This window comes from Gossypium hirsutum, chromosome D05 (genome assembly GCF_007990345.1).
Source record: "Gossypium hirsutum isolate 1008001.06 chromosome D05, Gossypium_hirsutum_v2.1, whole genome shotgun sequence".
NCBI classification, from domain to species: Eukaryota; Viridiplantae; Streptophyta; class Magnoliopsida; order Malvales; family Malvaceae; genus Gossypium; species Gossypium hirsutum.
In genome coordinates, this window is record NC_053441.1 from 56,477,552 (window position 1) to 56,549,640 (window position 72,089).

The following is a 72,089-nucleotide window of genomic DNA, read 5'->3' on the forward strand; positions in this document are numbered from 1 at the left end:
AAAAAAAAGAAAAGGAAAAAAATTAAAAAAATAATAATAATGGTAGTAGTGATAATGATAAACTAATATTAAAGTAATTATTTTAGTAGCAAAACTAACAAAACAAATTACTAATTTGGAATTAAAACAGAAATTTAGGGGTAAAACGTGCAATAAAATGAAATGAAAAGGACCGAACTGAAATTCATTTAAAATTAGAGTGACTATCAACGAAATTAAACACACAAGTCCCACGTGGCAATCTAGTCAGATCATTGGAAACGGCATCGTCTTGAACGTTTGTCCCCTCAACTGACAGAAGGACGAAATTGCAAGCAGGATGGAATTATGTGGCAAAAATTAAAAAAAAGGGTTAAACTGAAGTAAATCAAAAAGCAGAAGAACCAAACACGCAAATAAGCCATTGAAACAAAACACGCGGATCCTCCTCGGGTCAAATCGGATCATCGGGTCTGAGCTTCCAAACGGCGTCATTTTTAAGGCTACTGAAGCATGCTTAAAACGGTGTCATTTCTTTCACAATATATAAGCTAAACTAAAACCTAAACTAATAGCCTCCTATCATTTTTCTATAAAAAACTGAAGAACCCTAATAGTCCTCAGCGCCGCTCAACCAACCAACGTTTGGAGGCCCCGATTCCGTACCTGCCTCCTATTGCGACGGAGGGAGTAAAAGATCAACCACGAGGTACGCTCTTTGCTTTCTAATCTTCTATTATTGTATTGAATAAGGAACAAAAGAGCCAATAACAGAAAAGGAAGAAATGAAGAAAAAAAATCTTTTCACCTCTTAATTTTTCTGAATATTTAGTTTTTTTTTTGTATTCAATCTCTGTGAATCCGTGTGTAACCGATTACAAAAGTTTCGCCTTTTGTTTTATATGCCGAAAAAATGAAAAAAATCAAAAATGAAAATACAATTTTTTGTTTTCTACTGTGTTGTTTGCTCTGTTTATAGGTACGGCGTACAGAGGGTGGACGTGGCATGTACGGAGGAGCGCATGAGGCCGAGGGAAAGCCCTGGTGGCTACGGCGCTAGAGGCTTGCCATTGTCTCTAGGGTTTCTGGTTCCTTTTCTGTTTTGGGCTGTATGATAGTTGGCCTAGATGTAGTTGGGTTTAGGTTTGGGCTAGGGTAATAGGGTTTAGTTTACTGGGCTGTGCTGATTTTGGGTTTGTAAAAATTGGACATTGTTTATTGTTTTGGTTTTTATTTTTTGTTTATTTAATCTGCATGGGCCCGGGCTAAAATTGGGCCTTATAGCTGCCCATCTTTGCTTGTTGTCGTGTAACAAGAACGGAGCGAAGACTAAAAAAAGGTCAATTTTGCCTGGTCGTATTGGACCTCAGTGCTCTTCTTCTTCAAATAGCCTCATTCCATCCTACTGCATCTTCAGAGGTATAGGAATTGGTGCCTTGATCTACTCCACCGTAACGTTGGGGAGATAGGATTTGGAACTTGTAACTTTAATTTGCTTAACTGTGATGTCGGGGAAGCAAGATTCGCCATTGTAGCTTTAATCTGTTCCCCTACACTGTCAGGGAAGTAAGATTTGCTATTGTAGCTTCAATCTTTTAACTGTAATGCCGTGGAAGCAAGATTTGCCGTTGTGACTTCAATCTTTTCCACTGCATCGTCTAGGAAGTAAGATTCGCTGCTGTAGCTTCAATCTTTTGAACTGTAATGTCGGGGAAGCAAGATTCATCGTTGTGACTTCAATCTATTCCACTGCATCGTCTAGGAAGTAAGATTCGCTGTCTTCGATCTGTTCCACTACTGCTTAGGGAGATAAGATCTTTAATTTTCAACCTACTCCACTACTGTTTAAGGAGATAATGTCTACAATCTTCAACCTATTCCACTGTTGTCTAGAGAGATAGGGTTTGTGGCTTAAATCTACTTCCCTACTCCTGGGGAAGATAAGATTTGCTGTCTTCGATCTGCTCCACTACTGCTTAGGGAGATAAGATATGCAATTTTCAACCTACTCCACTGCTGCTCAGGGAGATAAGGTCTACAATCTTCAACCTATTCCATTGCTGTCCAGAGAGATAGGGTTTGTGGCTTAAATCTACTTCCCTACTCCTGGGGAAGATAAGATTCACCGTCTTCGATCTGCTCCACTACTGCTTAGGGAGATAAGATCTGCAATTTTTAACCTACTCCACTGCTGCTCAGGGAGATAAGGTCTACAATCTTCAACCTATTCCACTGCTGTCCAGAGAGATAGGATTTGTGGCTTAAATCTGCTTCCCTACTCCTGGGGAAGATAAGATTCGAACTCTTTGATTTGCTCCACTATTGCTTAGGGAGATAAGATCTGCAATTTTCAACCTACTCCACTGCTGCTCAGAGAGATAGAGTTTGTGGCTTAAATCTACTTCCCTACTCCTGGGGAAGATAAGATTCGCCGTCTTCGATCTGCTCCACTACTACTTAGGGAGATAAGATCTGTAATTTTCAACCTACTCCACTGCTGCTCAAGGAGATAAGACTAGTCTTTAACCTATTCCAATGCTGTCCAAGGAGATAGGATTTGTGGCTTAAATCTGCTTCCCTACTCTTGGGGAAGATAAGATTCGCCGTCTTCGATCTGCTCCACTACTACTTAGGGAGATAATATTTGCAATTTTCAACCTACTCCACTGATGCTCAAGGAGATAAGGTCTACAATCTTCAACCTACTCCAATGTTGTCCAGGAAGATAGGATTTGTGGCTTAAATTTGCTTCCCTACTCCTAGGGAAGATAAGATTCGCCGTCTTTGATCTGCTCCACTACTACTTAGGGAGATAAGATCTACAATTCCATTGATCTATTCTCCGAGGAACATGACTTGTTTAATGAATTTAATTATGCCTAAGATTAGGATGACATGATCAAAATACATCAGATGCTCCTAACTAGACATGTATGAATGATGTTTGTATGAATGTAAGATGCTACTTTTTTTAGAATGATCCCTTTTCATCACTTAAGTTATCACTGCTCGAAGTTTGTTAAGGTTTTATCACTGACGTACTATAACACCTTCTTATTTGGCTGGCTTTTCTAAAGAAAGACGTAGTCAGATTGCCCACACTGTGAACTTCAAAGTTTAATCCACTGGGGTACAAAATTCACACCATCTTTCTCTCGTTGTAAACTAAGGGTAGAGAAATCTGGCCTTTTCTCAATCCTCTAGTATCGCAATTTAAGGATACAAAACATGTAATTCTTTGGTTTTTATACCATTTTCAAAGTGCTACATCAAATGTTTATGCACGAAGAATTTTCCTCCAAAGAAATCTCTTCTTACTAACCCATGATTATCGCTGACATTTTGTTCAATCAATGTTTCTGTCAACAAAATCCAAAAGAATTGTCTTAATTCAGACTTTTCCTTATTAGATTTCTGACCTTTAAACTTGGTTCGTTCTAAACAATAGTCCTGTTTCAGGTTACTGTATTATCTAGAAACTTTTTTAGAGTAATATGCAAAACTTCCCTTGTGAAAGTTTTATCAGTCCATTAATCATTATTCCAATGCAACATGCTTGCAAAAAGGTAATAACAACGGATAAGAATAAAGTCAATTTTTTTTAGCATTACTCGAAATAAATAAAATATCGAAAATTGTAAAAAGAGAATAACAAAGAAGTTGATTGAGAATGTGTATCTTGAAAAAAAAGAAAAAAGGTATTTCAAGAATAACACATTCAATATAAATAATATAAGAACTAGGTGCCCCCAGTTATCACAGCTTGAATTTCTCTGTACAAACTTTCTGAAGACCATTCTGAGTTTGACATGTGTTTAAGAGATCTACAGTACTCTGTCGATGCTCCAAGATGTTGCATACCCTTTCCTGTTGATTCAGGTATAGCAAGATCATCATATGCTCCAATCTAATCAAAATTTGAACAGCTTAAATCACCTCATGCCCTATTCCGATCAATATCTGAGCTGCCCTTTTCGGGTTTTCGACTGAAATCCCCTTTGGCCTCAAGGCGCCCTTCGCGAGTTTTCACCTTGGCCTCTCCAATTTTTTATTTTTTAGGAATTAAGGCGCCCTTTGCGGGTTTTCACTTTGGTTCCCTTTTCTTTCAAGTAAAGTATTTCTTGACAGAGTCTGCGTTTACAGGATTTGGCAAAATTTTACCATCCATCTCACTTAGAATCAAAGCTCCACCAGAAAAGGCTTTCTTTACAACATAAGGACCCTCCCAATTTGGCATCCATTTTCCTCTAAAGTCTTTTTGTATAGGAAGAATTTTCTTCAACACCAAATCCCTTTTATGGAATTCTCTTGGACAAAATTTTTTGTTATAGGCTCGCATCATTCGTTTTTGGTACATATGACCATGCTGAATGGCTTTTAACGTTTTCCCCTCTATTAAGTTCAACTGGTCATATCGAGACTGAACCCATTTTGCTTCATCTAATTTTAACTTAGCCAATACCCTGAGGGAAGGAATTTCCACCTCAATGGGTAAAACGGCTTCCATCCCATAAACTAGAGAAAATGGTATTGCCCCAGTAGAGGTTCTAACAGATGTTCGGTAGGCTAGGAGAGCAAATGGTAACTTCTCATGTCAATCTTTGTAAGTTCCAGTCATTTTCCCCACAATTCTCTTAATATTTTTATTGGCCGCCTCTACTGCACCATTCATTTTTGGGCGATATGGCAACAAGTTATGATGTTTGATCTTAAATTGATCACAAACCTCCGTTATTGTATTATTATTCAAGTTCAATGCATTATCAGATATGATCCTTTCAGGAATTTCATACCGACAAATGATCTCTCTTTCCAAGAATTTACAAACGGCCGACTTCATGACATTTGCATATGAAGCAGCTTCCACCCATTTGGTAAAGTAATCAATGACTAGAAAGATAAAACGATACCCATTTGACACCTTCGGCGATATTGGCCCAATAACATCTATGCCCCACACGAAAAATGACCATGAAGCAGTCATAACATGTAGAGGTGAGGGAGGTACATGTATCTTGTCTCCATAAATTTGACATTTATGACACTTCTTGGCATAATTAATGCAATCTCCTTCCATGGCAGACTAATAGTACCCAAATCTCATGATCTGTCTGGCCATTGTGAAACCATTTGCATGAGTCCCACAAATGTCCTCATGGACCTCTTCCAGGATCTTTTTAGCGTCTACGGCATCCACACATCTTAACAGCACTTGATCCTTCCCTCTCTTGTACAGCAGTTCTCCATCTAAGACACATTCAATGGCTATTCTTCTCAGACTTCTCTTGTGATTCTCTGTTGCTTGATTAGTGTACTCCCGATTCTTCACATACCGTAGGATACTCTGATACCAAGGATGATCATCTTTCCCCTCCTCCTCAATACTGTAGCAATGAGCTGGGGCCTCATAGATACTCATCTGAATAAGCTTCGTTACCTCAAGCCTGTTTACCTGAATAATTAAAGCTAGAGTAGCTAATGCATTAGCCATTTGGTTTTCCTCTCCTGGGAGGTATTAGAAAGTGATGTCATCAAACTCATCAATTAATTCAAGAACCAGCTTTCTATAACTGAATAACTTAGGATCTCTAGTTTCCCATTCACCTTTGAGTTGATATTCACCAATGCGGAATCTCTATACACTTTTAGCACTTTGATTTTACGTTCAATAGCTGCCCGAATGCCCATACTACATCCTTCATATTCTGTCATATTGTTTGTGCAATCAAAGTCCAACTTGCTAGTGACTGGATAATGATCTCCCATTGGAGATACCAAGACCGCCCCAATTCCATTACCCATAGCATTTGAAGCTTCATCAAAATTTAACTTCCATACGTGATCCACTTGGGGATTTTCTTCAGTGTTTGCCACATACATTAAGTCTTCATTTGGAAAGTCGAAGTTCAAAGACTCATAGCCTTCCAAAACTCTGCTAACAAGGAAATTAGCTATCACGCTTCCTTTTATGACCTATTGACTTACATACACTATGTCAAATTCAGAGAGCAAAATCTGCCATCTAGCCATTCTCCCATTTAAAGCAGTTGATTCCATTATATACTTTAACGGATACGACTTTGAAATCAGCCAAGTCGTATGATACAACATGTACTGCCTTAGTCTTCGAGTTTCCCAGATTAAAGCTTAACACAACTTCTCTAAGGATGGGTACCTCATTTCACAATCAGTGAATTTCTTGCTGAGATAGTATATTGCCCTTTCGTTCTTTCCCGTCTCATCATGTTGGCCCAATACGCATCCCATGGAATTGTCAAACACCATTAGATACAGTACTAATGGCCTATCTAGACTAGACGGTGATAGTACTGGAGTGTTAGCCAGGTATTGCTTTATCTTGTCAAAAGCCCTCTGACATTCCTCATCCCACTCACCCAGATTATGTTTTTTCAGAAGACGGAATACTGGATCACATTTCTCAGTCAGTTGTGGAATGAACCGAGCAATGTAATTCAGTCTACCTAGGAAACCTCGGACTTCCTTTTGAGTTCGTGGAGGAGGCAGATCTCGTATTGCTTTAACTTTATCCGGGTCCACCTCAATCCTTTTCCTGCTGACTATGAAGCCTAACAACTTCCCTGATCTGGCTCCAAATGTGTATTTTGTTGGGTTGAGCTTGAGCTAAAATTTCCTCAATCTTAAGAATAATTTTCTCAAGACTCGAAGATGTTCTTCTTCCGTTCTAGATTTTGCAATCATATCATCAACATAGACCTCAATTTCTTTATGCATCATGTCATGAAGTAGAGTCACCATGGCCTTTTGATACGTTGCTCCTGCATTCTTCAACCCAAAGGGCATTACTTTGTAACAAAATGTCCCGAAAATGTAATGAATATGGTTTTCCCCATATCTTCGGGATGCATCTTTATTTGATTGTATCTGGAAAAGCCATCCATGAAAGAAAATAATGAATAGCCTGCCGTATTATCCACCAAAGTATCAATGTGAGGCAACGAAAAATTATCTTTTGAACTAGCCTTGTTCAAGTCCCTATAATCCACACACATTCATACATTTCCATCTTTTTTAAGAACAGAGACGATGTTCGCTACCCCATTCTGAATATTTGACCTCTTGTAAAAATCCAGCATCGAATTGCTTTTTGACTTCTTCTTTTATTTTTAATACAATATTGGGTCTCATTCTTCTGAGCTTCTGCTGAACCGATTTACAATCTTCTTTTATAGGCAAACGATGTACCGCAATACTAGTACTTAGCCCAGGCATATCCTGGTATGACCATGCGAAAACATCTTTGAACTCTCGGAGTAACTTAATGAGGTCTTGTTTTGTCTTCGCGGTGATATCAGTTCCAATTTTCACCTCTTTTCCTTCTTCTAGGCTCACGATTTCCAACGATTCCCCATGAGGTAAAATTTGTTTATCCTCTTGTTCCACCATTCTCAACAAGTCTGGAGATATACTACAGTCTACGTCATTTTCAAGGTCATGAGATCCCTCTAAACACATGTCTCACTCAAAAAGAAGCTCCCTGTTTGAAACAGCATCACTCATGTCATTGATATCTGAGGACCTATGGGGATACACCAAAGAATATACAAAGAATATATAAATTTATGAATGATTATTTGTACGATTAGATTATAAATGTAATGAAAGAATCCTTTGGAAGACAATCAATCAAATGGAAAATATTTACTTGCATGGAAAGAATAAAAGGATAATTGCTCAAAATGAATGCAAAGATGTATTTTATTAGAATAACGATGTTCAGACTTAAGCCTATTTCACAAAGGATTTCCTACCATTTTTAGGCTAAAAAAAACAAGAATGTTCTGAATATTACTCTAAATAAGCTCTAAAGACTACAGGTATTTCTTCTGCAGTCCAATTGTTTAGCTCACTCCCAGGTTCGTAAGGGCAGATCTCCAACAAGGTCCTTCTTTCAGTCGTTTCTATAGCATTGATATGAACATTTTCCGACATTTCTTCAATGCCTTCCTTTCTGGGCACCTCTTGCTCAGGGTAAATAAACCCCCCTGACACAAAAGATTTAGATATGTGGGGAAAGGTCAAAGGCTCCCACTGGGCTTCCTCTCCGCTCAAACGTGCCCTTCTTCTCTCCTGTCTTTTCTTCGCTTCTTTCCTCTTCTGCTTTATATTTGGTTTGTATCCTAAGCCAAAACTATCAAACTTTTCCCTCAGCATTGGTGCTTCAATCCTTCCTTAGAGATGCTTTCCCAATCCTTTCCCTGGCGAGGCTCCTCTTCCTACCATCAACTGTAGACCCATCTCGGTGGTCTTGGATATCTTTGGTATCGGAATTTTGTGCCCCTCAGTAATAAACATCGCGTTCACAAATTTTAAAGATCGGAAATAACATTCCACTGCTTCATCATTAGTCTCTACATAAGGCGCATTACCAGTTACCGTCGCAATGATTTCCTCCTCTACACTTATTGTTACCAATCGACCCTCTGATACTAACTTCACCTTCTGATGTAGCGATAAAGGTACTTCCCCTGTCGAGTGTATCCATGGTCTCCCCAATAAATAGTTGTAGAAGGGCTTAATATCCATTACCAGGAAGTCAACCTCATAAGTGGTTGGGCTGATCATCAATGGTATTTCAATTCTCCCCATAACCCTCCTTTCTGTTCCGTCAAATGCCCTTACTATGCTATGGCATGTTTTCATGTGTGAACTGTCCACCGGTAGTCGATTAAGAGTGGAGAAAGGCAACACATTCAGTGCAGATCCATTATCAATTAGTACCCCCAGCAATGTGTACCCTTTGCATCGGGTAGTAATGTGCAGAGCTTTAGTAGAACCCCTTCCTCCAGACGGTATTTCATCATCATTAAAGAAGATAAAATTGTAAGCACTTATATTGCTAACCAAATGATCCAGCTTATTGACTAAAATTGTGAGCTGGCTGTTTGTGCAGTTGCTCCACAACACTGTATTCACTGTATTTCAAAAATTTCAGGAACTCCTTTGCTTCTTTCTCTTTTATTGTCTCATTAACCAATAGTCCAGATTCGACTGCTTTCCCTTTCTTCTATTCTACCACCAAAGTCTTTTCTCTTGGCAATTCTGCTTGAGTATCATAACACTTCCCATTACGTGTGTAAGAACCTATCTCTTGATTGCCCTCAACTTCTTTTCCCGCGATTGTCACATTGCATATATAGTTCCAGAGGACCATTTTACTATCCTTATATGAGAAGTTTGATGGTTTCTAAATTACAATTTTTGGTGTTACCCAAACCTTAGCTTCATTATTCTTAGGGCACGAGATGATGACCACGGGATGATTTATTTTTGAAATCTCTGTCGTTGATTTCGACGCGCATATGCTTCTTTCTTCTTCTGTTTCCTCATAGAACTTCATCTCCTTGTTATCCATAATGCTTTGGACCAGAACATTAAATTCTTCACATCTTTGGATTTCGTGCCCTGTTTCATGATGGAATTCACAATAGTTTTCAGTCTCATTCCCTTCTTCAAAATCTGAAATAACTAACCCTCTTTTCCCATCTCTTTCCAAACCCGTTTCAATGGAGTTTTTACTTCAACAATGTCATTCTTGACTTTTTCTCCCATACTTCCACTCATCATATTCACCCCCTTATCAGTATGATTGGGTAGCGGGTTTTCTGCGTTGGGTGAGTCATCAACCTTGACAACACCCATGCTGATGAGTCTTTCAATTAGCTTCTTGAAGGCGGTGCAATTCTCTATTGAGTGCCCTAAAATTCCCGCATGATAGTCACATTCTGCATTTATACCGTACCATTTAGGATAAGGAGGTTGTAAAGGGGTCAAGTAATGAGGGGAAACAACATGTGCATTAAATAAATTCTGATACAGCTCCTTATATGACATTGGAATTGGCGTGAACTGAGGCTTTTCAGTATTTTGCCTCACTCCTGCTTCTTTTTTCGATGAGCCTTGTTGGTTAGCCACCACTTTTCTTGGCATTCACATTATTCACTTCATTTTGTTTTTTCTTTGAGGTTGATCTTCTATTATTCTTCCCTCCATCTATTCCTCCACTTTTAATAGCATGTTTAATCATTTCACCGTTCATGGTTATATCTGAGAAATTCTTTCAAGCGCTTCCCAACATGTGTGTAATGAACGGGGCCTTCAATCTATGGATAAAAAGTATCGTCATTTCCTTTTCCAAAAGTGGTGGCTGAACCTGAACTGCAATCTCTCTCTACCTCTGCACATACTGTCTGAAGCTTTCATTCGATTTCTTTTCCAAATTCTACAAAGTGATTCTGTCAGGCATTATTTCTGATACATGACTGTACTACCTCATAAAAGCCTGCGCCAAATCTCTTCAAGTACCAATTTTGGTTCGGCTTAACTGATTGTACCATTTCGACGCTGCTCCAATGAGGCTATCTTGAAAACAATGTATTAATAGCTGATCATTGTTAATATACCCAGTCATTCTCCTATAGAACATGGTGATATGAGCTTCAGGACAACTGGTCCCGCTATATTTCTCAAATTCGAGCATCTTGAACTTATAAGGAAGAACCAAATCCGGGACCAAGCTTAGATCTTTTGCATTTATTCCCTGATAGCTTTCAACGCTCTCCATTGCCCTAAATTTCTCTTCAATCCATTTCCATTTCTCCTCAAACTATTTTGGCAATTCTTCATTTACTTCGTCCTTCTCAGTTATTTTATCAAAATTAGGGACAGCAAGATTAATCGAATTATCATCGGGGTTAGAGCCTGATCCTGCCTGCAAGTTTATCGGCATTGAAACACTAGCTTGAAACTGCTGAGGCCTAATTGAAACAGAGGGTTTACACGGATGCACCTCGGTCTGAACTTGCGCATGCGGAGGTGTAAAGCCTAGAGGATATAGAGGTCCATCCTTGCCTTCTTATTCATCATTAACCATAGGACTTTTCCCCTTATTTACTCCATTAGTCAATAGTTGCGTCAGTTTGGTCATCATGTCATTTTGAGACGCCCGTATTTTTTCTGTCATGTCATGTTGAATTTTTTCCACCTGCTCCTTCATTTGCATCTGTAACTGATCTTGCATTTCCTTGTGAAGTCGCTCTAACTTTTCCAACCTTTGATCCATAATTTTTGACTTGGCACGGGTACCGTAACGGTGCTTGGTTGATGAGTTTTTGTTGGTTTTCAGATTAACTGAGGCATAATTTTAACCAATTAAAAACACTTTTTAATAATATTGAATGCATATGATATCATGTAATGCTAATGCATGAAATAAATGCAAAAAAAGCGTCGATTCTGATCCAATTTCTTTTAGAAAACTTTATTGATAAACAAAATTCTTTACAAAAGATGAATTAAAAATATGGTTTTGCCCTAATGCTCAGAGTTTTAACTCCCTTTAACAATGTAGCTAACTTCTGACCCCAATCTGATTCCAGCTCACACTGCACGCTTAACACGTCAGCCTAAATTGCCATTGTTTGCAAATGATCAGCTACCTCCCGAATCTGAGCCATAGCCCTGCCCATAATGTAATCTCTGTTCTGGATTTGACTCTGCGAGTGATAAAGTTGCTCTGTCCAATGCTCTTCACTTCCATCCAAGAATTTAATCATGTGCTCATAGCTTTGTAATGCATACTCTAATTCTTCTATCCTTTTTTTCATTTCTTCAACCTTGCACAGGCTTGCTTTTAATTCTACCACAGAATTACGACTTCTATACAGAGTAAGGAATCTCTCAAGCTTTGCTATTCTAGCTTTCAGTTTCTCTTGATGATTTTGAATTTCTAACATCTGTCGTTCTAGAGCCTCTTTTTGCACTTGAGTCTCCTGAGACTTTCTTTTCCATCAACTAGCTTTATTTCTTTCTTCCTGGATCTCCTGTCGCCATTGCTCTGAAGTCTTTCCCAGCCCAGTAGTTCTCATCGATAGCCGCAACTTCTTGTAATCTGTCTTTAGACTATCTAAGTCCTCTTCTACCTTATTCTTTCCTTTCCTTAGCTTTTCAGCCTTTAACTTTTGAACATCAGCATCTAACCTCAGATGCATCTTTTTTTCTTCCAACCGCTCTATTTTCTTTTCAAGCTCTAAATTTTTTCTTTTAAAATCTTGTTTTATAATCTTCAACTCTGATCGAATCACTTGCAAGTATTCTTCCATTGGTCGAGCACCTTCTGAATTTAACTCCGGAATATTATCATTAACTCTCTTGCTTCGCCACTCACCATACTCAGGAGTCGCCATTAAGCCCACAGATATCATTTTCATCCTACGAGCCTGATTCCAAGTTGAGAAATTTCTTTTACCTTCTTCTTGTAATTATCTCCTCGGTACGAGAACTCACATTGAGCTAAACCATGCGTTGCCGGCACAAACTGCCTTGAATCGTACTGTCTTAGTACAAGCACAGGTGCATACCCCATAGCTCCCCAAATTTCCAGCAACGGAACCCAATCAAAGCTTCCGCAACGGTAAAGAATTCTGTCAGGAATCAACCAATAAGCTCTCCATTCTACATCTTCCTCTTGAAGATTTTAGAGAATCGCTATCCAATTTTCTTCCGATATGTCGTCCCTTCTTGGCGTAGCCATTATATCTTTTAACGGGGAGTAATGTTCAGAGAAAACCTGATACGAAATCTTGTCGACCTTCCAAAAATGACTATGAAACCAAGCTAGTAACAACTGTGCACAACCTATAAATCTGCCCTCGCCAGCTGGCCTACATGCGTTCAAAGATCTAAACGTTTCAGCCAAAATCTCAGGAACAGGCATAACCCCTTTATCCAATCGGTCAAAAAGATTTGAAACCGCCTCATCAACATGCCCCAGTGCCATAAGGAAGATCAGCAACCCGTAGATACTCAAAGCAAACACATCAACATTCTTTTTCCCATCCGGATGCGCTAGAATCAAGTCTCGCAAATTCTTCCATGGAATACATTTACACTCACCCTTCTGCTTGATCCTAGCCGTGATCCACTGCTCACTCATTCCAGTAATGTTCATCAATTTCTTCCAAAACGCTGGGACATACGCGACTCTGGAATATGCTTTATCCACCTGAAGCCTTGGACAATGTAGTAAAGTTGTATATTCCTCCACTGTAGGCACAAAATCAACATTCCCAAAAGTAAAACAGCTATATGTAGGGTTCCAATATTGAGCAAGAGCCCGAAACAATTGCTCATCTACCTTGACGTCTAGCAAATATGGCAAGTCCCCATAATTAGAATAGAACAACTGCTTAGTCTCATCATTCCACCGATCCCATATCTCATTTAACTCCCGCAAGCTCTTTTGCGTCACACTAATGCGAGTGTAGTCCCATAGTTCTGACACATATCCCTTAGCTAGACTGTCTCACTTTTCCAATTGCACTTTCTCTGACCATATACGGACAATGGCATTATCCTCCACCTCATCAAGAAATTCGTTTGCCATGACAATTTTTTTCTAATTTAGTAACTGAACTTGAATCGGCACTCTTTGAAATATGCAGTGACATGCAAAAATATCAACAAAACACAAACAAGTCAGTACAACATAAAATAAAATTAAAAGCAAGTATAAGAAAACAAGCACCTATCTGGGCAAACACTAGAGGTTGGAAAGGTTCTAACTAGGTTAAGCTTCTAAGTCCACTACATGGGGTTTTGTTCTAAAGACAAGGTACCCGAACCAGCAGATTCCTCAATCTTCACCCATTATAGGCTCATGCAGACCGAGTTCGGTTCAGGGGAATACATTTCCTTATGGCTGCTGGAGATGAAAATCTCACGAAGACATAGGTACGGATGTATCCTGAAAGTGATCCACTATCCCGCACAGAGGTGAAAACCTCACGAAGGAGTAGCTTCTCACTCCCACTTAAAAAAGGTAAGACTAAATAGTCTTTATGCTATATAATGCCAAAGTATAAAAACACAATTTACAATAATCGTACAAACACATGCAAAGAGAGGATCATAATTTTTAAAATCAATCTTCAATTTTCAACAACAAGACAGAAAACAATCCATTTTACGGCTTGACTCTCTAAAGTCCCCAGTGGAGTCGCTAAGCTGTCGAAACCACTTTTTGAAAACAAAAAAGTTTAGTTGTCAGCTTAAAAACCGAAAATGGGAGTCGCCACCGACCTTTATTTGAGGTGTGATCGGCTCACCTTGAAAATGATTTTGGTCTGCGAAATTTGAGAAAATAGGTTCGGGAGTCGATTACGCGCGAGGAAGGGTCAGCACTCTTGTAACGCCCAAAATTGGTACCGAATTGATTGTTTAATGTCTTAGTATCGAAATTTTGAAAAGATTTTAAAATACGATCTTTTTAACTTGAATGAATTAAAATAATAAAACACTCTTATTTCAAAGAAATAAAATGTCACACCCAGTGAGTTAGGGCGCACCATTTCTAATCTTCAAAATTAAGTTGTCTTTGGATTTTTAAAAGTCAAGCATTAAAATTTGAAAAGGATATTCAGTTTTTTTTGGGTCAAATGAAAAATCAAAACCCAATAAGTTAGGGTTCAATTTCCCAAAAATCCTAAATATCGAATATTGCCTTTATTTTTTAAAAAATCCTTAATTTGAGATAGCAGAATGTCATATCCAGTGAGTTAGGATCCAACATCTTGAAATCCCAAAGAACTTTTATTTAAAATTGTATGGTTTTATTGAAAAAGAAATACTTAGCTATCTAAATTCGACGAAAAGAATCGAAGCCCAGTAAGTTAGGACATGACCTTCTCGAGAATCGTGAACACCAAGTATTTTGAAAATTTTCAGAATAAAATGATTTAAGTACTTAAATGGTATTAAGCGTAATCTTTTGCACGAATAAACAACGATTGAATAAAAATGTACAACACGAAATGATTGCTCGTAAGCTAAAACGTATACTAATGAATGTCAAACAATCAATAAATATATCTATAAAAGTTTTAAAATAAACAATATATATATAAATATTAAGAATATATTCTAAATAAAATCATAACAATGTGCACCAACTATGTTAGACTCATAAATATATATATAATAATACATTATGAAATTAAATAATGATATATGGGAAACTTAAAATAATATTACGTAGTAAAATAAAATAATGTATATAAAAACAGGTAGGTAAATTGAAAAAAAAAGAAAGGAAAAAAATTAAAAATAATAATAATAATGGTAGTAGTAATAATGATAAACTAATATTAAAGTACTTATTTTAGTAGCAAAAGTAACAAAACAAATTACTAATTTGGAATTAAAACAGAAATTTAGGGGTAAAACGTACAATAAAATGAAATGAAAAGGACCGAATTGAAATTCATTTAAAATCAGAGTGACTAGCACCGAAATTAAACACACAAGTCCCACATGGCAATCAAGTCAGATCATTGGAAACGGCGTCGTTTCAAACGTTTGTCCCCTCAACTTACAGAAGGACGAAATTGCAAGCAGGATCGAATTATGTGGCAAAAATTAAAAAAAAACAAAAGGGTTAAACTGAAGTAAATCAAAAAGCAGAAGAACCAAACACGCAAATAAGCCATTGAAACAAAACACGCGGATCCTCCCCGGGTCAAATCGGATCATCGGGTCTGAGCTTCCAAACGGCATCATTTTTAAGGCTACTGAAGCATGCTTAAAACGGTGTCATTTCTTTCGCAATATATAAGCTAAATTAAAACCTAAACTAACAGCCTCCTATCATTTTTCTATAAAAAAACTGAAGAACCCTAATGGTCCTCAGTGCCACTCAGCCAACCAACGTTTGGAGGCCCCGATTCCTTGCCCGCCTCCGATTGCGATGGAGGGAGCAAAAGATCGATCACCAGGTACGCTCTTTGCTTTCTAATCTTCTATTATTGTATTGAATAAGGAACAAAAGAGCCAATAACAGAAAAGGAAGAAAAGAAGAAAAAAAATCTACTCACTTTTCAATTTTTCTAAATATTTGGTTTTTTTTTTGTATTCAATCTCTGTGAATGCGTGTGTAACCGATTACAAAAGTTTCACCTTTTGTTTTTAGGCCGAAAAAATGAACAAAATAAAAAATGAAAATACAATTTTTTTGTTTTCTATTGCGTTGTTTGCTCTGTTTGCAGGTACGGCGTACAGAGGGTGGACGTGGCACGTACGGAGGCGCGCGTTAGGCCGAGGGAAAGCCCTGGTGGCTGCGACGCTAGAGGCTTGCCATTGCTGCTAAGGTTTCTGGTTCCTTTTATGTTTTGGGTTGTATGATAGTTGGGCTAGATGTAGTTGGGTTTAGGTTTGAGCTAGGTTAATAGGGTTTAGTTTACTGGGCTGTGCTGATTTTGGGTTTGTAAAAACTTGACATTGTTTATTGTTTTGGTTTTTATTTTTTTGTTTATTTAATCTGCATGGGCCTGGGCTAAAATTGTGCCTTACAGTCCCAACCAAGATTAAAAGTAAAAAATGTCTGAAAAGTCCATAAAAAGTTCGTATAACAAAAGAGAATCTAATTCATACTTAAACTGAAATACTAAAATCCGAGCTCCAAAGTCGTCGTCCAATCCTACGTCGGAGGATCACTTGAAACGAAGCAAACAAAGAGTGAGCTTTAAGCCCAGTGTGTGATTTGGCCCACAATTTTAGTACAAGTATATGTATACAACAGAATGTGTCATAGCATATCAAAATTTGAATCATATAATATATTTTAATATTTCATATCGCATCAGGTTTCATACTAGTCATATCTTATCATATCATAACGTATCATAACATATCATATCATATCATATCATACCAAATCATATCATATCATATTATATCATATCATTACATGTCCTACCCCCATTCGCTACACACCATCTCCGACTAGTCAATCACACCATATAGGACTACAGGAGTCCATTCATCCAATCACACTGATTTATGGCAGTGTGCCACTCATAAATATGCAGTTGAGCTGCAAGTCAAAAACTTGCGGTCTAGCTGCCATAATTGGCGTAAAAACTGCCATATAACACTTCCTCCATCATATCATATCCCACCCCAAAACACATGCATATCACAATCATACATCATACATACATATATCATAAATCGTATGGTATACATACACACATATTTTCATACAGATCACAACATGGCATATGATTTAACAGTAACATATCCTACTTAACATACTCTCTAAGCTTACCTATGAATTTTAACGTACTAAACTTACGCTTTTCCAAACCCATATGATGCCTACAGACCCAAGTTCTGAGTCCCTTAAACGACCCCTAATCGGGCCCAAAAATTGGCCATAAAGTCCCACACGACCCAAAAAGCTAGCGTGTTGTCCATATGGACTACCCATACGGTCTGTAAAGTTTCACACGGCCTTGTGCTCCACATGGCTAAGACACACAAGCTGTAAAAACACACACGGCTGTGTGCTCTACACGGCCTACCCACACTGTCTGCAAAGTTTTACACGGCCTTGTGCTCCACAAGGCCAAGACACACAGGTTGCAAAAAAACACATGACCGTGTGCTCCGCACGGCCTGACACACGGCCTACCACATAGCCATGTGGTGCTCACGGTCTGTCACATAGCCTACCACATGGTCGTGTGACATTGGGCAATTTCGAAAAACAACCTAGTTTTGTAATTTTTTTTTCTAAATTTCCGATGAGTTTTTTAGGTTAGATCACACACCTGAAAGTAATTCCAATTAACCTCACAATCGAGAACTCAAGAATCCTAGAATCATTCATTCAATCAAAATTTCCAATAACAAATAATAAAAAAACCACATTCTTTATAGCCAAATTTTAAATCCCTAAGGCAAAATTTGAGTACATACCACTAAAAACGACGTTCAACACGAAACTTACTCCGTTGGTGGGGCACGATTATCATTTCCTTCGCCTAACCACGAACCACGAAAATGTTTAATCACAACAAGAATCAAAATTACACCCAACCAACACATATCTTGGCCCAACAATGAAATTAATTTCAATAGCAACAAAAATAATAAACGACAACACTTATGCTTGATTGTATTTACAAAAACCACCGAAGATTTCAACGACACAACCCACAATCACTTAAAGGTAATAAATAGAATAGCGAAATAAATAAAGAAAAAGGACTCAAAGTAATCAAGAAGAGAAAAGAAGTAGAATGTGACAAGGGAAGGAGGAAACAAAATAAAATAAAAATTCAAAAAAAAAACCGTGCAAAAAGGGAAAATAGTTGAATGGTTGAAGTGGTGAGGAAAAATAGAGCAAAAACTATTTTCCAATAGCACACAATAAGATTTGAACACAAGAAAGAGTAACTCAAAAGCACCTTACCATTAAACCAGTAAACTCATTTTAACATAATTTGCCTTGAAATAAGATTTAATCCAACTAAACAAAGATAGGAATAGAACAAAAAATTAACAAAATTCTAAAGGAAAGACTCAAACACCAAATCTCACACGCATAATCACAACACCCAACCACTTTTATTTAACTTATATGACATAACATTTCATAATTAAGAAATTCGGGGTGTTACACAAATCTAGAAATATGACTTAGGGGGCAAACTTATATTAGCAATGTTGAGTACATATTTTTTTACTATTAATTTTCATGTATAATTATTCAATAATTAAAGTATACATACAAGGGCAAAACCAAATTTTTTTAGGGGGATGGAATTAAATTGTATAGTTTTACAATAGTAAAAATACAATTCACCATTTTAATAGTCTATATCTTTATAATTTTTAGAGTGTTAAATCAAATTCTTTTCATTTCTGGGAGGTTAAGTGCAATTTTATTATTACTAATTTAAAATTTTACAAATTATAAAGAACCTAAATGAATTTTTTTTTCATTTTAGGGGGTCCGGCCCTTACACATAAAAAATTTTGAAAAACATTTCGAGTTAAAAGTTTTTTTTTTGGAAGTAAGTTAAAACTATTTTTAAATTAAGTTAATTTTAGTTTGTCTGTCCCTACATAAAATTCATCTTATTAATTTCTTATTCTAAATAAAAAATGTGAGTTTTTTTCAAGTAAATTACAAAAATAATTATCTAATTATTAAATTATTTTTTATTTAACCATTTAATTTTTTGAAATTAAATATTTTAAAAATTCTCATCTTAATTATTAGATGAGTGATGAAAAACTAGCTTGAGATTTTTTTATTGGCCTAATAATTAATTTAGTACTATAAAATTTACACATTCTATTAATTTGATCTTATATATAAAAAAATCAACAATTTTTTTCAAGAAACAAGTAGAACCTCTCTCACTCTCGGCAATACACACTCCTTGACCCTTTCGTCAACCATCATTACATGACCAATCATCATTTGGATCTCATAGGTTTTTGTGAAATTATAGCTTGAGAGCTCATCTATTTTTTTATTGGGTAAACTTAAGTTTTTATTTTAGTAACTTAAATACGAAAAGTTACAATTTGATTACCCACGTTTTCGACATTAGATTTTTGGTCACTTATATGGAAGTTGATGTGACCTTCTTTTAATTAGCATAATAATAGTAGCCTTAACTTTTATATATTATGCCAATTTAGTCATAATTCTAAAAGATTTAGCCTTCGACATTTACAAGTTGTGTCAATCTGAAATTGATTCTAAAGAATCCAATATATATATAAATACATAAAAATTTCAAAAAATGTACAATTAATTCAAAAAGAGATCAATATCAATACTATACATGAGCTTTGGTCTAATGTGTAATGTTATACATGAACTTTGATTTTATGAGATTTTTTACATGAAAATTTGATTTGATTCAATTTTCACGATTCAATAACAATATTATCTAATTAGCACCAATTTACGTTGATATATTACATACAAAAAAATTATATTAATCCAATATAAAAATAAATGTATGTATTCATTTATTTAAATATGTATAAATGAATTAAAATCAAAGTTTCGTGTATACATATGAACCACAATTTAATTTTTATGTATATAATTGTACCAAATCAAAGTTTATGTGTCAAATTACACATTAGACCAAAATTCATGTATAAATTTTGTATTTATCCCATTCAATAATAAATAAAATATAAAAAAATTGATTATTTTGGTATGAATGATGTATAATTTTTATGTAATGGTTATTATTGATAGTGGTGAACCTAATTCATCCCTGTCGGTGCATCTGCTTCTATCAATTGTTTGTACAAACCTAGACATGATTCTGCAATTTGTTTTGGTTTTTGAATTGGTCCTTTGTAAGTTGTGTTTTTATTATTATGCAAATTTATTCCATTGGCATCCCGATTAGTGAAAATAGTGTTAATAAAATTAAATGTTTGTATGGTGAAAATGGTGTTAATAAAAATGTAGTGACTAAATCGAAAAAACAAAATTTATAAGAGGATGAAAGTTGTTGTTTGCCTTAAGTTTTTCTAAGTTGTACCCAAACAGAAAGGAAATTAAAAGGGAGCTCGATGTAGGGCCCTGTTTTATCCAGTGTTCCGACGTGGCAAGATCACAACCATCAACTTAACTTGCTATACCCAAGTCGAACCATCGATCTCTTTTCAGAGATAAGAAAACAGAGTCAACAAAAACAGAGAGCACTTCGCCTAAACTCGCAAAATCTGTCCCAAATTCTTCCCGGAAACAATAGTTAAAAAGAAAAATGAGCTTCTCTTCACTAACAAGGTCAAAATCCCTTTCAATACGGAAAAGAAATGGATTTCAACTGTTTAGGTTTTTTTTTCCTAATTCTTTTTTCTTCTTTACTCTTTGAAATGCAGTGCTTGCAGTTCCTTGGGTGTTAAATCATCAAGCTTGATAGTGCAGTTGGGTTTTCAGACTACTGAAAATAACAAGTTCCCTGGAGCTTTTGTTTCATCCCCCAAAAGAACAAAAATTAAGAAGTTTTCTATAGCTTGCTCTTCTACTGGTATAGTTCATTGTTCCATCTCTTTGTTTTTCTTTTCCCCCTTTTAGTTTGGTTGTCTGGGTTTCTTATGTTTGGGGACTGATTTAAAATGGGTTGTCATCTGTTTATTCATTGCATTGGTTTTATTAGAATATTTTGGGTGTTTAGTGAATATTATAAAGGTAGTAATAAGGAGAATTTTGATTTAGACTTGAATGCATTCTGTGAGAAGCTAGAATTGGCACCTTATGGTGGAAATGTGGTCAAGGTTCTATTTGGATAATGAAGACTGTTTGTTCTGAATATGCCAACATGGTTGGAAGATGAGGCCAGGCCAGACTGGAAATGGATTACATTCTTTGTATAAGCTTATTTCTTTGAGTAATGTAATGGTTGAAGCATGGATGGGGTATTGGTACGCCTTGGTTTAGGATCTAAAAGTTAGCTCTTGAGCTTTAATATCTAATTTTATTAAGGTAATGTTTTACATATTTTTATTTTTTGAAGAGATGATAATATGATGAATGTTCTTAGTTCTAAAAGCTGTGAACTTTTGTGTAACCTGTATGAATTTGACTATTATTTCTCCTTGCTAGTGGAAAAGGAATTTGTTATTGATGTTGGTATGCTAGTGATGGCAACAACATTCTTGTCTTTGGCCTTCAGAGGTATTATAAACTTATGCTCCGTTTCTCCATTCATCTTTTATTTAGATCCATTGTTGGTTAAGGCTGCGAGAGGAGATCCTGTAAGTCGACCTCCTGCATGGATGATGCGGCAGGCAGGAAGGTATATGGCTGTTTACAGAAAGCTTGCCGAGAAACACCCATCCTTCAGAGAGAGGTCCGAGACAACTGATCTCATTGTGGAAATTTCTCTGCAGCCTTGGGAAGCTTTCCGTCCTGATGGAGTGATAATTTTCTCCGATATACTTACTCCACTGCCTGCATTTGGGGTCCCATTTGACATTGAAGAAGTAAGCGGCCCTGTTATTCAGTCACCAATTCGCTCTGAGGACGATTTGAAGGCATTGCATCCAATTGACTTGGAAATGCTACACTTTGTTGGAGAATCACTTAAGATTTTGCGCCAGGAGGTGATTCTTCTTTTTAATGGGTTATAGCTAGAGTTCTGATTAATATAATTTGCATTTTTTATTGTACCTTCTTTCTTTATGTAGGTTGGAGGTCATGCAGCGGTACTAGGTTTTGTTGGAGCACCTTGGACGATCGCCACATATATAGTAGAGGGAGGTACAACCCGAACTTATACAACCATAAAGAGTATGTGCCATACAGCACCGAATTTATTGAGGACTCTTCTTTCTCATTTAACAAAGGCAATATCCGAATACATTATTTACCAAGTGGAGTCTGGAGCACATTGCATACAAATATTTGATTCTTGGGGTGGGCAACTACCACCTGACATGTGGGAGCAATGGTCAAAGCCTTACATAACTGAGGTAATTTAGAACTTACAGCAGATCTTGTTACTTTTGTCATGAAAATAATGAAACTATGCATACTTTTGTCTTCAATAGGTAATTGTCTCTTCAATCACTAGTTACTACATGCAATCAACTCCTATTTGGTGGTTTGAGAAAATTTGCCTCAGATAATATGTTGTTATACCGTTTAATTTGACCCTTGTACTCATTTATTGGGTTCCATCAATTGCAGATTGTGAGTGTAGTACGAAATAAATGCCCTAAAACACCTCTTGTTCTCTACATTAACGGTAACGGTGGCCTCCTTGAACGCATGAAAGGAACTGGGGTTGATGTGATTGGACTTGACTGGACAGTGGATATGGCTGATGCAAGGAAGCGTTTGGGTAGCGATATCAGTGTGCAGGGAAATGTCGACCCTGCTTACTTGTTTTCTCCACTTTCTGCAGTGACAAAAGAAATTCAAAGGTTTGTCATTTCAAACTGTGTTTGATTTTCGTTATGGCCGGTGTAAGAAAATCGGCCCCATCGGTTCAGTGTTTAAACTAGTGCAATCTATTTTTCAGGGTCGTTAAGTGTGCAGGACCATGCGGTCACATTCTTAACTTGGGTCATGGAGTTCTAGTTGGGACACCTGAAGAAGCTGTTGCACATTTCTTTGACGTCTCAAAAAGCTTGAACTATGACGGTTCATCCCAAAATCATTCGATGGAGGAATCTAAATTGTTAGTTTGAGAACATTATGGTTAAGCAAAATCCTTTGATATTTTTCTATGAATTGACTAAGTTGATATCTTATCCTCGCATCACGATCTCACAATCTCCAATCAAGTTCCATTTTCTAAAAGGGGCTGACTGGGGTATCCTTCTTGTACATGCATGTGGATAAGCCGGTAGGTATTTCTGTTGTGCCAGTACTAAATGTTGGGGATGAATATATATCCTGATTTTTGTTATGTACATGAAGTCCGAGTATTTATTCGAGTTTTTCCCCCTTTAACCTGGTTGGGAGAGGATATGATCGGAAGTGTTGTTCGAGAGCTTCGAAGTGACGAGCAGAAACTTGGATATAGGGATCACAAACAGGTATTTATATATGTAGTGCAATCATTTCACTCAATGGTAGATTTTCCCCGTTCATACATTACCTGAATGCAGGTATGCTATATAGTCATGGGTGGGTATGCCTCTAACATGAGTGTATTTATTTATTTTATGTTTTTTTTAACTCGCATTCATGCATGCGGGTGTTAAGATACAAAGTGAGTAGCCCTTAGAACTCTAGATTGTTGAAGGAATTATAATTGAAATAAATATATATTTCACTTTTAGATATTTTCTTTTAATAAGACTTTTAGATGTTTTTTAAAAAATATTTTCTTTTAGCTTATTTTCCTTAAAATTTTATCATTGATCATGATTTGAGCAAAAAGAGATTATTACCTATTGAACATTAGAGATTATTTTATTAAAAGAGAATCCATCAACACCAAATTTTAAATATAATTTTTTTAAAAAAATTAAAAATATTTCTTGCCAATCAAGTCACATATTTTTTTCATTTATAATGTTGTATAGAAAAGATTGTAAGAAATAGGGGCACCCGGTTATCTTATATTCATTTCTATTTATTTAATGACATTTCAGCAATTATGGTGGTGTTACGTCATTTTATATTTCTTTTTAATTATTTAATGACATTTCAACATTTTTTTTTGTTGTTGATACATAATTTTTGTAATTTTTTTAACCTGAACCCTGGACTCCATATCTTGAACCTTGAATTCGAACCTCGAACTTGAAACCTGAAACCTTGAACCTTAGACTACAAACTCAAAATTTGAGGGTTTAAAGTTTGGAGTTCTAGGTTCAGGTTTAAAAAATACCAAAATTATGTATTAATAACAAGAAAATATTTGATGAAATGTCATTAAATGATTGGAAAGAGATATAGGATGACATGGCGCACTTGTTTCATATAATCCTTTCTCAATATGATGATAATAGAGGACTTGAAATTAGAGGTGCTCGTGGGTCGGGTTGGGTTGAGTTCAGGTCGGGTCTAAGTATGATATTAATATACTTTATACTTGCCCAAGTCTGACTTGAAATATAATGCTAAAATTTTGTTGAAACCCCTTCATATTTGTAAAAGATTAGCTCAAATTCATTTTAAGCCTGTCCATATTATTTTTAAAATTTTTATATTATTTTAATTTAATATTTTTTATTTATTGATATTTTTTATATAGTCAATTTTAATATTATTTTAATACTTACATTACAATATTTTTTTAATGTGTTATAAATTATATAATATATAAATATAATATAAAATATTATAAACTTAAAAACAGGACGAGTGTTCAAGTCCAAGTTCAATCCATATTTTAAACAAGCTTTATTTTTTTGCCCAAGCTCAATTTTCAGGCTTAAAATTTTTCCCAAATACTCTCAAGTTTCGGGCGGGCCTTCAAGTTTGAACGAATACCCAACCCATAACCAGATCTAATTGATAGTTTGACCCATAACTAAATCTAGGAGTAACTATCGCTTACTTTTCAAGTCTGAATCCAATTAATCACAAATGTTTCAATGGAAATTCAATTGACATCCATTTGTTTTATTTCTACTGAAATATGCATTTCATATTAAAATTCTAGGATAAAAAAAAATTGAAACTTTAAAGAGCATTTGAATAAATTAATCAATGCAAGTTTTCTTACTTTCCAAACAGATATTTTTTTTCTTTTGATCGTTGCTTTCCAAACAGATTTTTAACCTGCATGAAGTTCGCACTAACAAACTGTATACTAAACAAACTATAGTTAACTCTTCCCGTTATAAGCTTACTACGATTCTATCTTATACCCATATTTTCATTTCTCTGCAAAGCTTAGTGCTGCAAATTTCACATTCTACATGATGAAAAGACATTAAAAAATAACTAAAGTATGACATGAATACACAAAGCATACTAAATACTAATCTGTATAATCCAAACTATTAATTTGTCAAAAGCTATATGAATATAAGAAAAAAAATTTAAACATAATTGTCAAAATCTTTTTTTAAATCGATTTTTTATTTTTAAAATGAAAATGAAGTCGCCATCAATTTTTTTATTAGGTGTGATCGGATCAACTCGGAATTTAATCATTTTAATAAAAATGTTAATTTTACTAAAACGACAATTTTTGGTCTAAAAAATTTGAGAAATAGGTTCGGGAGTCGGTTACATATGAGTAAGGATTAACACTCTCATAACACCCAAAATTGATACCTAGTTGATTACTTAATGTCTTGACGTCAAAAATTGAGAATCCGAAGAAAATTTAAAATGCGATCCCTTTCGCACGATGTTATTTGATGGTATTGAAAACAATCCTATCTAAATTGAATTTTTAATGAAGAGGTTTTCTCATTTTGAGTTAATCAAAATGAAAAAATCATGTCCCGTAAGTTGGGATACAAAATCCCATTTTGGGTTTTCTCATTTTAAAATGTAAGTTGATTTCATTTGTATGCTTTGTCTCCAACTTTGCTATACACGTAGCAATTGATAGATTTGTTGGATTTTTTTATTCTTCATTGGTTTCTTGAAGTTGATAGCCTTCTTGTTCTGGGCTTTTCTAATCTTCTTTGAGTTTTCACTCCTTTTTGACTTGGTTAAAATATGAACTAGAACCAGATTCCACTAGATTAACATTTAAATGAAATTCACTTCAAGTAAATAAAGCCTTATCTTTAAAATGATTGGCTTCCTCAATCTTCGTATAGGAAATCAGTTCCTTCGACGAAATGTTCCGCTTTTTATGCTTCAGGAGATTGCGATAGTCGTACCAAGATTTCGACAACTTTTCAATTAAGACGTTTATTTGGAGAATTTCGCACATTTGCATCCCTTCAACTAGGATGTCGGAAACTAACTTCTTATAGGCATCTACTTGATCCGTTATTGGCTTATCATCAGTCATATGGAATTTGAGCCACTCTCCAATGACATAATTTTTTATTCCAGCATCATCACCTCTGTACTTCTTCTGCAAGGTATCCCAAATGGATTTGGTTGATTTATTCCTAACAAATAGATCGAAAAGATTGTTAGCCACGTGACTTAACATGTGACATCTTACCATTCTATTGTCTTTGTCTTTTGTTATGGCATTGATGTCCGAATCTCTGGGAATGGTAGCAGAATCTCTAGCTTCCTTGGCGATAGATGGAATGAAGAGGACGTAGTTAACTTCAAGTTGCTCAAAAAATATAACCATCCTTTGAGACCAACATCTGAAGTTGGTTTTGTCGAGAGACTCAAGCTTGGAGAGATCAGGAATGTGTGTGTTTAGCCTTTAGTCCTAATTACTCAATGAGGGTAAGAGACAAGACTATATTTAAATTCTCTTATAAGTCTTTCCTCAACCAATGTGAGATATGCCACTTTGCATTGCCAACAGTACAGATTTAAACTTGAAATTAAAAAGATGAGTAAAAACTCTTGTAGAAAATAAGACCTCTTCAAAGTAAATTAAAAATTTTACTTCTCTTTACTAAAAAAATAAATAATAGGAGTGGCTAAATATTACCAATTGAATTAGTTTATTGCTAACTTACATATTAAAACATGTATAAAAAACAATACTTCTACAAAACGGAACAAAAGTAATTAATCGAAAGTCAATGATAATTCTTTGAATTCCATCTTCACAATTCTTCTATCGTCTCTATCTTTTTGTTAATGCTATTATCACTATCTTAGCAACTAGAGACCATATCTTCTTTGAGTGTCAGTTCTTAAAGTCTTTGGGGGGAGGTCCTGCGACTATGCTCACTACAAAGATAATGTGCTGGAATAGGCAATGAAGAAGTTAAAAGGGAAAGCTCTAATTTCCATAGTTTTAAGGCTGGCTTGGAGATCTTATATCAACTTGATATGGCAAGAAAGGACTAACAAGGAATTATGCAATTTACATCTGAACAAGTGGTTTTTGATAGGCTTAATAAGATAATCAGGCTGAGTTTGTCAGGAGCAAAGATCAAACGTAAGGATGCTGTAAATAATAAGATATGAATACTTCGGGGTATAGACTAGTGTGTAAATAATAAGCTATTCATGCCTATAAAAATATTTTTTTTTTAAAAATTACTTAAATGGAACAATAACACCTTTTTTACGTAGGGTGGGTTTGGATGGACAGTGCGTTTACCTGCGGTTAGTGTAAAAACAGCGGTGGCGGTGAGATTAGATACTGTAGCAATATTGTAGTGTGAGACAAAAAGTAAACTAAACACACCGTAATGCATCCAATCGCCCATCCAAACCCACCTGCAGATTTAAATAATACAAACTCATCCCTTACCCAATTTTGTATTAAAAAAATCACTTCTCCTTTTAGAACTATCCATATTTGACAATTTTAGAGGTTTTTCTTTTTTCATATTTACCCATCCCTTAATGAAGGAACTCACATTCCCTATCACTTCTCAGTATGCAAAGTGTTATGAATAAAATATACATATAAAAGAATTGTAACAGAATAATTATGATGAATCTAGGTATCTAGTATCACTGGAAATGCATATGAACAACTTTAAGTACTTCGAAAATATGAGCAACAAATAAAATCTTCAACCCAATTTTCCGTCTATATATGTGGATTAAAGATTTTTGTTGAAAGCATCCGACCATTTATCAATGGAAATTAACAAGAACGGCATATGAGCCAAAGCTTAGCTAGCTAGGGATCTTGACATTACTGAGTTTTGATTAGACGTACCTAATAATTTCAGTAACAATACGATTGCATACAAGAAAAAATAGCACATGATTATATGTCAAAAATAGTATAAAACCAATTATTAATGCGTTAAAATTTACGTAAAAGTATATAAAAATTTAAACATAATTATGTCAAAAAAGTAACATAAATAGTGAATTCCAAGATTTAACTACAATGTAAAAAAAAATCAAAATGGTGGAAAGGAAATCTTGACCATTGAGTGGAAGAGGGGAGATTATGTAATTTGCTATTAACTTTGAAGAGGAATCCGATGATGTACCATATAAATCAAACAATATTATGAAGATATGGGACAATATACTATATAAGTGGGGGATACCACTAGAAATTATGAAACAAGAAAAAGATATAAAAAAATAGGGTTATTATTTGACTGCCATTAGTCCTAAATCCTAATATTTAATCAATCGTACAATACCACTCATTAATATGTTCATGGATCTAGAATTAGGGGTGAGTTTGGATAGGCGGTGCATTTACTTACGGTTTGTGAAAAAACAATAGTGGCAATAGAATTCGATACTGTAGCATCAGACAAAAAGTAAACTAAACGCACCACACCGCATCCCATCGTCCATCCAAATCCATCTTTAGATTATTTAATATACATAATAGAAAATTATTATAGAATTAAAAAATTCAATATATATGTACATCCTAGAAATGCTAACCTCTCAATGTATTTTGTTTTTTTCCTAATAATTTAAGGTACTATCATCCTAGTACTAAATATTGAAGGAAGATTCCATAGCAGTAAAATGCTACTTTTTATCTGAAATCATTAAAAGAAATGGAACAGTTGAAGTAAAAAAAATATAATTTTTCATTCATGGAGCAAATTTGACTGCTTCTGCAAAATACTAAATAACTGAGAAAAAAAATTACTTACCCTCTTCAACTACACTTTTTGATTCTCATTTAAAACAATAAACAACAGTGCTGATGAGCTACCTATGTATAAAAAGTACCAATATCTTGACTGATCCAACAAGGAAATGCAGATGAAGCAAACTGATTCAAACTCTTGCAATTTTATTTTAGGACCTGAAATTAATCAAAATCAATAGACTTAAATATAAAGTACTTGAAAAATTTTGGGCTTTTAGAGATATATTTGAAAAAGATATATAAATATTGGTGGAATTTTGTTAATAATTTGGGGCAATTTCACACCATAAAACCATAAATTATGATGCTTTTACAGTAATTAAATGTTTTATATAATTATTATTATTAAAGAACATTAATGTTTTACAGTATATTTTCCTTAAGATTATGAAAAGGACATTAATATATTTATATATACATATATAACAGAGAATGGATTGTATGAAACTGTTATTTCACGTTATCTTTATCCCTTTTTAATAGGAGATTGAGAAATCGAATTTTTCCTTCTTCCTCTTGAAAAATTTCAAATCCAACAAAAACTGTTGAAAATTAAGAGAAAAAAATTGATTTGTCATTCTCTTATTGAAAAGAGTAAGAATGACGTAGAATCACAGTTTCATATAATTTTTTCTCTATATAATATATGTTACTTTAGGATTGTAAGGACCAGAGAGAATAATTAAAAAATGGGAATTTATTTTAAATTAGCAAAATAAATAATATTGGGATTTTTGCATGTAAATAAAGGGAATAAAGATTAAGAAAAACTAGTGTTTTGTTTATTTAATTAAAGGTAAAGTTGCTTAAGTACTGTTTACTATGTCTTGTCCTTCTTAAAGTAAACTATTGTACAAAATTAGGGTTTTTGATGAACATAGGCTCTAGGGTTTTTTTTTTAACAGTGGGAAACAAAAATGTGTGGCCTAAATTGTCAAGATTATTAAAAAGCTTAGTTTATTTTTCAGCTATGGCAGTATTGAAGTGAAATAAATAAATAAATAAATTACCAGATCAAGATTGCTGCACAGTGAAGCTTGAGGTATCTTCATTGGACTTCAATGGACTTTTCTTCTTTTTTTTCTTTTTATAAGGAATCCCTCGAGCTTTAGCTTGTGAATCCCTTACTTCACGAAGGTAAACCCGGATGGAACCGCTTGCAAAAGGGTTGGTCTCCGGCAACCCACCGTTCTCTTCGTAAGCAGCTCGGAGTCGACCGATGAGAGCATCGAGGCTACCCCAAGCTTGTTTAAGAGGACACGTACATGGTCCCGGCGGTTCAGGTTGGCCGAAGAACATGCAACCTTGTAAGTGCACCTTAGTCTTCCCAAACTGATCTAGGTAACGAAGGAAATCAAGGACATGATTCGCGTTACACAGGGAAAGTGCCACCGGTGGCCGTTGGTTCTTTAAGTACTGACCGAAAGTGTTCCAATCCCTTCTCTTCTGTGACACGTACCTGCTTAAAGCCGGCGGACTTTGCTGATCAGCACCAGCGCCGGCGGGGGTTGGTCTTGAAGACCCTCCAGCTATTTCTTTGCCTTTGTTGATTGACATCATTATTGATTTCACCTGGAAAGAGCGAAGAGGGGAGATGGAAATGGAAAACAAAGAAATTTTGAAGATATGAGGGGCTAAATTAAGATCACATCAATGGAGGTAATTGAGGGGACAATGTGTGGGTCCTTTGAAAGTGCTTTAGCTCTTCTTTTTCTTACCATCACATTATTTTCTTCTTTAATATACTTTCTTTTCTCAAAATTCAATTAATTTTAAAAAATAAAAAATATATTTAAAACTTATGAAAATATCAATAAATTAAAATTAATTAGGTTGGTTAATATAGAAATATAAAAGTTTAATTTTATTACTCTCTTCCTATAATCACATGTCACAGCTTACATGAGACATCCAAGTTTTAGTATATTTTCTTTCTTCTTCTGAACAAACATAAAAGTATTATTATCTTACAGAAAATTAAACTATTCTTTGATTCTCTCACATTTTGGATGAAAAAGGACAGATAAAAGAGTAAATACATAAAGCAATTATTTTTGTTAGATTTTTGGTCTTTTTCAAGAAGACAAATTCATCCATGAATAATACAGTTAGAATCTGGCTTTATTTTTATTTTATGTTCCTATTAATTATTATATAGTCTCACCTTTGGGATTTAATCTAGGATTTCAAAATTATTTTCTGAATTAAATCTAAAAATAATGTATAGATACAAATAAAACAAAGCCCAATTATTCAAATAACTACGTTGGGGTGATGTAATTTAGTACTTTAGCGGAAAAGGGGAAAAGGATTATAATAATTGAGTATGATGTTACCAATTTCAACGACGAAATTGAACCCTTTTCATCATTTCGGCCAAACATATAATACCGTAAGGCGAATAAAGAACAAAAAAAAAACAACTGGCAAAAGTATACCGCATGTCACCACATTGTTTTAAGTCAGTTCACGGATTGGGTCGGGTTAGATTTAAGTCGGGTTTAAATATTATAGTAATATATTTTATTTTTATTCAAGTTTGGCTCGGTTCAGAATATGGATTTTAAATTTTGTCTAAATCCATTCATATTTACAAAAGACTAACCCAAATCCATTTCGGATATGCTCATATTATTTTTTTATATATATTTTTAAAAATATTTATATTATATTATTTTAATATTTAATAATTTTATATATGTTTTATTTATCGAAATTTTTTATATAATTTTCTTAACAATATTTTAATGTTTACGTTAGAGTAGTATTGCATATTTAGTATAAATTTATTTTTTTAATGTGTTCTAAATTACATAATATATATAAAAATAATATTATATAAGTATTATAAACTTAAAAATAGATCGCACCGGGCCGGGCTCGAATCTTGAATGTTCAAGCCTAAGCTCGACCCATATTTTAAATGGGCTTAATTTTTTTTTTGTCCAAACCCATTTTTCGGGCCTAGTATTTTTACCCAAGTTCTTTCAAATTTCAAGAGGACGTTCAAACCTGGACAGGTAACCCGATCCATGAACGGCTCTAATTACACCCATGAATGAAAAAAGTGTTCCTTTATGCAAAATTTAAAATTTTACATTATTTAAAGTGGTTTAAAATTTAGAGATTTTTATAGGGGAGTTCCGCCTAACCAATTGAATAGTGAAAAAGTGTTGATTTAGTTCAAATTCAACTTATCTAATTAAAAAATTCATTCCTAAAAACATATTAAAATATTTGAAACTGATAAAAAGGTGAAATATTTGTCATACCAAGATGAAGGCTCAAAGCTTTTTTATGAGATAAGCCCATGAAACCATGGTGGTAAGCATGCCAAGTGGCCTCATGCAATAGAAGGAAGATTCTGCACAGGCATTTAGCTCAGCTGAGCAACCAAGGGAGAATGAGTAGTGAGTGGGTTGCTTCATCAATCAATAGGATGCGGAAATTAGACCTGAGCAGGTCAATGGCAACTTGAGACATTTCTATAAATACCAAGGAAATATGATTCCACGGGTAAACTTTTCCCCTCATTAATCTCATTAAACTTTTTATTCCTTTGCACCAATCACTGGCTTAAGCATTAATGCTGTTTTGGGGTCTCTAACTCTGGTGCCTTTTAGCTCACCTTTGTTTCGCAGATTCTCAACTACATAACCTAATCTAGTCTTAGTTCAACATGCAATAAAAAAGCACCAACAATTGACGTTGTCTATGGAAATTGAATAAAAAAAAAGGTATGAATTCTCCTCTAGCTAAGCTCAGTACTGCAACTAGCAAAATTCTCGTTCACGATTCTAGCTCATGTAACCCCAAAACAATTCTTCACTACACCAAAATAGGCTTTTAGCGGCGTTTTTAGCGGCGTTTGGATAAAAAACGCCACTAAAAATCAAGCATTAGCGGCGCTTTTATAAAAACGCTGCTAAAGGTCGAGCATTAGCGGCGCTTTTTGGAAAACGCCGCTAAAAATAAGCATTACCGGCGTTTTCCAAAAAGTGCCGCCAAAAACCTAAGCCAAACGACGTCGTTTTCTGAGTTTTGGGGCCTTTAGCGGCGTTTTTGAATAAGCGCCACTAATGCTCGGGCCTTTAGCGGCGTTTGTGAAGAAGCGCCGCTAATGCTCGGGCCTTTAGCGGCGTTTTTGAATAAGCGCCGCTAATGCTCGGGCCTTTAGCGGCGTTTTTTAAAAAGCGCCGCTAATGCTTGGGCCTTTAGCGGCATTTTTGAAAAAGCGCCGCTAATGCCCGCTTTTGATTATTTTTTATTATAAGTTAAAAAAATAGATATTTCGTTGTATTTATTATATATTGGTCAAATTTACATTTAAATGATAACAAATAATATTTTTTAATACAAAAATTTTTTATTAAAGAGAAGTCCTAACTCCTAACTATTTATTATTATTTTTCAATCACAGTTTATTTAAACTACTTTACTAGAAAAATATATTAAATTATGAGTAAAATAAAATATCATAAAACTTAAATTGTAAAAGAGACGATAATATTAATTTTAAAATATTTAATTAATTAACATTATAGTTTAGGGTTTAATATATATGGTTTAGGGTATATGGTTAATTTAGGATTTAAGGCCGGTTTAGGAGTTACAATTTTAAGGTTTCTAGATTATGGAATTATGTATTATGGATTAAGGATTCTAGTTTAAGGGTTGTAATTTAGGGGTTAGGGGTTAGAGATTAAGAGTTAGTATTTTAAGGTTTATGAATTTAGTGTCAGGTTAGGGTTTAGGGTTTAGATTAATTAGTGTGTTCTAATTTATATTGAATAAGGTGTAGGGGTTAGGGGTTAAGGATTTGGGTTAGGGTTTAGGGTCTAGATTAATTAGTGTTTTTTAATTTATATATTAAATAAGATTTAGGGGTTAGTAGTTAGGGGTTAGGGGTTAAAGGTTAGAGGTTAAGAGTTAGTGATTTAGGGTTTAAAGATTTAGGGTCGGGTTAGGGTTTAAGGTTTAGATTAATTAGTATTTTTAATTCATATATTAATTAAGTTTTTATATAATTGTAAAAGAGGGGTTAGGGGTTTAGGGGTTATGTTCTATGATTCAGGGTTTAGGAGATAGGGGTTAAGGGTTTAGATTAATTGGTATTTTTTAATTTATATATTAAATAATTTCTTATATAATTGTAAAAGAGATAATATTAATTTTAATATATTAAAATTATGATTATAGTTTAAATTATATAAGAGATAATAGATCAATTTTATACATATTAAATGGTTTAGGATTTAAGGTTTACTTTAGATTTGTTAAATGATGAAATTTTATACAATTAATTAATGTTTTTATATTTAAAAATATTTAATCTAAATTTAGATTAAATGGTTTAAATCATTTGATATATTTAAATATTAGATTTTTGAAAAAATTGATAAATAAATAAATTAATGTAACAGATTGACAATAAAAGAGATAATATGAATTTTAATTTATTAAAATTATCATTAATATAGTTTTTTAAAGTTTTTTTTCATATTTTAAAATTTTTTGTTTTTGTTTTTGTTTTCTTACATAAAAAATTATATAAAAATTTTAAAATTTATCTAATTCTTTTAAATATTACTTAAATTTTCAAAATTTATTTATTTAAATTTGATATGAATTATATAATAATTAAATATACAATTGTAAGAAAAAGTCAATCATTAGCGGCGTTTATGAGAAAAACGCCGCAAAATGTAAGCAATAGCGGCGTTTTTCATAAAAACGCCGCAAATACGAAAATTTTCAAAACGTGAAATTTTACGATTTAATTTTATTTTTAGTGGCGTTTTTTATAAAAACGCCACAAAATTCATTTTACTTAAAAAATTTCGCGCTGATTTTTTCCCAAATTTCCCCCCTAAAACCCAAAAACGAAAAAACTCCAAATTTCCCCCTAAAATGGAGGCACCAAAGACGATTCATCTTCTTTGATGAGAGTAGCAGTGTGAGGAATGGGAATTCATCTTCTCATTTGTTGAAACCTGAATCTGGAGAGATATTGAATTTTGGTGAGAGTAAGAGAAGTGGGAATGGGAATTTGTTCACAGGAAACTCTCCGTTCGCCGTGGAGAACAAGAAGAGGTCGCCTAATTCAAGAGGGAGCAACGGAGAAGCTATGCTTTCGTTTACTTCAAGTGTAATTTTACCTTCATCTGGTGTGGTGAAATCAAATAAGGTGTCGGGGATTCAGATCACTCTGATCTTGAAGCTTCCGTTGTTAAGGAGGCCGATAGTAGTCCAGTCGTAGAGCCTGAAAAGAGGCCTCGAAAATAGGGGAGAAAACCGACTAATGGAAGAGAAGAGCCTCTAAATCATGTTGAAGCGGAGCGTCAAAGAAGGGAGAAGCTGGCTTCCTACCTCCACAGAAGACTTGATAACACTAAAAGAGGGAATGGTGGGAGCTCCACCTCGACCTCGAGCCTTCCCTTCATCACTCTAACCTTTACCCGAAAGAAGGAGGGAATCACGATAAGGGCAGTCACCCACCTGGGGGAAGTGTCAGGCCAATCGACCATCAGCTGAGGAGAAGAAATATCGAAAAGATTGAACTTCAATTACGCCGCGATTTAGTAGTGATTCGGGGGAAGAGGAGCTTGGTAGCTTGCTCCAGTCCAGTTTCAGAGGTTCAGAAGCCAAAGGCAACTCTCAGACCCTTTGAGTAACCAGAAGCTTTTTGGTGTCTGTGACCCAATATTTATTTTCTTGGATGATTGATTTTTATTTTGCAGGTGTGATTGCGTTCTATAAATTGGCTGTGGTTGAGGGAATGAGCATGAGAGCACTCATTGCTTACAGACTCATCTTCGCCACTGCTTGTATAACTCCACTTGCTTTCATCTTTGAAAGGTAACTTTCACAATTCCTCATATAATCTGTTTTTTTTAGTGTATAGGTTTTGATACCAGAATAATTCAAGAACTTAATCTTTGGTCAACCAACATAAACATAGTCAAACATGGTGGACACCATCATACTGGCGCCAAACATGCTGCTGTTGGCGATCAAGTCTTAGGCTCCTTGTTGGCTTTAGCTTCTTGCCTAACATTTGCAATTTGGTACATAATTCATGTAAGTTTTTTTTATATATATAATCATTTTTATTAGGTGCATTCAGTATATGCATTAAAAGTGAATCTAATTGTTGGATATACTCGGACTAGAAAATGAATTCGATTTAGAGGAATTAATCAAATTAAGCTTACGTCTCAAACTAATCGAGTATGTTTAAATTATTCTTGTTATGTTTGCGCATTATTGGGAGCGAGTCGCCGGTGGTGGTTGTGCTATCTGGGAGTATGAAACCCGGTTTCAAACGAGTGAGCCAATTTTTTACATGTATTTAAAATTAAGTATTTAAAAATTTTGAGCTTTGATTTGTGATAGTCATATAAATTTAAATTTGCCAAATGTTGAACTGCTTGAACGACAAGTGACAGAAGGTTCTCATGTTCTGATGTAGAAAATCTCTAGAAAGTAGAAACAAATAGTTTTGATAAGGTTAACACCATGGTCAACTCTAACAGTCTTGTTCATGAGCTGTGTACTAGTGGTTGAACATTTTCTTTCTGAAATTTATATAGGTGTTATGGCTGTAAATTATTTGAATTAACGGGTCCCCGCCTGGTTATTCTGTATGCTGGATTTAGTACATTGCATGTTTGGTTATGCTTTGTCAGGTTCATGAGTAGCGATATAGCAAAGAAGCTGATATACTCACTAAAGGTAGCATATCCTTGATATCAAGCTAGTTGAATGTGAGCAAATACAAGTTGTGGTTTGTTTATTTGTTTTCAACGAACTTTAAACTTTTTATTATCAATCATGAAAATATTTTCTGACTATTAAAATCTCTTTCCCCACCAATGAAGTGGAGAGTGGACACTTCCAAATAGTTTTGTTTGTTTACTTGTGGAATGGTCTTAAATACATTCCAAGTTCTTCTCATTTTTTCATATGTGTGCGTGTGTGTGTGGTTGATCATTCTTTAAATATCTTCATATGTACAGCTACTGCTTGAGTATGCTAACCTTTTTAATCTTTTGACTGGACATATTCATCAAGAGACGCTAATCTCTACGATGACAGAATGTTGTACACATCTAGTAATCGTTGGTTGCAACAAAAATACATCATGGGCAGAGCTGTTGGGTAAATCAAACACCTATATATTTCTCAAAGTGTTAACAAGTTCTAGAAGTGAAAACATTTGTAAAACACTCTGATTAGGAATTTCTTGCATCACCATTTGTGCTGTATGCTTTGAGTTTCAAGTTCATCACACTTCAATAGTAAAATTACTCTTCTGTTTTATTATTTATTGTTATTTTAATTGTATATATCTTCTCTGAACTAATGTTTTATGTTTTCTGCATGGCAGAAAGGATCCCATAACGTTCACTTATGCTTACCTGAGGTTTGTTCTAAATTTTTCCAAAAATTGGGCTGCCCAGAAAAAAAAAACTTGAAATAGGTTTACTTAGTACTAGTTAAATTGGGCTTGATTTTAGATAAATCTAATTATTATCTTTAAGCATGATATGTTCTAATACTTTGATTTAACCTGTTGATGTATGTATTCTGACTATGGAATATCATGTTCAAATATTCTACAAAGAAGCTAATTAGGAGATTCTGCAATTGTTGATGGTAATTGGAATTTAAGAATATAGGCTTAAGGGTTTAACTGGAATTTAAGCATGATATGTTCTAATATTTTAAATTTATATTGATGAATACTTTCCACCTATATTGACTTAAGTGAGTAGATATATCAGTAGTGTACTTTTTTTATTCCACAAACAATCTTAAAAAGTTGAGATATATTTTTTAGATGTATTTTTTAATAATTTACTATAACATTATAAGACACCTAATTTACTATAACATTATAAAACTATCTTAAAAAGTTGAATTGATTTACGTATCTTTGCCATGTTCACTATGGTTTGAACAAATTAAGTTACTCTTATTTTCTTGCAGAGCATGTAGGAGCCAAATTTGCGGTTCAAATTCGAAGCCATGCTCAAAAGTTTTTCTCTAAGGCTCATTGCTTTGAGTTCATTACAAGATTTCCTTGATTAAGTAAATGTATTATATCTTTTATTACCAAGATTTACTTGATTAAGAAAATGCATTGTATATTTTATTACCTTGCATATATATTATTTATTTTAGTTTTGATTCTAAATTTGTATTTTTACTTAAGTGGTCTAACTTTTGGATTTTAATTGTGTTATTAATTTATTATTTTAAATTCTAAATTTAAATTCATTAATTGTTATATTTATATTTAGTTTTAAAGTTAAAATTTTCGTAGAAAATTTAATTTAAATAATATTTTTATTTATCCTTAAAACATAATATAATATTTATCATAGAAATAAATATTATTTGAAAAAAATATATTTTTTAAACGATATATTTTTAGCGGCGTTTGTGGGAAAAGCGTCGCTAAAGGTCTTGGTCTTTAGCGACGTTTGTGGGGAAGCGCCGCTAAAGGTCTTGGTCTTTAGTGGCATTTGTAGGGAAGCGCCGCTAAAGATCATGGTCTTTAGCGGCGTTTATGGGAAAAGCGCCGCTAAAGTTAGCGACGCTGTCATTAGCGGCGTTTTTAGCGGCGCTTCTCAAAGCGCAGCAAATACTTTTAGTGGCGTTAAAAAACGCCGCTAAAGGCCTAAAAAAGCGCCGCTAAAAGCCTATTTTGGTGTAGTGCTTGATGCCCCAACTTGTAGCCAAAAACCACTCAACCCATCATTGGAGGCAAACTTAACAATTAGTAGTTCTCCAACAAAGGTTACCAACTCTATTATCGATTTAGCTTCATTCATGAGTATGTTCTTTCCAAAATATTCCCACAAAGATCTTTCATAAATTGGTTACCAACGTGGTGGTTACGAGAACTTAGTGAGTGTTAACTCCTCTTCTCTATTACCTCCCCATTCTTCATTTCTATTTTCGCCTTTGAGAACATACCAATCTTAATACAATATTTTGGGTTGTTGATATTAGTTGCCTTAAGCATTGTGTTACCATGTACAAACTCACTATTGGCAACAGGGCGAAGCCAGAAAATTTTTAAGGGGAGCCGAAATTAAATTGTATTTTTTATGATAGTAAAAATATAAATTTACCATTTTAATAGCCTATATCTTTTAAATGATTAAATCAAATTTTTATCATTTGAGGGGGCAAAGTGCAATTTTACCATTACATCAAGATAGCCAGCCCCCTGGATTCGCTACTGATTGGCAACACTAAGATAGCCAAAATGTAACACTCTACATTCGACCTAGAAGACGATTTGATGCACGATATCACATTGATTATCAGAGTAACCTCAATCCAAACTCTCAATAATAAATTTAAATGATATTTAAATTCTCCACAATATAATGCACATTTATAAGCATAAATAATCACTTTCAATAGTAAATTTAAATGATATTTGTTGAGTGTTTTTCTCTATCTCTTTTAGATGGTGAGACTTCCATATTTATATGATATATGTATTGTTCACTGATATGACATACTAGATAGGTTCCATGCATATCAATACGTATCCTACTCTAGACTTAACACATGTTTATGTGGTCTCATGTGCGATCTCACGTGTGACTTCACAGGAGAATATAGGTACCCCTGCTATGAACACCTATTATTATGAGAGCTTGGTCTACGAGCTCGGTGCGTGAGCTCGATGGCATTCAACCCGAACCCATTAGGCTCCCATTCGGGTTTTGGGCCAGTAATAACAAGTATCATAACAATTTGTCCCCCATCTGGTTCGAGAAAGAGTTATAAAGTGACTCCTGTTGGAACTTGGTTTGGTGAGAATAAAAGTAATACAAATAAACTTATCAAGTACGTTTTATATTTCATCGTACGACGTATAGTTCACCATGTGTAGAGTTGGGCATTCGAATCATCAAAGTGTGAGGGAAATTTTCTTTTAAAAGGGGTTAACAGAGCCCTAGAAATCACATTACTAAAGTTTAAAAATTTTGAAGAAGAAGCATAGCCGAGAAAGATAATTTCAGAGTTAATCTCTTTAAAATACCCATTACATTATCAACTTTTCTTTCTATTTTCACTGGTAAAGTACGGCTAGAATCAGGGGCAGTTGTCGTGTTATTCCGGGTAATCTTTCACGACACCAGGATACAAGAAATATTGTAAAAGTGAAAGCCTACGTTTGTACCACAAAGGAAGAAGAAATGGATCGACTTCTAGTTGTTCAAGGACTTAAAATTCTGAATTTCGCTTATAATTTTTCTATTCCTAAAGGATTGCACTGTTTGAGCGACACCAGTAATGGTAGTTTTTTACTTCCACTACATGTGTTAGAAGCGGGGTTTCATTTGTCCCTTCATCCTTTCTTTTGTCATCTCCTTGATGATTATAGGATAGCTCTTGGCCAACTATTTGATTTTTCTTGGTAGCTGGCTGTAGCATATTTCACTAAATGTGTTCACCACGATAAAGTGTCGTTGATCGTCGTATTTCAAAGTTTATACCAATTGAAGGGCTATAACTAAGAGGGTTCGAATGGTTTCTTTTACTTCACCCCGCGAAGACGTGAAATCTATTATCAGCAACAAATGTTCTAATTTTTGTCTCAATCGCTACAAATATATCCGAGTCACATACAAGTTTAATAGTGGCTTTGGTTTCCTCATTGAATGGTCATTTCCTACCAAAGATATATGCTCAAGAAGGCAATACATAATATCAGAAGTATGCTAGGGACAATTTTATAGGCTTTTCCAGGGCTAGATGTTGGACTTAGAAGAAATATCGACTCTAAGAAATGTTTTTCGGTATTGTCTTTTAAATTTGATCCTTAATGGACAGAGACAAGCTGACGCGAATAATGGGGTAGACACCATTGGACTTCTTTCTGTACAGTTCGCGTGGCCTTATGGGGCAACTAATGAATTGGCTCTTATATTGTTGGGAAGTAAAGATGAGCCTAGGAATTAATTTTATAATTTTTGTAAACTAAAGTCTCACGCTTGGTCTTCGCAACTTTCAACGAATGTAGAGAGTGATGTGAACCCACCTATGTTAATTACTGGTGCTAATATGATAATTGATGGTGGTGCAGGCTGTAAGGCCTAATATTTGCCTGGCCCGTGCACAAATAAATACCAAATTAAATACTAGTCCAAATACATAGGCCCAACATGGCCCAACCCGTTTTAACCCACACCAGCCCCAAATTACCAGCCTGATAGCTCAAAACAAAACAAAACAAAAAAATCAGCAACAAACCCTAGCAGCAACGAGCTTTTAGCACCGCAGCCACCAGGGCCTTCCCTCGCGCGTGCGCCACCGCCACGTGCCACGCCTCCACGTCCATTGCTCCGTACGGCCGTACCTGCACACAAGCAAACAAGAAAAGACGAATAGAAAACAGTAACAAACAAAAAAGGAGCAAAATGTATTTCTTTTGTAATGGTTTTTCATTTTCCTGGCTATATAAAAGCCAAAAAGGCATTGTAAACGTTTATAGACACACGCATATTGAATACAAAGGAAGATATTCAGAAAAAAAAGTTCGAAAAGTGATGGGTTTTCCGATTTTTCTCGTTTGATTTTTTTCTTTTTCTCTGTTTTCGCATGGGTCTTCTTCTTCTTCTTTTTTTTTTGTGAAAAAGTAAATAAAAGAAAGGAGTCTAGAGTTGGTACCTGGGTTGGTGTGTCACCGAAGCCCTCCTCCATTCAAATCGGAGTGAATTTGGGGGGGGGAGTTTTCGATTGTGAAGCGGCGCAAAAAGGGTGGCTTTGGGGGCTGATGTTTAGGCTGGCCTAGGGTTCTGATTTGAGGGTTAAGAGGGGATTTATATAGTGCATAAAACGGCACCGTTTAGGGCCCGTTTCAGTGGCCTTAAAACGGTGCCGTATTAACCATCCAACTTCAATAACCGACGCGGTGACCCGACCCGGGGAGGATCTGTGCATTTTTGTTGTGTGGTCTATTTGCGCATTTGATCCCTCCTTTTTACTCCACCTTTTTAATTTCATTTTTGTTTTTTTTTTTTGTAAATTTCTGGCATGAATTTTGAACTTGTTTCAATTTAGTCAAGCATAAAACGCTGCGTTTTGGAAGGGAGGGAATATTTCCCACTCGGCCCCCCATATAATTCGCGCGTTGCGATATAGTCCCCCACTTTGTTTTAATTATGTTAATTTCTTGTTAATTTAGATCTAATTGCAATTTAACCCTTTTTTTACATTTGTTTTTTTATTAATTTATTAATTATTTTGTTACTATTATTAGCATATACATATGTTATTTATATTATTATTATTTTTCTCATATATTATTTATCTAAATTAATATATGTATTTGTCTTTATGTATTTTGATATAATACTTATTTTTAAATTTATTGGGACACTATTATTTTGTGAAATAGTTTTTTAATTGTATTTTTTATTATTTATTTCAAATTTTCAGTTATATATTATTTATTTTGAATTTATATAATTTCCTTTCTTTCATTTTTTTAGTTATTTCATTTTTTTAGTTATTAATTTGCTTGTTTCTTAGTATTTTATTATTATTAGCTTTTAAATATTAATGTTGATATTTATGTGTGATGTGAGATTATTGCCTTTATGTGTTTGGCATTGTTTATTGGTATTTATCGATTATTTGTATTCATTAACATATATTGTGGTTTATGAATTATCGTCTCGTGTTGTACATTATTATTCAATCATTTTTGTTCATTCAAAAGATTACAAATGTCAAAGTTATTTCATATAAAAGTTTTCAAAAATAACGCAATACTCGACATTTAGGATCTTCGAAAGGATTGAGCCCTAACGTATTGGCTTCCAATTCTCCTCGTTGAATCTAAATAATCGAGGATATGCTTTAATCAAAACGTAAATAAAAACTCATCCTCGGGAATTCGATGCATCGTGTCCTAATGTATTGGATGTGCCATGTCGTTTTCTCAAAATGAAGATTTAAAAAAATAATAAGGGCTATATTTAATGTTAGGAATTTTGAGAAATTGTGCCCTAACGTATTGGGTTTCAAATTTTCATCTGACCTAAAGCAATTGAATATCCCTTTTTAACTTCACCGCAAGAGTTTTGAAAATCAAAAGACAAGCTTATTCTCGAGAACTAAAAATGTCGTATCCTAATGTATTGGGCATGACATTTTATTACTCTGAGACGAGAAGGTCTTTAGCATTTGCCTCAATTTATCCAAGCATCTTTTATAAAATTAACATTAATAAAAAAGGAAGGATCATAGTTTAAAATCTTTTCAAATTCTTGACACTAAAACATTAAACAATCAATTCAGTACCAATTTTGGGCGTTACAAGGGTGTCAACCCTTCCTTGTACGTAACCGACTCCCGAACCTGTTTTCTCAAAGTAGACCTAAAATCGTTTTCAAGGTGATCCGATCATACCTCTTTAAAAGATCGGTGGCGAGTCCAATTTTCATTTTTAAAGTCGACAACTAAATCTTTTTTGTTTTTCAAAAAAAAGGGTGGTTTCGACAGCTTGGCGACTCCGCTGGGGACCATTTTAGGGAGTCAAGCCGTAAAAGTGATTGTCTTTTGTCTTATTGTCAAAAATTGAAAATTTGATTTAAAAAATTACGATTCTCTTTGCATTTGTTTGTATGATTACTGTAAATTAAGTTTTAATATCTTCGCATCATATTGCATAAAGGTTATTCTGGTCTTACCCCTTTAAGTGGGAGTGAGAAGCTACTCCTTCGTGAGGTTTTCACCTCCGTGCAGGATAGTGGATCGCTTCCGCGATACATCTGTACCTATGTCTTCGTGAGATTTTCATCTCCGTGCAGCCATAGGGAAATGTATTCCCTTGAACCGAACTCGGTCCGTATGAGCCTATAATGGGTGAGGATCGAGGAATCTGCTGGTTCGGGTACCTCAACTTTAGAATCGAGCTGCATGTAGAAAAACCTAGGAGCCCATCCTTGATCGTACTGCGGAGACCCTAACGATTGCCCCGATAGGTGTTTGATTCTTTTTACTTACTGAAAGTTGCGTTTTTGTTGCACTAACTTATGGTATTTTTGTTATGTTTGCATGTCATTTCATATTCAAAAGAGTGTCGATTCAGGTTCGATTACTAAATTAGAAAGCTTGGCATGGAGAACAGATTTCTTGATAAAGTAGAGGACAATGCTGCTATCCGTGTGTGGTCAGAGAAAACACAATCAGAGAAAAGAGATAGTCTAGCGGGGGGTACATGTCGGAGTTATGGGACTACACCCGTATCAGTGCAACTCAAAATAGCCTTCAGGAATTAAAGGTAATATGGGACAATTGGACTGACGAAACTAAGCAATTGTTCAACTCTAGTTATGGGGATTTGCCGTATCTACTCGACATTAAGGTAGACGTACATTTGTTCCGGGCCATTTCTTAGTTTTGGAACCCCGCGTATGATTGTTTTACCTTTGGAAGGGTTGAGTTGGTGCCCAAAGATCCAAGTTGATAAAGTCTACTCTAGAGCCGTTAATGTTCCAACCTTTATAAAGAAGTTGATGAGCATCACTGGAATGAGTGAGCAGTGGGTCACAGCACGGATCAAGTAGAAGGGGGAAAGCAAATGTATCCCTTGGAAAAGCCTGCAATAGCTGATTTTGGGGCACCCTGATGCGAGGAAAAGGGTTGATGCCTTTGCTCTGAGCATTTATGGGCTAGAAATTTTCCCTAAGGCACTAGGGCATGTAGATGAGGTGACCTCAGATCTTTTTGACCGACTTGATAAGAGGGTTACACCAGTTTCGGCAATTTTGGTAGAAACCTTCAGGTCATTGAATGCATGTCGAAAGGCGGGTGAAGGTAGATTCATCGGGTGTGTGCAGCTTCTACTTGCATGGTTCCATAGTCATTTTTGGAAAATTGATAAGATTTCGTATCGAGTCTTCTCTGAAAATTATTCGCCGTTGAAAGAGATAGCAGCTACACCAAGGAGAGATGACATCTCAGAAGAGAAATGGTTGGTCATTCTTCAAAATCTTCATGAGGAGGACATCGAGTGGAGAGCCCCATGGTTGCTTCCTGATGAGATCTTGTACCGATGTGGTAATTTTGATTGGGTCTCGTTACTTGGAATATGGGGAGTTGTTGGTTATGCTCCATTGATGGTGCTAAGACAGTACAGGTCAAGGCAGTTTATACCTGCAACCCAAGGCTTAGCTGAGTTTGAATTCTCATATAAAGACAATGGATATAAAAAGAAGATTCGAGAGATAACCAGTGCATGGGACCAAACTCGACAGATGAAGAGATTAGCCATAGGCCTAACGACGACTCCTGAATATAATGAATGGTGGGTTAGAAGAATCAATGATAACATCCCAAGGCCAAGTCAAGGAGATAGCCAGTCAATAGAAGAACATTTGCGGGTTGTTCCCTCCGAATTGGAAATTATGAAGCAAGATTTTGAGAAGAGGAATACAGAGATCGAAAAAAAGATTGAGCAGTTAGAAGAAGAAAAGATGCACTTGGGATTAGATGTGGATGTTCAAAAATTAGAGACTGAGAAATTAAGAAAAGGAAAAGACAAGGCTAAGGAAGACTTGGACAGTTTGAAGACAGACTACAAGAGGTTGAGGTTATCAATAAGAACTGCTGGGTTAGGGAAAACTCCAGAACAATGGCGTCAAGAGATTCGGGAAGAAAAGATCAAGGCTGATGGATGGGAAAAGTAATTTTGAGAGGTTCAGACGCAAAAAGGAGCTTTAGAAAAGAGTTTGTCAGAAAGCCAAAAGGAAAAATACGAACTAAAAGATAGAGTGGCTGAGTTGGAAAGATCTCTTCATCAGTATCGAAGTCAAAATTCTGCGATGAAATTAAGGGCGAGCTTGGGCAAGATCGAAGAAATGAAAGGAAGAATAGAAGAGTTGGAATCAGCACTGCAAAGTTGTGAGATCCGGACTGAGTGCTTGGAAACCAACGAAAGTCGTCAGAATGAGCAACTTTACCATCTTCAGAATCAAGTTGAAAGCTGACCACCTGCAGACTTTGGCGGTACAAGCCGATACACTGAGAGTAAAGTATGAGCTAAAATCAACTCGAGGACAGGAATTAGCTTCATTACTTAGGAAAATTAAAGTTCTGAGCATTAGGGCAAGAGTATATATGTAACCTGTTTTATGTAAAGAATTTTATTTTCTAGTAAAAGTTTTCTAAATGAAATTGAATCAGAATTGACGCCTCTTTTCATTCATGCATTGCATTACATTGCATCATATGCATTAAGGTCCACCGAAAGACCCTAATTGATTAAAATCATTACAGTTAATCTGGAAACCAACAAAAACTCGTCAATCAAGCACCGCTACGGTACCCGTGCAAAATAAAAAATTATGGATCAAAGATTGGAAAAGTTGCAGCGACTTCAAAAGGAAATGCAAGATCAGTTACAGATGCAAATGAAGGAGCAATTGAAAAAAATTCAACATGACATGACAGAAAGGATGCTAGAGTCTCAAAAGGACATGATGACTGAGCTAACACAATTACTAAAAGGAATAAATAAGGGGAAAAGTCCTATGATTAATGATAAAGAAGAAGACAAGAATGGACGCACCTATCCTCCAGGCTTTACGCTTCCGCACGCCTAGGTTCAGACTGAGGTGCATCCGCATAGATCCTCTGTTTCAATAAGGCCTCAGCGGTTTCAAATCGATATTCCAATACCGATGAACTCCCAAGCTGGATCAGGTTCTAACCCTGGTGAGAACCCGGTTAATCTTGCTATCCCGGACTTCGATGAAGTAGCTGAAAGGATAAAGAAAAGGAAGAATTACCAAAACAGTTTGAGGAGAAATGGAAATGGATTGAAGAGAAGTTTAAGGCAATAGAAAACATTAAAAGTTATCGTGGAATAAATGCAAAAGATCTGAGTCTGGTCTCGGATTTAGTGCTCCCATATAAGTTCAATGTGCTAGAATTTGAGAAGTATAGTGGGACCAGTTGCCCTGAAGCCCATATTACAATGTTCTATAGAAGAATGACTGGGTACATTAACAATGATCAGCTATTAATATATTTTTTTCAGGATAGCCTCATTGGGGCAGCGTCTAAATGGTATAACTAGTTGAGCCGAACCAAAATCAGCACTTCGAGGGATTTGGCGCAGGCTTTTATAAGACAGTACAATCATGTATCAGAAATAATGCCTGATAGAATCACTTTGCAGAACTTGGAAAGAAATCAAATGAAAGTTTTAGACAGTATGCACAGAGGTGGAGAGAGATTGCAGTTCAAGTTCAGCCACCACTTTTGGAAAAGGAAATGACGATGCTTTTCATCAACACATTGAAGGCGCCGTTTATCACGCACATGTTAAGAAGTGCCTCAAAGAGTTTCTCGGATATAATCATGAATGGCGAAATGATTGAACATGCTATTAAAAGTGGAAAAATAGATGGTGGGGAGAATAATCGAAGGTCAGCTCCAAAGAAAAGAGAAGGTGAAGTAAACAATGTGAACGTATACAGTAAATCAATTACAGTGAATCAACCAAGGAAGATGGTTGCTAATCAACAAGGCTCATCGAAACAATAGTCGGGAATGAGGCAAAATACTGAGAAGCCCCAATTCACTCCCATTCCAATGACATATAAAGAGCTGTATCAGAATTTATTTAATGTGCATGTTGTTGCTCCTCGTTACTTGAATCCTCTACAACCCAGTATCCAAATGGTATGACACGAACACACAATGTGACTATCATGCGGGAATTTTAGGGCACTCAATAGAAAATTGTACTGCTTTCAAGAAGGTAGTAGTAGGACTTATTAAATTGGGTGTTGTCAAATTTGATGACTCACCCAGCACAGAAGGTCCATTGCCCAATCATGATGATAAGGGAGTGAATATGTTGAGCGAAGGTACGGGGGAAGAAGTCAAGACTGACATTGCTGAAGTAAAAACTCCATTGAAATGGGTCTGGAAAGAGATGGCAAAAAGAGGGTTAGTTATTTCAGGTTTTGAGGAAGGGTATGAGATGGGAAATTATTGTGAATTCCACCATAAAACAGCGCACGAAATCCAAGAATGTGAATGATTCAGGGCTTTGGTTCAAAGCATGATGGATAACAAGGAGATAAGGTTCTATGAAGTTGTAGAAGAAATGAGGAGCATATGCTCGACAGAGTCGGGAACAGGGACTCCGAAAATAAATCATCCTGTGGCCATTATCTCACACCCTAAGAGTAATGAGGCTAGGGTTTAGGTAACATCAAAAATTGTAATTACGACACTCTCAAGTTTCACATATAAGGATAACAAAATGGTCCCGTAGAGTTACGAATGCAATGTGACAATCCCAGGAAAAGAAGTTGAGGGCAATATGGTAAAATAATATCAGGAAAGGGGTTCTTATACACGTAATGGGAAGCGTTATGACACTCAAGCAGAATTTCCAAGAGAAAAGACTCCGATGGTAGAACAGAGGAAAGGGAAGGCGGTGAAATCTTAGCCATTGGTTAATGAACCAATAAAAGAAGAAGAAGCAAAGGAATTCTTGAAGTTCTTGAAACATAGCGAATACAGTTTCGTGGATCAACTGCATAAACAACCAGCCCATATTTCAATATTAGCTTTGCTCTTAAGCTCAGAAGTACATCGAAATGCACTGATGAAGGTACTAAATGAAACATATGTGGCCAATGACATTTCAGTGAATAAGTTGGATCAGTTGATCAATAATATAAATGTTGAAAATTTTATTTTCTTCAATGATGATGAAATACTGTCTGGATGTAAGGGTTCTACTAAAGCTCTACACATTACTACCCGATGTCGGGGGGACACATTACCGGGGGTTTTGATCGATAATGGATCCGCACTGAACGTATTGCCTTTGTCCACTCTTAATCGACTACCGGTAGATAGTTCACATATGAAAGCCTGCCAGAATATAGTAAGGGCATTTGATGGAATGAAAAGAGGGGTTATAAGAAGAATTGAAATACCATTAAGGATTGACCCAACTACTTATGAGGTGGAATTTCTGGTAATGGATATTAAGCCTTCCTACAACTATTTATTGGGAAGACCATGGATACATTCTACAGGGGTAGTAACTTCATCATTACATCAGAAGGTGAAGCTAATATCAGAGGGTCGATTGGTAACAATAAGTACGGAGGAGGATATCATTCCGATGGTAACGGGTGATACACCTTATGTAGAGACCAATGAAGAGGCAGTGGAATGTTCTTTCCGGTCTTTGGAATTTATGAACGCAACGTTTATCATTGAAGGAAATAGAATTCTGGTACCAAAGATATCCAAGACTACCGAGATGGGTCTACAGCTGATAGTAGGAAGAGGAGCTTCGCTAGGGAAAGGATTGGGAAAATACCTTTATGAAAGGATTGAAGCACCCATGTTGAAGGAAAAGTTTGATCGCTTTGGCCTGGGTTACAAGCCAGATATGAAACAAAAGAAGAAAGAAGCAGAGAAAAGACAGGAGAGAAGAAAGGAACGTTTGAGCGGAGAGGAAGTCAAGTGGGAGCCTTTGACCTTTCCCCACAAATCTAAATCCTTTATGTCGGGTGGGTTTATTTACCCTGAGCAAGGGGTGCCCAGAAGGGAAAACATTGAAGAAATGTTGGAAAATGTTCACATCAATGCTATAGAGATAATGGAAAGAAGGATCTTGCTAGAGATTTGCGCTTACGAACCTGGGAATGAGCTAAACAATTGGACTGCAGAAGAAATACCTATAGTCTTTAGAGCTTATTCAGAGTAATGTTCAAAACATTATTGTTGTTTTTAGCCTAAGAATGATAAGAAATCCTTTGTGAAATAGGCTTAAGTCTGAATATCTTTATCCTAATAAAATACATCTTTGCATTCATTTCAAGTAATTATTCTTTTATTCATTTCAAGTAATTATTCTTTTATTCTTTCCAGGCAAGTAAATATTTTCCATTTGATTGATTGTCTTCCAAATGATTTTTTCATTATATTTATAACCTGTTTGTACAAATAATTATTTATAAATTTATATATATTTTTTATATTCTTTGGTGTATCCCCATAGGTCCTCAGATATCAATGACATGAGTGATGTTGTTTCAAACGCGGAGTCTCTTTTTGAGCAAGACATGTGTTTGGAAGGATCTCATGACTTTGAAAATGATGAAGACTGTGGTGTATCTCTGGACTTGTTGAGAATGATGGAACAAGAGGATAAACAAATCCTACCTCATAAGGAATCATTAGAAATTGTGAGCCTAGAGGAAGGAAAAGAGGTGAAAATCGGAACTGATATCACCGCAAAGACAAAACATGACCTCATCGAGTTACTCCGAGAGTTCAAAGATGTTTTCGTATGGTCATACCAGGATATGCCAGGGCTAAATACTAGCATTGTGGTACATCGTTTACCTATAAAAGAAGATTGTAAACTAGTTCAACAGAAGCTCGGAAGAATGAGACTTGGTATTGTGTTGAAAATAAAAGAGGAGGTCAAAAAGCAGTTCGGTGCTGGATTTTTACAAGAGGTCAAGTATTCAGAATGGGTAGCAAACATCGTCCCTGTTCCCAAAAAGGATGGAAAGGTACGGATGTGCGTGGATTATAGGGACTTGAACAAGGCTAGTCCAAAAGACAATTTTCCGTTGCCACACATTGATACTTTGGTAGATAACACAGTTGGATACTCATTATTTTCTTTCATGGACGGCTTTTCTGGATACAATCAAATAAAGATGCATCCTGAAGATATGGGGAAAACCACATTCATCACCCTATGAGGAACATTTTGTTACAAAGTAATGCCCTTTGGATTGAAGAATGTAGGAGCAACGTATCAAAGGGCAATGGTCACCCTATTTCATGACATGATGCATAAAGAAATTGAGATCTATGTTGATGATATGATTGTAAAATCTAGAACTGAAGAAGATTATCTCCGAGTCTTAAGGAAATTATTCTTAAGATTGAGAAAATTTTAGCTTAAGCTCAACCCAGCAAAATGCATATTTGGACTTCATAGTCAGTAGGAAGGAGATTGAGATTGACCCGGATAAATTTAAAGCAATACGAGATCTGCCTCCTCCAAGCACTCAAAAAGAGGTCCGAGTTTTCTTAGGAAGGTTGAACTACATTGCTCAGTTCATTTCACAATTGACTGAGAAATGCGATCCAGTATTTCGTCTTCTGAAGAAACATAATCAGGGAGAATGGCATGAGGAATGTCAGAAAGCTTTTGACAAGATAAAACAATACTTGGCTAATGCTCCAATACTATCACCGCCTAGTCCAGATAGGCCACTGATATTGTATCTAATGGTGTTTGACAATTCCATAGGATGCGTCTTGGGCCAACATAACGAAACAGGAAAGAAAGAAAGAGCAATATACTATCTTAGCAAGAAATTCACTGATTGTGAAATGAGGAGCTTGTCCATTGAAAAGTTGTGTTGTGCTTTAATTTGGACAACTCGAAGACTAAGGCAATACATGTTGTATCATACGACTTGGCTGATTTCAAAGTTGGATCCTTTAAAGTACATGAAGGAATCAACTGCTTTAAATGGGAGAATGGCTAGATGGCAAATTCTGCTCTCTGAATTTGACATAATATATGTAAGTCAGAAGGCTATAAAAGGAAGTGCAATAGCTGATTTTCTAGCCAGCAGAGCCTTGGAAGACTATGGGTCTTTGAACTTCGATTTTCCAAATGAAGACTTAATGTATGAGGCAAACACTAAAGAAAACCCTCGAATAGACCACATATGGAAGTTAAATTTCGATGGAGCTTCAAATGCTATAGGTAATGGAATTGGGGCAGTCTTGGTATCCCCAAGTGGAGATCATTATCTTGTCGCTAGCAAATTGGACTTTGATTGCACAAATAATATGGCAGAATATGAAGCATGTATTATGGGTATTCGTGCGGTCATTGAACGTAAAATCAAAGTGCTAAAAGTGTATGGAGATTCCGCATTGGTGATATACCAACTCAAAGGAGAATAGGAAACTAGAGACCCTAAGTTGATCAGTTATAAAGAGCTGGTTCTTGAATTGATTGACGAGTTTGATGACATCACTTTCTGTTATCTCCCACGAGATGAAAACCAGATGGCTGGTGCACTGGCTACTCTAGCCTCGATGATTAAGGTGAACAAGTTAGAAATCATGAAGCCTATTCAGATGAGCATATATGAAGTTTCGGCTCATTGCTACAATATTGAAGAGGAGGGAAAAGATGATCACCCTTGGTATCAGAGTATACTACAGTATGTGAAGAATCGAAAATATCCTGATCAAGCAACAGAAAATGACAAGAGAACACTGAGAAGAATAGCCATTGAATATGTCTTAGATGGGAAAGTGTTGTACAAAAGAGGGAAAGATCAAGTACTGTTAAGATGTGTAGATGCCGTGGAGGCTAGAAAGATCCTGGAAGAAGTCCATGAGGGCATTTGCGGAACCCATGCAAATGGTTTTACAATGGCCAGACAGATCATGAGATTTGGATACTATTGGTCTACTATGGAAGGGGATTGCATTAGCTATGCAAAGAAGTGTCATAAATGTCAAATTCATGGAGATAAGATACATGTACCTCCCTCACCTCTGCACGTTATGACTGCTCCGTAGCCGTTCTCCATGTGGGGCATGGATGTATTGGGCCAATATCACCAAAGTCTTCGAATGTGCATCGTTTCATCTTTGTGGTCATTGATTACTTTACCAAATGGGTGGAATCTGTTTCATATACAAATGTCACGAAATCGGCGGTTAGTAAATTCTTGAAAAAGGAGATCATTTGTCGATATGGAATGCCTGAAAGAATCATATCCGATAATGCGTTGAATTTGAATAATAACACAATAGCGAAGGTTTGTAGTCAGTTCAAGATCAGTTACCATAACTCGTCGCCATATCGCCCAAAAATGAATGGTGCAGTGGAGGCGACCAATAAGGACATTAAGAGAATTGTGGGGAAAATGACTGAATCCTACAAAGATTGGCATGAAAAGCTATCATTTGCTCTCTTAGCTTACCGTACATCTGTTAAGAGCTCTATTGGAGTAACACCCTTTTCTCTAGTTTATGGGATGGAAGCCGTTTTATCCATTGAAGTGGAGATTCCTTCTCTTCGGGTATTAGCTGAATTGAAATTGGATGAAGTAGAATGAGTTCAGTCTCGATACGACTAGTTGAACTTAATCGAAGGGAAAGGGTTAAAAGCCATCCAACATGGTTATATGTATCAAAAACGGATGATGCCAGCCTATAACAAAAAGGTTCGTCCTAAAGAATTCCACGAAGGGGACCTGAGGTTGAAGAAAATTCTTCCTATACAAAAAGACTTTAGAGGAAAATGGATGCCAAATTGGGAGGGTCCTTATATCGTTAAAAAGGCCTTTTCTGGTGGAGCTTTGATTCTAAGTGAGATGGATGGAAAAAACTTGCCAAATCCTATAAACTCAGACTCAGTCAAGAAATACTTCACTTGAAGGGAAGGGATCAAAGTGAAAACCCGCAAAGGGCGCTTTGATTCTTAAAAAAATGATGAAAAATGAAAAAAGTAAAAATGGAGAGGCTAAGGAGAAAACCCGCAAAGGGCACCTTAGGCCAAAGGGGATTTGAGTTGAAAACCTGAAAAGGGCTGCTCAAATATTGATCAGAATAGGGCATGAAGCGATCAGAGCAACTCGAATTTTGGCATGTGGTAATCTTGTTATACCTGAATCAATATGGAGGGGTAGGTGACATCTTGGGGCATTGACAAAGCACTGTAGATCTCCTAAACACATGTCAAACTCAAAATGGTCTTCAGAAAGTTTGTTCAGAGAAGTTCAAGCTGTGATAGCAGGGGCACCCAATTCTCCTATTATTTATATTGAATTTGTTGTTCTTGGAATACTTTTTTTCTTTTCCAAGATATACATTCCCAATCAATTCCTTTATCATCCTTCTTTACTATTTGTGATAATTTATTCATTTTGAGCTATGCCCAGAACCAACTTTATTCTTATCCATTGTTATGACCATTTTTACAAGCATGTTGCATTAGAATAATGATTAATGGACTAATAAAACTTTCACAAAGGAAGTTTTGCATATTACTCTGAAAAGTTTCTAATTAATATAGGAACTTGAAATAGGACTATTGTTTAGAACACACCAAGTTTAAAGGTTGGAAATTTGAGAAGAGAGTCTTCATTTGCACATAAGTCTTTGGTACGACACCCTGGGAATGGTGTAGGGAACCAAAACAATTTTAGATCATATATCCTTGATTTGTGATAAGAGAGGATTGTGATAAAAACCACATATATTTCTACCCTCGGGTTACAGTGGGAGAATGATGGTACAATTTTTGTGCCCCAATAGATTAAACTTTGAGATTTACAGTGGGGGGCAACCTGGCTAGATATTTCTTCAGAAAAGCCGGTTAAGCAAGAAGGCATTGTAAGCACATCAGTGTTAAAGCCTTAATAAACTTTGAGTAATGACGAAGCGGAATCATTCTTGGAAAAATAAAATTCTGCATTCATGCAAACACCATTCACATATGTCTAGTTAGGAGCATTTGATTCATTTTGATCATGTCATCCTAATCATTAGGCATAATTAGGTTCATTATATAGGTCGTGTTCCCCAGAGAACAGATCAGTGAAGAATTACAGATCTTATCTCCCTGAGATTACAGTGGAGCAGATTGAAGCCAGTAATCCTATTTCCCTGAGATTACAATGGAACAGATTAAAATAAAGGATCTTATCTCTCTGAAGTTACAGTAGAGCAGATCGCATCAGGTCTTTTCTCCCTAAGATTACAGTGGAATAGACCGAAGAATTATAGTTCTTATCTCCCTGAGATTACAGCAAAGCATATTGAAGCCAGTAATCCTATTTCCCTGAGATTATAGTGGAACGGATTAAAATAAAGGATCTTATCTCTCTGAAGTTACAGTAGAGTAGATCGCATCAGGTCTTATCTCCCTGAGATTATAGTGGAATAGACCGAAGAATTAAGATCCTGTCTCCCTAAGCAGTAGCAGAGCAGATCGAAGACGGCGAATCTTGTCTTTAAAAGTAAGGGAGCAGATTTAAGCCGCGAGTCCTATCTCCCTGACCAGCAGTGGAATAGGTTGAAGATCGCAAGTCCTATCTCCCTGACCAACAGTGGAATAGGTTGAAGATTACAAGTCCTAACCCGCAGTGGGATAGGTGGAAGATTAGTTTCTATGCCTCTGAAGATGCAACAGGTTGGAATGAGGCTACTTGAAGAAGAAGAGCACCAAGGTCCAGCACGACCGGACAAAATTGGCCTTTTTAAGTTTTTGCTTCATTCCCGTTACACGACAATAACCAAAGAGGGGCAGCTTAAGGCCCAATATTTGTCCGGCCCGTGCACAAATAAATACCAAATTAAATACGAGTCCAAATACATAGGCCCAACATGGCCCAACTCGTTTTAACCTAGACCAGCCCCAAATTACCAGCCCGATAGCCCCAAAAAAATCAGCAGAAAACCCTAGCAACAACGAGCTTTCAGTACCATAGCCACCAGGGCCTTCCCTCGCGCGTGCGCTATCGCCACGTGCCATGCCTCCACGTCCATTGCTCCGTACGGCCGTACCTACACACAAGCAAACAAGAAAAGACGAATAGAAAACAGTAACAAACAAAAAATGAGCAAAACGTATTTCTTTTGTAATGGTTTTTCATTTTCCTGGCTATATAGAAGCCAAAAAGGCATTGTAAACGTTTATAGACACACGCATATTGAATACAAAGGAAGATACTCAGAAAAAAAAGTTCGAAAGGTGATGGGTTTTTCGATTTTTCTCGTTTGATTTTTTTCTTTTTCTCTATTTTTGCATGGGTCTTCTTCTTCTTCTTCTTTTTTTTGTAAAAAAGTAAATAAAAGAAAGGAGTCTAGAGTTGGTACCTGGGTTGGTGCGTCTTCGAGGCCCTCCTCTGTTCAGATCGGAGTGAAGTTGGGGGGGAGTTTTCGAATGTGAAGCGGTGCAAAAAGGGTGGCTTTGGGGGCTGATGCTTAGGCTGGTGTAGGGTTCTGATTTGAGGGTTAAGAGGGGAGTTATATAGTGCATAAAATGGCACCGTTTAGGGCCCGTTTCAGTGGCCTTAAAATAGTGCCGTATTAACCATCCAACTTCAATAACCGGCGCGGTGACCCGACCCAAGGAGGATCCGTGCATTTTTGTTGTATGGTCTATTTACGCCTTTGATCCCTCCTTTTTACTCCACCTTTTTTATTTCATTTTTGTTTTTTTTTGTAAATTTCTCGCATGAATTTTGAAATTGTTTCAATTCAGTCACGCATAAAATGCTGCGTTTTGGAAGTAAGGGAATATTTCCCATTCGGCCCCCGTATAATTCGCGCGTTGCGATATAGTCCCCCACTTTGTTTTAATTATGTTAATTTCTTGTTAATTTAGATCTAATTGCGATTTAACCCCTTTTTTTACATTTGTTTTTTTATTAATTTATTAATTATTTTGTTACTATTAGTAGTATATACATATGTTATTTATATTATTATTATTTTTCTCATATATTATTTATCTAAATTAATATATGTATATATCTTTATGTATTTTGATATAATACTTATTTTTAAATTTATTGGGACACTATTATTTTATGAAATATTTGTTTTTTAATTGTATTTTTTATTTATTTCAAATTTTCAGTTATATATTATTTATTTTGAATTTATATAATTTCCTTTCTTTCATTTTTTTAGTTATTTCAAATTTGTACATTGGGTAGGTGTTTGTATTAATTCGTTTGTTTCTTAGTATTTTATTATTATTAGCTTTTAAATATTAATGTTGATATTTATGTGTGATGTGAGATTATCGCCTTTATGTGTTTGGCATTGTTTGTTGGTATTTATGGATTATTTGTATTCATTAACATATATTGTGGTTTATTCAAAAGATTACAAATGTCAAAGTTATTTCATACAAAAGTTTTCAAAAATAATGCAATACTCGACATTTAGGATCTTCGAAAGGATTGAGCCCTACCGTATTGGGTTCCAATTCTCCTCGTTGAATCTAAATAATCGAGGATATGCTTTAATCAAAATGTAAATAAAAACTCATCCTCGGGAATTCGATGCATCGTGTCCTAATGTATTGGATGTGCCATGTCGTTTTCTCGAAATGAAGATTTAAAAAAATAATAAGGGCTATATTTAATGTTAGGAATTTTGAGAAATTGTGCCTTAATGTATTGGGTTTCAATTTTTCATCTGACTTAAAGCAATTGAATATCCGTTTTTAACTTCACTGCAAGAGTTTTGAAAATCAAAAGACAAGCTTATTCTCGAGAACTAAAAATGTCGTGTCCTAATGTATTGGGCATGACATTTTATTACTCTGAGATGAGAAGGTCTTTAGCATTCGCCTCAATTTATCCAAGCATCTTTTATAAAATTAACATTAATAAAAAAATGAAGGATCGTAGTTTAAAATCTTTTCAAATTCTTGACACTAAAACATTAAACAATCAATTCGGTGCCAATTTTGGGCGTTACAAGGGTGCCAACCCTTCCTTGTGCGTAACTGACTCCCGAACCTATTTTCTCAAAATTCGTAGACCTAAAATCATTTTCAAGGTGATCCGATCATACCTCTTTAAAAGATCAGTGGCGACTCCAATTTTCATTTTTAAAGTCGACAACTAAATTTTTTTTGTTTTTCAAAAAAAAGGGTGGTTTTGACACGGGCACAACTCAAGGTATCAAAGATAGTTTTGAGGAATCCACCAGTTTGTCAAGAGAAATTGACAAATACATGGACGTATGCTCCTATATGCAAAGTGTGCAAGGTGGTCCTTTTGGTACCAATGTTGGTGAGAGTAGCGCAAGGAGTAGGAAAAAGTAGACGACTGTTGTAGGAGCTGCTAATATCATTTTAAGCAATGAAGACGAGGGTTTCCTAATGGAAGAACTTTGGTGAAAAAAAAAGGGGGGATCACCCTGAAACATTTTGTACTGATGTTCTTGTTACCATAGCTCCTGATGTGAGTTCATACCCCATAATCTCTCCTGTTAACTTCCCACCATCTCCAAGACTAGTCAATGATGATACATTTGGATTCATTGTGAATCATAGCCCTCTACTGGTTCTCTGAAGTTCAGTACTCCTAGTGTTAAAACGGGGACTTTATTTCCATGGTGCGAGCGTCTTAATGTAAATAAGTTTCTTTTCAGCCCTATTGAAGTGAAGAGACAATAGGATAATCTCATGCCTGATGAAACCAAGTAGCTTTTCTGCCCAATCGTGTCATCTATTGATATGAGGAAGCCTTCACTGAAAGAGGTAGCAATTTCCTTACAAGTGATGTTGAATGAAGCTTGTATGTCTAGCATAGGACTCGTTAAAGGTATTAACAAGGAAGAAGTTAAAAGGAGAGAAAATGAAAATATCTATCAATCCACTATGGGAGCAATAAAGTAGGCATGCAGACATTTTATGAACTTGGTTGAAGAAAATAGAATGTTGTAGGCAAAGAATAAGAGTATACAAGAACGTCTTACTGTTGCTGAAAAAGACGTTGAGAAGCTACATGGGGTAATCATAGGTGAGCGAGCTGATAAGGTTGTGTTGGAAACTAGTTTAAAGAAAATGGATGAAGAACATAAGGTTGCAACGGCTAATTTAGTGAATGGCCATGAAGAAACTTTGGAGAAATACAAAAAATAAAGTATGCAAATCTTGTAGGAGTATTTGCCTGATTTAAAGGCTAACTTTTTGTTACATGCTCAAGTAGTTGGTGGCCCTTTTAATGTGCGAAGAGTAAATTTTGATGCTCTAAGCGATTTAACTAGTGTTCAACTGGACTTCCATATCCATTTCCCCTCTAGAACAACATGGGAGGAATTTAAAACAAGATGGAAGAGCATAACTAGTTTTTAGCTCCCTAGAGATCCTGCTGAGGCAAGCTCTGCTCTTGAGAATTCTATTGATACCAATGTTGCTCCTATGAATGAAGGTCAAGGTGATGGCTATGAAGGGAATGATGAACAGGAAGTTGAAGCATTAGCTGACCCGTAAAGCTGAATAAGTAATTTATCCTTTGATTGTCTTTACTATACTTGTTTTGAAATTGAAAATGAAAATATCAGTTTAATTTTGACTAATATGGTAATGTATTTGGTTGCCAACTTATTTCAATCCTTCACATAATCAAATTGCTAAGATAAATGGGCTAAGTAATGAAGGTTATGAAAGTAATGAACTATAAGAAAATTATTCATGACTCTAAGTGAAATACTTTGAGGAATCATCCATAATTTTGAACCCAGTAAACTTAGGTTGTAATCTAAAATCATTGAACTTTAACAATGTAGAAGTATATCAGCGAGCTATTTAGGAGTTGCAATATTAAATCAACTGACTCAAATAAACTTAGGTTACGATCTTAAATCAACTAACATTTATAATATCAGCTGTGAATGTATGTAAGAATTGATACATAAAATAACTTTTTATTTGATTGAAAATCATATAAAGTAGAAGATATTTTAGCCATTTGCGTCAAGCTCAAACTTTCTTCTTCCATGCGTGCTCCTCCGGAAGAACACTAGAATAAGAGGTAAAAAATTATTGGTAGCATATTCGATCAAACGGGTGATTTTATCGCCTACTATGGATCCCATACTCCCCCCATAAACTGAAAACCCATAACCCCAATTGCTATAAGAATACTGTTTAGTTGACTCGTGCCTGTTTGAATAGCTTCAGTCAATCCTGTCTTTCTTTGATAAAAATCAGTACGATCTTTATAAAGCTCTTCTTCAGACTAAAATTCAATAATCCAGAGAGATCATGTCTTCCTCCATAGGACCCCAAGTGCCTGGATCAATCGAAAGTTCGATTCTATCTGAACTCTTCATTTTCAAATGATATCTACATTGTTCACAAATATTCATTTTTTAATTAAGCGATTTCTTATAATTTACTCCATAATAATTTTCGCATTCGCATTGAACCTACAAATCCTTGTATAGATCGAGATCATTAGAACTTTCTTTTAGAGTTAAATCTTTACCATTTTCATGAGTTATTATATCGAAATTCTTGCCTTCACTACTATTTTCACCTTCACCGCAAATGTAATTATTAATATAATTATCATTGGAATTGTCACTACCACTTAAAATGGAACTATCAATACAAATTTGAGAACGAAGATAAGTTGTTAGGATTTGTGATCATAAATTAGCTAACTCAAATAAACTTAGGTTATGATCTTAAATCAACTAACCTTTAATATCAGTTGTGAATGTAGGTCAGTGAGCTATTTAGGAGTTACGATCTTAAATAAACTAACTCAAATAAATTTGGGTTACGATCTTCAATCAGCTAACCTTTATAATATTAGCTGTGAACGTAGGTCAGCAAGCTGTTTAGGAGTTGAGATCTTAAATCAACTAACTCAAATAGACTTAGGTTTCAATCTTAAATCAATTAACCTTATAATATTAATTGTGAACATAGGTCAGCGAGCTATTTAGAAGTTGCGATCTTAAATAGCTAAGTCAAATAAACTTAGGTCGCGATCTTAAATCAGCTAACCTTTAAAATATCAACCGTGAACATAGGTCAGTGAGCTATTTAAGAGTTGTGATCTTAAATCAACTAACTCAAATAAACTTAGGTTCCGATATTAAATCAACTAACTCAAATAAACTTAGGTTTCAATCTTAAATTAGCTAACCTATATAACATTAGTTGTGAACATAGGTTAGCAAGTTGTTTAGGAGTTGCGATTTTAAATCAGGTAACTCAAATAAACTTAGGTTGCGATATTAAATCAGCTAACTCAAATTAACTTAGGTTGTGATCTAAAATCAACTAACCTTTATAATATTAGATGTGAACGTAGGTTAGCGAGCTGTTTAGGAGTTGCGATCTTAAATTAACTAACTCAAATAAACTTAGGTATGAACATTTATAATTAATGCTTCTTTATTGAAGAAAAGAAATCTTTCATACATTATATTTCATTATATTTCATTATATTTCTTCAGATGGTGAGCATTCCACATTCGTGGTAGAATAGGACCCTTTATTTTTTCCAATTTGAGACTCCATAACCTATTTTCTTTATTACCTTCTAGGGTCATTCCCAGTTTGAAGGCCTCTTTCCCTGCTGCAAGGCAGGAAGACTATCTTCAGTGTTCCACAAAACAAGATTATTCATCTGAAACTGCTTGTTCTTAACCTTAAATTATAATAGTGAGATACTTGTTGAGTTTGCATGGCATTTCTAACTTCTGTCATATCTCTAATTTCATCGATAAGAGCTAGGCTAAGTTTCATGGCCTTTTGGTTGGCATCTTTAGTAAAATGTATTGTTTTGTGTGATCGTATACCTATTTTAGCAGGAATTATTACCTCTACTCTATAAACAAGTAAGAATGCAAGCTCCCCATTTGTCGTATGAGGCAAGGTTTGCAAGGCCCAAACAATTCTTAGCAGCTCCTCTAACCAAGCACCCTTGGCATCATCAACCTTCTTCTTCAAAGCTGTTAGAATTTTTTATTCATTGCCTCCACTTGACCATTTGTTTGGGGAGTCTTGACCATAGAAAGGATTCGTTTGCTTTCTATAATTATGGTTGAGGCTTCAGCTTCTATCCATTTAGTGACATAATCTGCAACAATCACTATAAAATTCTTTTGTGATGTAGCTATTGGAAATGAACCTAGAATATCAGTTTCCCATTTTGCAAATGGCTAAGGGCTTGACATAATTTGCAAAGGCACTGCTGGTGATCGCTACACTTGAGCATGTCTTTGACAAGAGTCACAAATGCGAACCATATTGTATGCATCCTTTTGCACAGTTGGCTAATAGAATCCTTGTTTGAAAAATTTTTGTGCGAGGAGCCTGTCACCCAAGTGGTCACCACAAATTCCTTCATGAATCTCCCTCATCATATACTCAGCTTCTGATGATGCTAAACATTGTAGCAATGGTTGAGAATACCCATTTTTTTATAGAGTACACCCTCTAAAAGGGTATACATAACAATTGTATAATGAAACAATTTATTTTAATCAACCAAAAATGGAATAGTTTACAACTTAATAGGCATTTGAGATATAAGTAATAACGTCATACCTCGCGGCCTTGCGTTGTAACTTGGCAAGCTCTTTCCTGTCATGGTGGCTTTCTTCGCCTTGTAATGTTTGGATAATAAGGGTCATCCATGTTTCTCTTGGTTCAAATTAAAGATATGTGGCATGCCATAGCTTGGGATGTCTTTGTATTACAATAAATTTTTTCCTCTTTATTCAATAACAACAGATGATGCCAACTTTGATAAAACAACTGCCCAAGTATTACCTTTTCTGGATAGCTGCTTGACTTGCACTTTATCAAACCTTGTGAGTAGTTGAGCTGTTACAGAATGGTATTTTTTTCAAGATTGGTTCCTTCACTTCATAGTTGCCTTTCTCTGCTTTGCGACTAGCTGTGAATCTGTATGTATGATTAGCTCATTTCCCCAAGTTGTCGAGCTAATTGTAATCCTGATATGAGGGCCTCGTACTCCGTAACATTATTAGATGTTTGAAAACCAAAAGAGATTTCATATTGCCACTCATTTTTATCAAGATCAATTAGAAAAACTCCTGCCCCTAACCCTATCTTTATTGTAGAGCCATCAACATAAATTATCCAACTCTTTGACCTATCGGTCAAACTTACATCTCCTCGTGGTGAACTAACTATTATATCTCACGTGATAAATTGAAAAAAAAGGAAATACTAGAATGAAACATGTATTTGTCATAAGTCATCACAAGATGCAATCAACTCAACATGCATTTATAATATGTCATTACATGAGATAATAAACATCTATCAAATGCTATTCCAATAATTATTCATGAATTAATATTTCAAAATATAAGTTACCTATGAGATCAGTTGACTTCTCGAAAGAACATTCCACCATGAAGTCAACTAGAATCTAACCCTTTATCATATTCCTTGGGGCATACTCTACACCAAACTCGGCTAACTCAATTCCCCATTTTGTTATTCTTCTTGAAGTATCAGCTCTGGACAATATATCTTTAATAGGTTGATTCATCATAGAAATAATACGATGAGCTTGAAAGTAGGGATGTAACTTACGAACTACAAAAATTAGAGCAAAAATAAGTTTTTCTATTTTTGAATACCTTTGCTTCCTGTTCTGCAATACCTTGCTAACATAATAAACTGGGAACTAGCGAGCTCTTTCTACCCTAATTAAAACAGCTGCAACTATTTTTCTAAGGTCACCAGGTAAATATACAAAGTATGACTTAAGTTTTTCAAAAGCTATCTGGCACTCCTTAGTCCATGAAAAAGAAGTTCTCAAGGGTTTAAAGAAGGGTAAGTATTGTCTGCCATTCTAAAAATGAATCTATTAAGTGCAACCACCTTTCCTGTTAAACCTTGTATATCCTTAATTGTCTTTGGGGGAGGCATATCCAAAAGGAAACGAATCTTCTCTGAATTAAACTTTATTCCCCTCTTTGAAACTATGAACCCTAGAAATTTGCCAACTCTAATACTAAAATCACACATTTTCAGAATAAGTTTCATATTGTGAGCTCGCAGAACGATGAATGCCTCTAATAAATCTTGAACATGTCCTTTCATAGTACAAATTTTTACCAACATATCATCAACATATACTTCAACACTTCACCCAATCTACTCTTTAAAAATTATGTTTACCAACCTCTGGAAAGTTGCGCCTGCGTTCTTCAAACCAAAGGGCATGACTCGATAGCAAAATAAGCCTTCTTTAGTAACAAAGGTTGTCTTGTCTTGGTCCTCTAGGGCTATAGATATATGATTATAATTTGAGAATGCATCCACAAAGCTCATAATTCTTTACCTTAAAGATGCATAAACTAATCTATCAATCGAGGGTAAAGGAAATTTATCCTTAGGGAAAGCTTTATTAACGTTGGTGAAGTCAATACACATTCTCCACTTGCCATTAGCCTTCTTCACCATTACAACATTCAAAACTCAATTCAGATATGGGATCTCTGATAAATCCTACTGATAGCAGTTTCCCCACAGAGCCTTACTACTTCTACAACATGTGGAGCAAATTTTCTTTTCTTCTATTTAATCGGTTTAACCTTAAGTAGCACATTTAACCTATGAAAATTTATCTAAGGATCCACTCCAGGCATATCCGTAGTGAACCATGCAAAAACATCAAAATTTTCCTTTAGACACTGAACACAATTCTCTTTTTTCTCTACTGCCAATACTGATAAAATTCTTACCACCTTATCGACATCATCATAAAAAAACTGTAAAGTTTCCATAGCTTCTATTACCTCTGGCTTCATAGTTCTCTCATTACTCCTCACAGCAAGACTTTCCAAATCCAGCATCTGACTATCCAATTTTGTTTGCTGCGAGCTCTGTCCTTGTTGCTTGTACTTGCACATTTTATTTACCGATATTATATGGCACGGCCTGGCTATTCGCTGATTAGATTGCATGAACCCTACCCTATTCCTGTAGGAAATTTAATCTTCATGCAAAAAGTTGTAATCATCATCTTAGACATATTCATTATGGGACGCCCAAAAATAACATTGTACGCCATGGGATGATCAAGCATAAAAAACTAAACATACTTTATCGTGGTATGCTCGCCATTCCCTAAGGTCACGGGTAAAGTAATACAGCCCTTTACCTCAACAGGATGGTTCGTAAAACCATACAATGGGTTTGCCTTCTGTAATGCTTATTCCTTCAATCCCATTTTCTAATAAGCCTCCCAAGTTAACACTTTCACTGCACTACCACTATCCACTAATATTATTTTTACTTTAAAACCTACAATAGCTACTGACACAACCATCAGATCGTTTCCCTCCTTACTCCAAACTAACTCTTTATCTTTATTACCAAATTCTACCTTTCACTTTTCTTGTTGGCGCAGCCTCTTTGGCGAGCTAACTAACATAATACTACTAAGATGAGCCTTTTTCTTGGTCTTAGAGGTCGACCTATTTTCATCTGTCCCTATTATTACATGAATAGTTCTTTTAACTTTTTGCATGCTTTTAGCCTCGGTCCTCGAACTCTACCTTGGTTAATTATCATGTTGAGCTACAAAATCTTTTAGCTCACCATTCCTAATTGTTTCCTTTATGCCCTCCATCATCATTAAAAACACACTTGTCCCTTGAGTTTAACCTTCTTACATTATGTTTCATAAGTGGATGAGTTGGAAAGATGCCCAAACTCTTTACTTGAATGAGGAAATATAAACACGTGTAGAATTTAAAAGAGTATATGTCTCAAATTACATATAGAAGATACCTTCTCGCGTGCTCAAGTTGGTACTTGAGGTGCTCCAGGTGACTCATTCTGTGATTGTCCTTTTTGTTGTCCCCCACATTGAACACACAGACTCTAAAAAGACGAACATTGATGACTGCGACCTCCCTCTCTATTCTTTGGATGCCGGTCATCTCTTTGGAATGTACCACGAGCTGCTCTTTTAATCTCATCTTCTTTAGCAAATTTGTAGGCTCTCTCATATAAATCTACCAAGCTCTGTGACCTATTATCAATGAATGACTATTGTACATGCTAATTCAAAAAACCCATAATAAAAGCACCAATGGTATATCCTCAAAATTTTTTATCTTTAAGGTCGCCGCATGAGACCGCTTGATGTAATTCTGTAAATTCTCTCCTCTCTACTTGACAGACATTAAACGCATAGGAGTACTCATTATTGTCCTATGCGCTCGAAACATCCCTAAGAACATCTGACCCAACTGTGAAAAGCTTTGAATGGAACCATTCGAGAGAGAAAGATGCCAATCTTTTGCACTTCTCTCAAGGGTTGTTGAGAAGGCCTTACACTTCGTAGCATCAGAAGCCCCTAGCACATTCATATAATCATTGTATTACATAAGATGTGCTTAAGGGTCTCTCCTACCTTCAAACTTCTCTTTTGGAACTTTAAAATCAATCGGTAAACTCATAGTTGCAATCTCAAGAGCCAGCAGATTGTTAGAATAAAATAATCAATCCATATATTGAGCATCTAGATGCAAAGCCCGTACATCTCTATGTAGAGCGTCCATCTAAGTGTCTGACATGCCAGCAGGTTAAGGCTGAATATCAGTTACCATTGGGATTGCTGCAACCAGTCAAGATTTTGCTTTGGAAGTGGGAGCGTGTAACTATGGATTTCGTTAGTGGGTTACCCCTCACACCCACTAAGAAGGATTCTGTATGGCTCATCGTGAACTGATTGACCAAGTCCGCCTATTTCATTCTGGTTCGTACTGACTACTCTCTGTAAAAGCTGGCTAAATTGTATATGTCTTAGATAGTGAGACTGTATGGGGAACCAGTTTCAATAATATCTGATAAGGATCCTCGCTTTACGTCTCAATTCTAGAGGAAGCTATATGAAGCTCTAGGTACAAGATTGGACTTCAGTACTGCGTTCCATCCTCAGACTCACGGTTAGTCAGAGAGGGTGATTCAGATACTGGAGGATATTTTGAGAAGTTGTGTGATTGACTTTCGAGGCAGTTGGGAGGATTACCTACTGCTAGCAGAATTTGCTTATAACAACAACTATCAGTCTAGCATTCAAATGGCACCCTACGAGGCATTATATGGTCGTAGGTGTCACACATCTTCATGTTGGACTGAGTTGGGCGAGCGGCGTGTTTTGGGACCTAAACTTGTTTCTGATACGGAGGATAAAGTTAGGTTGATCTGAGACTGACTGAAGGCGACATCAAATAGACAGAAGTCCTATGCGAATTTAAAGCGTCGAGAGATTGAATATTAGGTGGGGGACTTTGTTTTTCTCAAGGTCTTACCGTGGAATAAGGTACTGAGATTTGGTCGCAATGGCAAGTTGAGCCCTAGATTTATTGGACCTTACCATGTGCTCAAGCGAGTGGGACCAATTGCTTACCAGTTGGAGATACCTCCAGAATTGGATCGGATTCACGACGTCTTCCACGTCTCTATGTTGAGGCGCTCCACTCTGATCCTATGCATATTGTTCTAGTAGAGGATATTGAAGTTAGACCAGATCTAACTTTCGAGGAGGAGTCGGTTTAGATACTAGATCATGATGTAAAAGTTCTAAGGAGGAAGTTTGTTCCACTGGTTAAAGTTCTTTGGTGTAATCAGAGCACCGAGGAGGCCACGTGGAAGCCTGAGGATACGATGCATCAGCAGTATCCCCATCTGTTTTGATTGGGTAAAATTTTGAGGCCAAAATTTTCTTTTAGGGGGTAGAGTTGTAACGCCCCAAAAATCCCTTATATATTTATTTTTTTATGTTTGTGACACCAATATTTGTCTACTTTAGTGGTTATGTGTTCTAGGAGTGTTTGGGAGGTCTCAAGTTCAAGCCTTAACTTGGGCAAATTTTTGTTTTTCAATGAATAAACCCCTATCTCTAATCAGCAGGCTTATAAATAAATGTTGGTAAAATATGTTAGAATGTGCCTGCTGGTCTAGTAGTTAAGTGAAGTGTAAATATGCTGGAGGTCTTGTGTTCGAATCTCTGTGCGATCAACGGGATTTAATTTTTACTGCTTGTGCCATATGGATGTTGTAGTTTGACCAAAATTCTGAAGAGTTTGAGTCGGGTTTGAATTCAGTGGTTGAGAGGATTGTGTTGGAGTGATTTGGGAAGAAAAATATGGGTGGAAGAGGTTGGTAGAACCGAAACTGGTAGTGGAAAATTCAGCTACCTTTCCTCATTTCACCAATTTTCTGACAGTTTTTCTTGACTGCCTTGGGTTTTTTCTGTCTGCCAAATTTTTTGCATTCATCTTCTTTTTTTCTTTTTTTATTTGCTGTCGTGCGGTTCTTCCCAAACCTCCACCTATTGTTGAAATCTTGTGAATTCCGTTCTCCCTATTTTTTTTCTCCCCAAGCCAAATCATAACTATTCTTCTTTCCCTCTTCACTTTGCCATCATTTTTTCCCAAACCTCTTCTTTTACTATTGAATTGTCACCTTACTTGTTGCTATTTTTCTTTCTTCTTCTTTTCCTTGCGACCTGGTGTTATTTTTCCTGTACCAACGACCTTTTTCTTTCTCGTTTTCTATAAGTTTATGATGTGTTTCGTTATGGCTATCTAACCGATTAGCTACAAGGTTTCAATCTATGTTTAGGAGGCAATCAAGTTTGAGGGAGGCTAGTCGAAACTTTAGCTTTGTAGAATTGTCATTTTCTATCAGTGGTAAGGCTGAAATGACTGAAAGCCGAATGGCTTCTTGTATCTTTGTTCAATTTTCATTAATATCACTGATTCTTTTGTTAAATTTAACTTCGTTAGGCTGGGATTTGTGCCTAATTAAAACGTTGATTGGAGGTTACTATTGTCTTGATAGCAAGGAGTCGTTAACGAGGTTCTTCTTTTGTGGAATTTTAGGATACTTGTTCGTGGTTTCAAGGTAGGTATCGTGTGATTGAATTGGTAGTATAGCCGGCTTTGTGTTGTTGCTAATCATGAGTTGAGATTAATGATAAAGTTGAAATGATCAATTTTAGTAACTACTGAGCTCAAAAGGGTTTTGCTGTGAAACCATAACAGGTGTGTATACACAATAGTGAAAATCGGTAATCAGTGAAAAGCTAAAAAGTGGGACTGTCGATGCCACACGGGCGTGTGGTTGCCCGTACGGTAGGCCGTGTGACTGAACACAGGCTTGCAATTGACGAGGCTGGTCGTGTGCGATACATGGGCCAAACCGAATTGGGGCATGTGGGCCCACACGGGTGAACCGCACGGGCGTGCGGGATCATTTTTTAGTTGTGTGGGCCACACGAGCAAATGTCATGGGCTTGTGGGTCCATTTTCACTGTTTGATGGCTAAGGTTGCACGGGTTGCCCGAGTCGACTATGGACCTACTGTAGGGTCGATAAGCTTACCTAGACCCCTAATTAACTGAAATAACTGTGTGACTAATACGATTATGCATGTTAATAAGCATGATGATGTCCCACTGATAACAGTGGGATATTATGCCATGATTTTATGCATGATATTATGTTTTAGCATGTCATATATGTATATTGCATTGCATTGGGGTAGGGGGTTTATATTGTCCGGAGGAAGTGCACTGAAAGGCCTCAAGCCTAATTTACTGGGAGTTTAACTGCAAACCACTGTCTAGTGCCGCATTCGATACTTTTTGGAGTGTAGGGATGGGTGGGTTGATTATATTCCCACATAGAGTGTAGGGTTGGACGGAGTTGGAGTGTAGAGGCTGGCTGGGTAGGATTTGATATTGCATATCTGTTACTATACTAAATATGGATATTGTAATGGACCAAGGCCTAAACACGAGACTGCTACTGTATTGGAATGGGCTTAGGCCCAGACTATGATTGCTTTCTGTCTGCTTGTTTATAGGGGGTTTACACACTGAGTTTTCTCAAACTCACCTTCTATTTTATCTGTACAGGAGACCCCTAGACTTTGGCAGATTGGAGTGGCGGAGGACTCCACGGTGGCCACACGACCCCTTTTTACACTGTTTCGTACTTAATTAAGTTTTTAAAGTTTTATTTGGGGTATTTTACTGTAATAATGACCTTTATAGATTATTGCTTAAAATATGGACTTATATTGTTTTATATTTTATATCTGCTTGAGGTAGAACAAATGCGGGTTTTAAAAGAAATGCATGTGTTTTAGCAAAATACTCATAGGGATACAAACTGTTTTTAAAAAAGCTTCAGCAACGCATAATATTTTGAAAGCTAACGACTAAATAAGAATCACGATTTTAGAACTAATAAAAGATATTGAGGGATTTAAAACGAAAAATGTTTTAAACAAAGCTACGGTTTCTTACCACACTACCATGTGACATCACCAGATTTGGTCATAACGTCCAGGCCGGGTTGGGGTGTTACAAAATTAATTACACATGAAAAAGAGAGAAAATTTTGGTATTGATTTATACTATAAACATAGCATAACTTGGCTCTGATACCAATTGTTGGAAAATTTTGATTCAAAAATGATTTTCTTGCACAGTGAAAAATAAAAATTTGAGAACCGAGTTCGATTGTGATATTTATAACAATAAAATTTTAAAGTATCTGTTCTTTGAGCGAGATGGATCCTTGATGTTTCCAGCTTTCAACTGAATAACCTTCTCTGCTATTCTTATACCACGAATCACTTTGAGTGTGAGCTCGAGCAATTTCAAATCAAACACAGAACAAAAAATAATTTTCTTACAAAGTAAATCTCTTTTTCTCTTTTAGAAACTGGTAGAATTGTTATTCTCGAAAATAGAATTTATACTTAGAAATAAATTTTGACTATTTTCGAGTAGAATAACAATATTGAAAACTTATGCAAAACTTTTATTCTTGTGGTGTGCTTTTAGCCCTCTTGGTGTCATCTATTTATCTCATGGTAACAATTATATCTTCATTCATGAAAAGTTGTGACAGCCCTAAACTGACCCTAGTCGAAAAGTGGTTTCGGGACCACGAAACCGAGCCCTATAAGAAATTAAAAGATATATTCCGTGTTTATAATGTGAGTAAATGCATGTGTGAAAGTTTCATGCATTAATTTGATTATTTTTATGTGAATTTAGTTAAAAAAGACTTATGTGAAAAATATTAAAATTGTGGTAGGTTGAAGTGTAGTGGTCAAATATTGCATGGCTTAAAATATGGGGATTTGCATGTCAAATTCCCCATTTTTATGTAAGTGGCCGGCCATGATGATGGTTGAATAGCCATATATGCATTATATATTATATTATAATAGTTAATGGTTTAAATTTAAAAAAAAAAAGGGGAAGCCATACATCCTTGCCTTGTGCTTGCCAAATGTTGAGAAAGAAAGAAGAAATATAATTATTAAATGATATTTGGCCACTACATAGGTAAGTGGACGGTAATGGACCACCATTTAAAAGGTTTTGATATTAAATTACAAAGATTAATTTAGTAATTGGCTTATTAAAATGAAATATAATAGAAGATGGTGATAAAAACAAAGTTACATCCATCCTTTCTTGCATTTTTGCCGAAAACCATAAAGAAAAGAAAATGGAAATGAAGCTAGGGCATTCGGCTATGGTGAATGTATAGATTAAGGTATGTTTAATGCTCTTTCATTGAAAATCCTTGTATATTTGGAGTGGTCATCAAGTATAGAAGTCAGCTCATGGCAAAATTTTTGTAAATGGATGAAGATGACATTTGGTCATGGATGTTTATATTTCTTTGATGTTGGTTTCGATGTTTTGTGTATTGAGGGTTGATAATAGATGGAAGTCGAATGGTTGTTGTATGTAGATAGCATGCATGCTAATAATGTTTTTATTTTCTACTTAATATCTTATTGATTATGAGTTAACATGAATATTTAGTTGAACATATACCTTGAATTATGTTCAAAAATTTTAATTGATTAGTTGTACTCTTCTTTTTGCTTTTGAATATTCGAAATATTGAAGGTGAAAGGCTGGAAAATTTCAAGTTGAAATGTTGTCCAAATGCTGGAAATTTAGCATGCATATTCTTTTATTTAAATGCTTTGACCGAATGTTGGAAGTTAACTTGCATGCTGTCTGGTTGCTGCATGAGGGAGTTAAAATTGAACTTAAGATAGTTTATTACTAATTAATTTGCTGCTGTAATGCTGTAAATTATTGGCTGTCCAAATTAGGACAAATTTATGGTCCTTAGCTAATTAATATGCTGCTGTAATACTTAAATTATTGGCTCTCCAAATTAGGACAAAATCATGGTGTTATGTGCTAGCATGATATGTATGTGTGATTGAAGTGAAAAATGTTTAGATGATTTATAGTAATTGGCTAATGTGTTTTTGTGGATATACATGCTTAAACAAGATGCACACATGAATGAATAGATAGCTTGGTGTTGCATGTATTCGGTCATAAAGGTGCACATGAGGAAATGTTAGATTAATTGTATTAAATTGCTCAATGTGATTAAAAATGCGTATGACCATTTTGTGTTTGAGCTAAAGGTGGCCATATG

At 35.6% G+C, this 72,089-nt stretch overlaps 4 protein-coding genes, 1 long non-coding RNA gene and 1 pseudogene across 5 annotated transcripts in view; 3 read left to right on the forward strand and 3 right to left on the reverse strand.

The window, feature by feature from the left end:
- Positions 1–1,094, forward strand: part of LOC107895687 (receptor-like protein 9DC3) — a 12,863-nt gene extending 11,769 nt beyond the window's left edge. Inside the window, exon 2 of the mRNA XM_041092753.1 lies at positions 959–1,094. Within this exon, the coding sequence (XP_040948687.1) occupies positions 959–1,094 (136 nt within the window). The remainder of the gene's footprint in view (positions 1–958) is intronic.
- Positions 1,095–20,467: 19,373 nt separating this feature from the next.
- On the forward strand, positions 20,468–23,256 carry LOC107897251 (uroporphyrinogen decarboxylase 1, chloroplastic). Its single transcript, XM_016822633.2, has 6 exons — positions 20,468–20,623; positions 20,719–20,867; positions 21,560–21,942; positions 22,027–22,311; positions 22,529–22,764; positions 22,863–23,256. Exons 1-6 carry the CDS (start codon positions 20,601–20,603, stop codon positions 23,029–23,031), a joined length of 1,245 nt encoding a protein of 414 aa, XP_016678122.2. The 5' UTR covers positions 20,468–20,600; the 3' UTR covers positions 23,032–23,256.
- A 2,503-nt stretch (positions 23,257–25,759) lies between these two features.
- LOC121216804 (uncharacterized) lies at positions 25,760–28,764 on the reverse strand. Its single transcript, XM_041092215.1, has 2 exons — positions 26,433–28,764; positions 25,760–26,339 (listed from the first exon to the last, which is right to left on the reverse strand). Exons 1-2 carry the CDS (start codon positions 26,568–26,570, stop codon positions 26,022–26,024), a joined length of 456 nt encoding a protein of 151 aa, XP_040948149.1. The 5' UTR covers positions 26,571–28,764; the 3' UTR covers positions 25,760–26,021.
- Positions 28,765–28,902: 138 nt separating this feature from the next.
- On the reverse strand, positions 28,903–30,697 carry LOC107897250 (protein LIGHT-DEPENDENT SHORT HYPOCOTYLS 7). The gene is made up of 2 exons (XM_016822632.2): positions 29,996–30,697; positions 28,903–29,141 (listed from the first exon to the last, which is right to left on the reverse strand). Exon 1 carries the CDS (start codon positions 30,543–30,545, stop codon positions 30,000–30,002), a length of 546 nt encoding a protein of 181 aa, XP_016678121.1. The 5' UTR covers positions 30,546–30,697; the 3' UTR covers positions 28,903–29,141; positions 29,996–29,999.
- Positions 30,698–36,129: 5,432 nt separating this feature from the next.
- On the forward strand, positions 36,130–38,137 carry LOC107953497 (uncharacterized). Its single transcript, XR_001699231.2, has 3 exons — positions 36,130–37,145; positions 37,375–37,410; positions 37,977–38,137. It is a non-coding gene; the product is annotated as an uncharacterized lncRNA (long non-coding RNA).
- A 21,327-nt stretch (positions 38,138–59,464) lies between these two features.
- On the reverse strand, positions 59,465–62,191 carry LOC121217227 (acetyl-coenzyme A carboxylase carboxyl transferase subunit beta, chloroplastic-like; annotated as a pseudogene).
- Between the last annotated feature and the right edge of the window lie 9,898 nt (positions 62,192–72,089).

Coding starts and splice junctions, on each gene's coding strand:
- LOC107897251 (XM_016822633.2), top strand. CDS start 20,601: ATGAGCTTCTCTTCACTAACAAG. Junction 20,624..20,718: donor AGCTTCTCTTCACTAACAAG/GTCAAAATCCCT, acceptor TTTGAAATGCAG/TGCTTGCAGTTCCTTGGGTG. Junction 21,943..22,026: donor TTAAGATTTTGCGCCAGGAG/GTGATTCTTCTT, acceptor TTCTTTATGTAG/GTTGGAGGTCATGCAGCGGT.
- LOC121216804 (XM_041092215.1), bottom strand. CDS start 26,570: ATGGTTATATTTTTTGAGCAACTTGAAGTTAACTACGTCCTCTTCATT. Junction 26,340..26,432: donor AAGACAAAGACAATAGAATG/GTAAGATGTCAC, acceptor GATACCTTGCAG/AAGAAGTACAGAGGTGATGA.
- LOC107897250 (XM_016822632.2), bottom strand. CDS start 30,545: ATGATGTCAATCAACAAAGGCAAAGAAATAGCTGGAGGGTCTTCAAGA.